The sequence below is a fragment of the Chiroxiphia lanceolata genome, chromosome 2 (assembly GCF_009829145.1).
Source record: "Chiroxiphia lanceolata isolate bChiLan1 chromosome 2, bChiLan1.pri, whole genome shotgun sequence".
Lineage (NCBI taxonomy): Eukaryota > Metazoa > Chordata > Aves > Passeriformes > Pipridae > Chiroxiphia > Chiroxiphia lanceolata.
Window position 1 is genome coordinate 47,542,673 of NC_045638.1, and position 72,089 is coordinate 47,614,761.

The 72,089-nt window shown below is 37.0% G+C and overlaps 2 long non-coding RNA genes across 3 annotated transcripts; one reads left to right on the forward strand and one right to left on the reverse strand.

Moving 5' to 3' along the window:
• Window positions 1-21,700: 21,700 nt before the first annotated feature.
• On the reverse strand, window positions 21,701-25,105 carry LOC116782781. 2 transcript variants are annotated; one of them, XR_004355351.1, is made up of 3 exons: window positions 25,001-25,105; window positions 24,707-24,873; window positions 21,701-21,806 (listed from the first exon to the last, which is right to left on the reverse strand). It is a non-coding gene; the product is annotated as an uncharacterized LOC116782781 (long non-coding RNA). The 2 variants fall into 2 exon arrangements; XR_004355352.1 differs by having other exon boundaries at window positions 24,978-25,105.
• A 1,099-nt stretch (window positions 25,106-26,204) lies between these two features.
• On the forward strand, window positions 26,205-29,032 carry LOC116783043. Its single transcript, XR_004355444.1, has 3 exons — window positions 26,205-26,315; window positions 27,605-27,688; window positions 28,898-29,032. It is a non-coding gene; the product is annotated as an uncharacterized LOC116783043 (long non-coding RNA).
• The last annotated feature ends 43,057 nt before the right edge of the window (window positions 29,033-72,089 follow it).

Sequence of the window (72,089 nt, forward strand, 5' to 3'; positions counted from 1 at the left end):
TGTAATTCAAGTTTCCCCTTCTGTCAGTAACCTTGATTACTTGCTAGAGACTCCACAGTGACCACCACATATTTCCTGTGAATATAACTCATGAGGACTGATCGACACTGACTGTTACAAAATTAGCATTTCCATAGAAGCCAACATCAATTACCATCAGTGATGGGATGCTCATCTAGGAGATTCTGAACAACATTGCAATATAAACTAAATCACTTAGGTTTAGAGCAAATGCAAAAGAAACATCAGGAAATAGAGGGGAGGAAAGGAAAAATAAATTAATGGCACTGTCACTACAGGCTGCATGTTTTCTGCTACAAACAAAAAAGTATCATCAGGAAGTAATAAAACATGAGACTTCTGTTCTTAGTATTTTCACTAATATCTATTTTAAATGTAATTCTTTATGTTGTAAAAAATGTCTTCCAGAAATATTTATGCAAGAAGTATATTTTTTCAAGGACAATGTGTTCGGGTTCTTTTCTTGTTATCACAGTCTCTTAAATTTTGAATTTCTGATAGGCCTGAGAGATTCATGAATCTAGAATATACTCAAAACCTTCATCTTCTTTGAAACATGTCTTTGTGATAAGAATATTGTTAAGAATTTTATTTTGGTTTTGATCTGTTTCTCTAACTTACTACTATGGTAACCTGTTCTTGTTCTATACATTTACAGTTAAGACTTGGATTCAACATCTGAAATTAGGTAAAGACCTGAGTTACGGTTTTCCTTTGAAAACAAAACTGGGGATCCAGGTTGAATAGGTGCTGTGGGAAACTCTGCTAAATTTCTATTCAGACATGGCTCTAGGACACCAAAAGGTGGACACAGTTCATTTTTTGAGGCACTCTAAACAGGGAAGTTCAAACCCATAAACAGCGCTAGGTAAAACAGTTTCATGTTCACATGAAAGTACTGGGGAAGGAGAAAGCAGACAAAAAATTTAATTTCTTTTCAGTTATATGTTCAAAATATTTTTCTTCCTTTTTTGCAATTTTACTTTTGAAAAATAGCTAAATGTACAGTACCTCACTGACTACAGATCATTCACGTTTTCATTTGAACTCCGGCCAAGACAATGGTTTTGTGACCTATCACTTAATGTGTTGGGGTAATATTAGCTACCATGGTTATTAGGATGGCATGCTTTTCAGTCAGCCAGAAATAAACCCAGTTTATCACTTTAGTTCCCTAAATGTTGAGTTACCTGAGTTATTTTCAATCTGTCAGATATAAAAGTAAGAACTTGTTCAGTTAATATTGAAATATGAGTCTTTATTTGTTTTATTTTCCAACCTTACAGGAAACCCATAAATTATGGGCTCTCTCTTCTGCTCAGTATCTGTAGCTTATTAGACTGGTATTCAAGGCACAAATGTCTATAAAACTGTGCATAGTATGTTTCCCTCAACTATGACTGCAAGTTGAAATATGCCAGAGTATTACCGATGATGATAGTTTATATCATCTAGGTTAATGTCAAGTAGTTTTGTGAAGCTACATCCTTATTTTGTGTTGAATCTCAGAGTGCATAGGATCTGAAAATACATTCCTCTCAACAGAGTCTATAAACCCAAGAAGGTTCATAAGCATGCACATGTACGTACACATATAGTTACTGAGGAGAATCAAAAGGGGAGGTAGTCTACCTGACAATATCTATAACTAAATAAAAAAGTGCCAGGGGCCTATGCCTATCTCCAAGGCAGTCCATCAGTTTATACTCACAGAGTTTAGGCTTAGTCTCATTAGATTGGAAATTTTTATTGTTAAATATTGTTATCTTGGAAAAATTCGCTTGGAAAAGCATACAAATCAGAAATAGGAATTAACTAAAAATTTAGTTGTACGTAGGTCATTTAAATAGCACCTTTTCCAGGTTTTTTATGTGGATTCATTCTTATGTGAATCCAGTGACAGTTTCTATAAAGGGCATGAAGAATTTGTACTGCCAAGGCTTTTTTATCCTCCCCAGCTTCCTCCCCAGAGATATTCTGGTAAACAGATACTGACTAAATTTCCAATTTTCCCAAGCATGGTCATGGTTCTTAATACAATTTTAGTTCAAAATCTAATAGATTCCCAAACAATCAAAACTCTTTATTGTGTTCTCATTTCATATTGCCCTCCATGATTTATCTTTATTGAAATAGTAGTACAATAAAGAAACAGAAGGGTATTAAGTGTGGGAAAGTTGTGTCGCCACACACTTCTTATTCAAAGTTTCTTACTGCTGAAAGATTGGCTTTCTGTAAATTAATATTGCTTCGGAATTGATTGCAGGATTGCATAGGTTACATTTGACATCTCTGGAAAGCTAGTTTGTGCCCCAGGCATTTCTATATGTGCCTGCAATCCTGACAGTATGAGTTATGTGGGTAAATATTTACATACATTTTGCAAAATGTGCTGAGAGACAAATCAAAAGGCAGAGTTTTCTCTGCTGGAAGTGAAGGACAACCTGCTTCAGACAAGCAGTTGCCCTGATCAGGCACAGCATGCTTAATGTTGAAGGAATTTCTCTCTCTGTCCATCCTGTGAACACTTTCTTGCAGAGACTGAGATCCTTTCTTAACATCTTATTGTCTCTGTATTTTTACTGTTTATGAAATGTTATGTGTATGTTTCGAATAATTCTTTGCTTTCCTATTTTTTATTACTGTATATCAAGACCAAATTCCTGTAAAGTCTCCTGGTTTTGCCCCTGAAGCTTCAATTTTCTTCAATATACTTGTGTCTTCAGGAATCCCTGCTACAGTGTATTCCTTTTTTCTTGCAATATGTGGGATTAAAGTTTTGGGATTAAGGACCTAGGGGGTTTTTTCCCTTTTTTTTTCTTTTTTTTTTCTTTTTCTGATTTTAAAATATTTCTGCTTCCAGAACTCAATAAACACTTAAAATTTGGTTTTCAAGTTTCTCTTTCCATCTTCCACTCATATCCTGTAAAAAAATAATGTATTTGGAAGTGACATCTTTGTGAACGTGATTGGTCTATGATATTTTGCTTCCAACTTTAATTTTCTTTTGTATTAACATTTTTTTTCCTTATATATTAATATTCTTAGCCATATTTCAGTTAAATAATATAATATTAGACTCCTTAATTTGCATCTGTAAACACTTACACTCTATAAAAACAAAGAATGCTAATTTACTTAAAGGTGTCTTTATACCTTTATTAAAGATAAATTTAAACCCTTCAGGATTTTCTGCTGCTTAAAGTTTTATTTTCTATAGGATTACATCTGGTTGCTGGAAGTAACAGTGAAGATTCAATATAGCTGGATATCTTCAGGTCAGATGATTCACAATTAAAGTATTGAAAATGTAAAAAGAAGTGGAATTCCCAGTATGTGTGTTAGATATCTGAGACAAAAAAACTAACTTGCTGACAAATACTGACTTAGTCATAATGAGATGTCCTGCTCTCATGGGGTGTCTGAGAAATAATTTACTATGCTCAGTTATATCTGATTTGCCTTGGAAAAGCTTTGCTTAGAAAATTTAAAACTGATTCAAATTTTGTAGAATTATTAAAAATATGCAAAGTAACAAATTAAGATCTTTGAGATTAATTGTTCAGAACAAACTAAATTACTTGGATTAGTTTCTGGTTTAGATCAGAAAAATATGAGCGATTTACTAGAGAATCAGGAATTTTTACTACCCCTGGAAGATTGCACACAGACACACACTGCTTTGACTTGACTTACTCCTAATGAGATGAAAGTCACATCTGCTCTTGAAGCTTTGTCACTGCTTTAGAGAACAAAGAAATTCCTCATAATCAGCATACTCTCAGAGGTCCATGCTAACACAGTCATATGCCTTCTAAACCAAAACTTTGGTCTTATGCAGGCAAAAGAGATCTGGTCTATCTATACTAATACGATATTTAATATTACTGTGCTTGGTATCAAATATCTGCATGAAATATAACGCATATTATATTCATAAAATCAAATTGAATAAGGTGATATTCTCTGTCTGGATTTCCATGACTATATCATAACAAAAATAAAAAGTTAAAGAAACAACAAAGATCCTGTTTCAAGCATTAAGGCGAGTTAAGACAGACTACCTTACAGCTCTGTTGCCTAAATCTAGTCCTGTGTATAGCAAATTTTCTCTGGACATGACAACTTAGATGTTCCAAAATGGAACCAAGAGACAAAACAACAGTTTAAGACAGTGGGGAGATGGAGTCCACTGTTTAGAGGTGGGTTTTGGATACAAGTCAAGATCTGGGAATTGATACGTTGCTGGATTGGATAGTAAAAGTAAGTTGAATCTTAACACAAATAGGTTAGCTAGGCAAAGTATGGTTATTTACTTTAAACAACAACCCATGGTCAATGGACGTTATTTCTAGAGAGAGGATTTAGTTGTTTAAGGCTGATTGGCAAAGCTGTGCAGGAACACAGTAGGATAATATAACCCATCAACATAGCTGTCCAGATGGCTGAACTTTTGTTTCTGTACTATAAACTGTGAAACTCAAGTTCAGTAGTAGACATAGATATCAATATATTAGAACTCACAAGAAAGTATAAGTCTTCAGGCATTTTAATTTCATTTTTAATCTCCTATATATATTTCCAGCTTGACATATGACATGCAATGAGGGGCTAACATTTTTGGCATATCAGTCCAGTGAAAGGCTAAGAGGCAACTGGGCAACACAGGTGCAAAGTGATCTTGACTCAAATTCCTATTAACAACAAATCAGATAACCTGGGTGGGTTGTGACGAAAAGAAGTTATAATATTATTCCATGTGAGCTGTAGATACATTTTCCAACTCACAGTAGGTAATCATTGAAAACTACTGTGTTCACTATCATAAAAACCATTTATGTATAGTTATAACTCCTATGCAAAATTGACCAAATAATGAAACGAAAGCTGTTCTGAGTAACTCCTTGCTTTATTCTAAAAAAAGCAGTTAAATGCTTCCGGATATATTAGACTTTATTGATTTGTACAGATGTGTATAATCACTGCCTTTCCCTGCTTGAATAGCAGCCATCTGTTTGTCTTTGAATGATTGAAGCATTTAATAAATACACTTCTGTTTGTATCTGAGAAGTAGTCACTCTTTCCGTGCCAGTATAAGCAGGATGGCATGACACATAATGAGATTCATCTATTAATACCACTAACGTATGTAAGTATTATAACTGGCTGTTCTGATTTTGACTGGGATAGTTAGTTTTTTTCATTGTAGCTTGTACAGGACTACGGTTTGGATTTGTGCTGAAAATAGTGTTGATGGTACACTAATGTTTTAACTATTGCTGAGCAGTGCTTACACAGCATCAAGGCCTTTTCTGCTTCTTCCCATGTTGTCCCATCAGTGAGTAGGCTGGGACCGCACAAGAAGTTAGGAGTGGGACAGAGTTGGGACTGATGAATCCTACTGACCAAAGGGGTATTCCACACCATATGACATTTTATTCAGTAATAAAAGTAAGGAGAAAAAGAAGGAAGTCACATGAGGAGTTGTGGCCTTCATCCTCCCAAGTGGCTGATATACGTGATGAAGCCCTGCTTTCCTGGAGATGACTGCACTCCTGCTTGCTGAGAGCAGTAGTGAATTAATTCCTTTGTCTGCTTTTCTGGTATGTGCAGCTTTGTCTTTCGCTTTTAAACCATCTCAGTCTCAACCTACATGTTTTTGCACTTTTACCCTCACAGATCTTTTTCCCCATCCTTCTGTAAGGGAGAGGGAATGGTTGTGTGTGGTTTACCTGTCTACAAGGTTAGACTATGACAACACTGACTTAGACCAATACAACAATTTTTGAAAGACCTCCTATTATGTCGTAAAGTCAACTGTGCTAAGTAAATATCAATCAACTGCAGTATTTATAGAAATCGCAGTTAGGATTCTTTCTCTTTTCATCAGTATATTTTCCTAATTTCCTGCCTTGAGAATTGTTGCATTATCCCTGTGTTCTTACAATTTAGATAAAGAGAAAAAAGAAAGGAGAAAAAAAAAGAGAAAAAAGGAGAAAGAATAGAAAAGAAAAAAAAGAGAGAGAGAGAGAAAAAGGAAACTTCTAAGTAATTTCACTATTAAATGAACAGGAGCCTCAGAAGCCAGAAATTATGTTGACCAGATACAAAAGTGTTGGCATTCAAACAGTGTGCAATAACTGTATTGTTGTTACTGAGATGTTTTCTTTTAATATTGAATACCACTTCAAAAATATAAGTGAACTATAATCACAAAGAATACATGATTTTAAATAAATTAAATATAATTTAATCTTTGGGTATTTTTTACTCTGAAAGCTCAGCATATCAGAAAGATTTCTTTATGCTGCCCTAAATTCCAAGTATAGACACTGACAAGTATAAATCAAGTAAGTTACCAAACAACTACTTTTAAAATTTTGAGAGTCAATAAGGGAACAATGGAAGATTTCATCTAGATTAATTTTGAAACGTGGTTGCAATAAACATCTCTATTTTTTTTCACTTTATCCACAGTTACAGACAAACCCAGAAATTTCATTTATCATTTTTGAAGTAATTGCATATGTTGAAGAGAATCAGGATGTACCTTATAAAGTCTGATGGACAGTGAACCATTTTATGGTCGATGCTTTCATATAGTTGCACTTGATTTCACATTTATCCAGTGTTATTAAGAAGTACTGAATCAGACTCTTCTGAGTATCCCGTTGTGCTTTATGATGTGAAAATCACGAAAATGGTAATTTTTCTTGATATGAAGAAGTTCCAGTCTTTGAGGTCAGTCATTTTCAAAATTGAATTTACCTGTCGAAGAGACCATCTCAAAAAAAAAAAAAATAAAAAGATAACAATTAATGCCAAATGAGGTAGAGCTGTATACAGATGCCTATAGATACCTGCAATGGTTGTCAGTGGAAGCCTTTTGAGAGCATTCAAATCTCGGCGTCCTCCAGAGGCTTAGTTTTGGTGGCTCAAGGACAAAGTAGAGCCAGTGTAGCCAAGGGTGGACATTGTCCTGCCAGTGGTGGTGGGAAGAGACCCCCGAGCAGTGCTGGAGGATGGTCACAACTGGGATCCACCCTCAGCCCTTGAGTGCTGACTTCAGTTGAGGGTCTCCCCGGCCCTGCCTGAGCTGCAGTGCAGCCCTGCCCTGCCTGGTCCTACTGAGCCAGACCCCATGAGTGGGGCTAACTAACCTCTAGGACTGGCCTGCGCAACCATGTCCTTCTAGCCCTCCATGTACATCCCAGGGTTGTATCTGACCCTGTTCCCACCACTGGGTCTGATCATGGCCCCATAGCTCCCTATCAGATCCAGAAAGCTGCCATCCCTGAATATCTGCAAATTGAAAATTTACATGCATCGGTCTTCCTTGTGTGCAAAACAATGTTCACAAATATCCACAGTTTTTCTAAGACTGAAGATTGTAGTAGTTCAGAGATACCTAAACCTTTCAGATTAAATAAGAGGTCATGTTTTTAACTTTTTCTCACATTTGATCACAAAGATTTATCATTTTAACCAGAAGCTCTACAAAGGTGATAAAAATTATATACTGTTTAACCTTGTTCCATGAACACTAGTACTAGACACATTTTACTTAACTTGAGGTGCTTCACTAACAGACACTTCATCAAAGTTTTCAATATAAAGAATGAGGATAGATTCTTTCAGGGAAAAAATCAACTATTCTGAAGATGTTAATTCCTATCCTGAGGTGGCTATGTTGCTACATGAACTGTCTGTTCTGAATAAGACAATGTCTTAAATTAGACATCTTAGTGCCTAGAGATATATCTAGGTCTTTCCTTTGAGGACAAGATAAGTGTTATGAGAATTTGCAAGTGATTATGAGTTAAAAGAATTGAAAATGCAAATTCTTCTTGAAATATAGCTGCATTATCAATCTTTCTGTTTCCTAAAGAAGAAAATAATCTTTTATTTGGAAGAACACATAGCTCCAATGTTATGCATATTGAGATTGCATTAAGCTCTTATACCCAAACTATATCTGAGCAACCATGACGTTTTAAAAGTAAGGTTACTAATTATTAACATATCTAATAATAATAGTGAGATTCCCAGAAAAAAATAAAACAATAAAAACCCCACAACTGCAATGATGATCCAGACAAAATGTGAATACAGAAATACCTCATTTAAGGAAGAATAATCTTAAAATTAAAAAGGATCAAGTAATTAATTCTTCAGAAATTCAGGGGTTTGTTGGGACCTAAGGAATATGCGAACATATTAGTTAATATAAATGCTAGATATAATGTAAAACAGATTGTTTTTAAAGCACCTACTCTTTGTAATTTTAAAACAAAGGATCCTTAAAAAATTCTTGCAATATCATTTTCATCACTTAGGATGTTTATGCTTCTTAAAAATATACATCTAACTGAAAGTTAAGTGTCTGATATTGTTGATTATGCAATAACTGTAACCATTCTTTCCTGGGTTTGCTTCTTTTGTCTTTAAGTTACTGATAATGTTCTCAATCCAATTCCATTTCAATGAATTTTAGGCTTGGGATTAGAGAATTTCATTTACTAGCTAGGCATTCTGAGGAGTAGAAATTTTCCCCAAGTTTCTCAAATGTAAGAAAAGTTTTATGTAAAATCTAGTTATTAATAAAATACATAAGCCATGACATGATTATTCAGTTGTGCATATTGGCTGCTCTACTATCACCTGCTGGCTGTTAGTCTTGTTTTTAAGCTAAGAGCTTATTGGGGTTCTTATTTTTGATTTTGCATTTTGCCGTCTGGTTTGGTTATTTTTTTGTTTTTCTGGTTTTCAGTTAGTGGTTTGTTTCTTTGGGTTTTTTGTGGGTTTTTTTGGTTTTTTTTTTTCTTTTGTGGGGTGTATCTCTGTTTGTGTAGTTTTTTTATTTTTTTTTCTCTTGAAAACAGATCAATCACCAAAGGCTGGTCATAACCTTTATCTGTTTCTTTTTAATTTAAACTTACAAAATTGAACAGTTAAGGGATGTGAAGGACAGAAGAAAGTTAACAGTAGAGATGGCTGGATATTAGTAGGGAACGAATGTGAGGGTTATCTTAAACGGGGAGAGGCAGAGTAGTTTTGAGAATTCCTTTATTTGGTGTTGATTTATTCTGCATAAGTATACAAAGTTTTGACCCTTTGCCTAATAATCCAGGAGCCTGAAAAGAATGAAGAATTATATCTTTTATTATCAGTGATCAAGTATGTGATTAATGTGTGCTATGAGGGAGTCTATACAACTCCTTTAAGTAATAGGATACAGGTAACAACAGCTGATTAGATATAAATGAGAGTGCAAAGACTCACACAAAGAGGGAAGAAAAAGAAGACAGCTTTCTCATGTTAATAGGATGTTTGGGTTCTTGTTCCTCTTAGAAGCCCTACTTTTTCTAAGGCCCTCAGTGGTGACTTCCAGCAGGGTTCTCATTAATATAAATTCCTGTGTGCTTCCAGGGTTTTAAATTACACTTGTTAATGCCCATGCTGTTCTGCATGTGAATTCTGTGAGATCAAACCCAAGGAATAAAAACAAAGATAGATGTAAACACTAGAATGTGTGGAGGCCATTAATTAGTTGTGTGGACATTTTACTTCAAATGCTCCTTATCACATGGATTTTTCTGTTTTTGTCTGTCTCTTCTATCTTCTGAACTAACAGGCTGCTATTTATGATACTTGAAAAAAAGGGAAAAAATCTAAAAGAAATTAACTCTTTATATATTTTTTGAAAATAAGCATCCAGATCAAGAACTAAAATATCAGTACCAGTCTCACCGAGAGAAAGGATTTTAGATTCCACATTGCAGGGCAACACAGACAGACAGAATCACGACTACAGAAAAAAAGTCAGTTTTATCTTGTTCTATTATAAAATTGACAGTAGTTAAACAGATTCAAAATCATTCAAAATCCTCCCTTAATTCCATTGTTTTCAGGATAAATGTTAGTACCAGTGTATGATTTAGGCGTATAGTGTGAACATATGTATATATAGTTAACAGAAAAATAAACTAATCCTATAGATCTTTCAGTCAGGATCTATCATATTGGTCTTTGGCAAGAATTACTATTTTTTATGGGTTTTATTCATTTTCTGGTTATCCCTCTGAGTTGGAGTTATGTTCAGCAGTAAGATTTCATTTCCTTTTAACAGAAAATATACAGAGCAGCCACGCATTACATGCCCCAGGGGAGGTACTGGGTGCACTCCTGCCTAGCCTAAGCCCAATAAAAGATACACAGGCTTCTTCTCTTGCCGCTTGGGCTTCTTCCCTCACCACGCGGGACTTCCCTTACCACCATGGACTTTACTCAATACACAGGCTTCTTCCCCCACCACCTTGGGCATCCCTTAAACCATCACTTCGACCAGACTGGGAATGTCACCACCAGGAAGACCACAACAAAAGGATCAATGGGATGATGTCAGAATCCACAACAGTGATACTTTCTCTACTTAATCTGTGTCTCTGCCAGTCTTTCTCTCCCCACACTCTCTTTTTCCTCTTTCTTCCTGTCTGTCTCTACCTCACATTTACTGTTAAATAAAAATCCATACAAGAAAACTTTAAATATTCAGTAAAATCTGAGTTATATTTCTTCTTGTTCAAAGTGCAGACTGTATCCATACTATCACCAACCCCAGACTCTACCCACTCAAGCAAGAAGTACACACTGCAACAGGCACACACTGTTCCTACTCTGTAGACTGTGAGGGTTGTGTAGTGGGTTGACACTGGCTGGATGCCAGGTACTCACTACATCCACTCTCTCACTCCCCTCTGCAACTGGACAGAGGAGAGGAAAAAAAAAACAGCAAAGGATTCATGAGCTAAGAGCTGGGAGAGGTCACTTACTGATCACCATCACAGGCAAAACAGACTCAAAGTGGAGATAGTACTTAAATTTATTACTAACAGGATTAGAACAAAAGAGTGAGAAGTAAAATAATCTTAAAAACACCTTCTCCCCACCCCTCCTTCCTTCCATGTTCTCCCTCCTCCCCCTCAGTCATTCAAGGGGACAGGGAATGGAGGTTATGGTCAGTTGTTGTTTCTGCCTCTGCTCAGGGAGAGGAGTTCTTCCCCTGCTCCCATGGGGTCCTTCCCACGGGAGACAGTCCTTGATGGACCTCTCCGTTTTTTCACAAACTGTTGTCCTGTGGGTCACTCTTCTATAGCGTGCAGTCCTTCATGAATGAACTGTACTGGCGTGAGTCCCCCACAGGGATCACAAGTCCTACCCAGGAAAAAGAACCTGCTCCAGCATTGGGTCCTCTCTCCATGGGCTGCAGGACCCTACTCCATCTTGGGCCTCCCACAGGGTCACAGCCTCTTTCATGCATCCACCTGCTTCAGCACAGGCTTCTCCATGGACTGCAGGTGGGTCTCTGCACCCTGATTGTCCTCCATGGGCTGCAGGGGCACAGCTGCTCCACCATGGGCTGCACCATGGGTTACAGGGGCCTCAGCTCCGGCCCCTGGAGCACCTCCTGCCCCTCCTTCTGCACTGACCTTGGTGTCTACATTGTTGCTCACATGTTCTCACTCCGCTCTTCCGTGGCTGGACTTCAATCTGCGCACTACCTTTCTGTTCCTAAATATGTTACCACAGAGGTGTTAACTATCATTCCTAACTGGCTTGGCCTTGGCCAGCGACAGGAAGCCCGTCCTGGAGCCAGCTGGCATTATCTCCACCAGACAGGGGAAGCTTCTAGCAGCTTCTAACAGAAGCCACTCCTGTAGTCCCCCCGCCACCAAAACCCAGCCACAGAAACCCAGCTGAGAGATGTTTCAAAATCACTGTGTCCCTCCTCCTGAGGCTGTGTTGTGGTTAGCCAGGAGAGTAAGAAGTAAAACCCAGAAAAGGCAGAGTCTGATTCTCTCAGTTTGGGCAGTCAAGTGGGAGAGAGTGACATCTGTGATAAGACATAAGAATCCCATTCATGCAATTAGTTTTGTTTCATTTTATTCCATTTTACATATAATACTACTACACAATTTTATGGTAAGGACCATGTCTGGAATTTTTCTTAATTCCTTTCCAGTGGATGACATTTTTTTTTTTTTTAAAGCAAAAATGCAACTTTTCTGTATTGAGCAGTAATCTTCAGATAATTGCCATAGATAAATGGAATCTAACTTTCTAAAGGTGTTTAGCTTTTAATGCAAATGACTGACTGACATGGTCAGTGGAAAGGCAGTGCCCAAAATGGGTATGCTTAAATTCTCTTTTGAAGTGCTTATATCTCTACAAAGAAATAGAGCTTCAGTTAAGTGCAGTTGTGCTGATTTCATGTTGACATATTCACTTGACTGAAGAAACAAAAATTGTTATTTTTCCCTGAGGCAATTAAAAATTACTTGTAAGTGTCAAATAGGCAGTAAGTCAAGTGCACAATACTCTGCTTTCTTATATTTTTCCTATAAATAAGTGAGTTTGGGGTTTCGTTAGGTTGTTTGTTTGTTTTTTATTAGACTTGTTAAAAGAATAGGAAAATATATATTTAATTCTCACTCAGGTGTTCTGTTTTCTGTTATGGGTCCAAATGTTGAAAAACTTCAGCAATTCCCTTAAACAGTGACAATCACAAAATCATAGAATGGTTGAGGTTGGATGGGACCTCCGGAGGTCATTTGCTCCAGCCACCCTGCTCAAGCAGACTACCCAGATTCACATCCAGACAACTTTAGAGTATCTCCAAGGAGGGAGAATCTACAACTTCTCTAGGCAACTTCTGCCGGGACAAGCACAGTCATCTTCTTCAGTAAAACAATGTTTCCTGATGTTCAAAGATAACATCCGGTGTTCAATTTGTGCTCATTGCCTCCTCTTATGTCATTGAGCACCACTGAAAAGTGCCTGGCACTATCTTGTTTCATAGAATCATAGAATAATTTGAGTTGAAAGAGTCCTTTAAAGGTCATCTACTTCATCTCAGGAGGCTCGCCTTAAGAGGCCCACTTCTTAAGGTTGTCTAGGTCCCTCTTGACAGTATAGTGTCTCTCAGATGTGTCAACCACAGCAGCTAGCTTGGTGTCATCTGCAAACTTGCTAAGAATATACTCAATCCCACTGTCTATCTCTTTGATGAAGACATTAAAGAGTATTAAAGAGTATTAGTCGCAATATGGACCTCTGAGGAACACCACTTGTCACTGATCTTATGGGTATCGAGACACTGACCACTGCTCTCTGGATGTGACCATTCAACCAATTCCTCATCCACTGAACAGTTCACCCTTCAAATCCATCTCTCTCCAATTCAGAGACAAGGATGTTGTGGAGGCCTTACAGATACCCAGACATATGACATCCGTTGCTCTTCCCTTATCAAGTGATGAAGTCACATCATCATAGAAGGCCACTTTGATGGTCAGGTAGAGCTTGCCCTTGATGAAGCCATGCTGGCTGCCTCAAATCACCTCTCTGTCCACCATGTGCCTTAGCATAGCTTCTAGGAGAATCTCTGCTATGATCCTCCCAGGCACCGAGGTGAGGCTGACAGGTCGATAGTTCCCAGAGTCCTCCTTTCTACCCTTTTTAAAAATGGATGCAATGTTTCCCATTATCCAGTCACTGACTGCCATGACTTTTGAAATATCACGTACAGTGACTTGACTACTACATCTGCCAATTCCCTCAGGACTCTGGGATGCATCTCATCAGGTCCCGTAGACTTATGTATGTTCAGGTTCACCCTATTGTCATGAACCTGATCTTTTCACCATGGCAGGCACTTTACTCCCCCAGTCCCTCTCTTAAAATACACTTGCTCAAGAGGTGTGGGAAGTGAGGCTGCCAGTGAAGACTGAGGGAAAAAAAATTGTGGAGTACTTTAGTTTTCTCCCTATTTCTTTGTATCAGTTCATCAGTATTGCTCATTGAGGAGTGTACACTTTCTTTGACCTTTCTTTTCTGGCTGACATTGTTATAGAAACCCTTCCTCTTATTCTTTGCATCTCTTGATAAGTTCAGCTTCAGTTGCTCCTTGGCCATCCTGATCTCACCCCTACACAACTAGACAGTATCCCTATACTCTTGCCAGGATACCTGTCTGTGAGACACTGGATTATTATATTAATTATTGGCTTGGACCAACTCAAGTGTGCGTGTGGGGAGTGAAGGGACAGGTTGAATTTCATGAAGGTGAGGTAATGCCCTATTCCCTATTCCAGCCTCTTGAAGTCTCTTTGGGCACCCCTAGGGCAGCTGTCAGTCAAAAGCAATGTTGGGAGCACTCCCCCAAATTGCATCTCCTTTTCTTCCTAAACCAGCCTCTGATGGGCTAACACATGGGTAGCACTGCTCCTCACCCCACCCCAAACTCCAGAGCAGCCAATGGGACAGAAGTCCCGCCTGAGGGCAGGGGGATGTGGCCACAGGGGCCCAAAGCAAATAAAGTAGCCACATGTGCTCTCCACGCTGTTTGAACTCTGCCATGTGGACATGTGGAAGCTGGACTTGCACAGGACTCCAGGTGGTAGTTATACTTCTCTATTTTTTTTCTCTCTCTTTACTTCTTCTCCTAATGTCCTTTCTTAATATTTTGGGTTGTTTGAGACTGAATGGGCTGGATTATGCTGAATTTTATGAGTTAGCATGTGCTAAGTCAATACTCTGTTGAATGCTTTATTTTGGTTTAATGTTAAACCTTTGCCAAGGTCCTTTATTTTCTAAAGTTACCAGTAAAAGTACCTCCTGAGAAAATGTGTGCAGTGTCTTCTCCTTTACAGTCTCTATAAAGATTTTAAAAGAACTGAAGACTCTTCTAATAAATCTGGGTGGGAGAATTATTGGAGTGCCTTATATTTTTAAAGTAAAACCCCTTCGGTGAGCTTGTAGCTCAAGTGCTGGGGTCTTTCACTGTCCCTGCTTCCACTGCTTGTGCATTTCTTTCTTGCCTGTTAATTTGACCAGATAGTTTTGGCTTAGCCATGCCAGACTCTTGCCTTCCTTTCCTGATTTCTTACACCTGAGAACTGAGAGTTCTTCTGCTCTTTTTTAAGGTATCTTTAAAGATCTGTCTGTTCTGCTCCCTTGTTCCTGAGGGCGGTTACCGAGGGAATCTTGTTGACTAACTCCTTAAACAGATGGAATTTTGTTTTCGAAATATTCAGGGTCGTGACTTTAGTCTTTGCCTGATCCATAACCCTCAGGAATGCAAACTCCTCGAGTGCATGACCACCAGAGCTAAGGCTGCCTGTAATCTTGATTAGCACTGTATCTAGAGCAAGGTGACTTTGTCAAACAGCTCCCCTTGATCAGGTGGCCTTGTAGAAGACACCAATCACAAGATTCCCTGCGTTGTCTCCATCTCTGGTTCTTACTCAGTTCTTACTCAGTGCTGATCACTAGCCTTCAGAGACAGCTCTCACACTCTATCCATTTCTTGATGTCTTTAACAGTTGTTTAATATTTAAATGAGGATTTATTCTGAGGTTTGATGTAAAGTGAGGAGTTAAGATAAACAAACAAAGAAAACGCAAAAACCACAGCAGAAGTTCTAAATATACATTGTAGCATAGAGTTGCACTTCCTCGAGATTTTTGAGAGGACTAAGGAATTTTCATTTGAAAATTAAGAATAGTATTTTTTCAAGAAGCTCTTAAAAAGGAAACACTGCTTTTAAAATAACATACTCTTTTTCAATATGATTTTCTCCCTCCTTTATGAGTATGATTATCACAACATTACATTTACTGACACTTAATATATTTACATATATATTTATATTTCTTTTTTTTAATCACTGCATATGCTACTCAATCTCCAAAACTGGATTCAACTTTGACTTGAAACTCAGATTTCACAGAACTGATATTTTTAAGGTTTCTACAATCTAAGTTTTTTACATATTTAAACAGACTTCCTAATGTTGCACTGGAAGTAGCGTATTGATTGCTATGTATTTTAAAAAATTGAGATAGCTCAGTTTTTAAGATACTTTAATAGAACATTTTCTTGCTTATATCTTCTAAATCATGCATACACATTTTATTAAACATCTCTTGTGATAGAGAGATAATTATTCACCATGCAGGATATATGTAGCTTTTTCTCAAGTTTTACTCATTCAACATGGTTTCCTGAGAAATCAACTTCTATCCGCCAGCACCTTCACAAGAGAAAAAAAATAACCTGAATTAGGGAAAACTTATTTCCCAAAAGCAAAATATAAATTGTTGTGTTTTATATGTGAATTAAATATTCAGAAATTGAAACTATCTCATTATAACTTAAACATCATTGTCATTATCACTAAAAATTACTTACCTAAATTTATAAGATAATTACTTATTGTACAAAGACAATGGCTGATAGCCAGCGAATACCCTGAGTTTCTTTTGATCAGAGTGATGACTGTGTGACTGAATGTCCTCTTTCTTTGTTGCAATTTGAAAAAAAAGTCAGCTCTAATTTTGGAAGATGAGATAGAAAGATCCAAACAGTGCTGTAACTCTAAAGTGGAAGTATAACTTCTCTAATTCTATTTTATGCAGTAGACCTTTGGGGTAATTAGCTGGATAAAGTCTTAATTCTCACTTTTCTTTCATCTTACATAAAGTGATTTGTCCCAAATTTGCAGATAGTATTGTTTGTTAAAGTGTCCTGGTTTTGACCAGGAATAGTGTTAATTTTCTTTATAGAAACTTGTAGTGCTGTGTTTTGCGTTTAGTATGAGAATAATGTTGATAACACACTGACATTTGAGTTGCTGCTGAGCAGTGCTTGCTCTGAGTCAAGGACTTTTTAGTGTCTTATGCTCTGCCAGTGAGCAGGTGCACAAGAGTCTGGAGGTAGCATGACCAGGAGAGCCAACCTGAACTGGCCAAAGGGATATTCCATACCATAAAGCACTATTCCCAGTATAAAAACTGGGGGAGTTGACTGAGAGGGGCTGGTCACTGCTCAAGAATGGGCAACAGTCAGTGAGTGGTAAGCAACTGCACTGTGCATCACTTGTTGTTCTTGTGTTTTCTTCCTCTCTCTCTTTTTCCTTTTCGTTAGTATGATTGTCATTGTTGTTATTATTATATATTTATTTCAATTATTAAACTGTTCGAATCTCAACCCACAGGTTTTGTCTGTGTCAGTTCTCTTCCTCATCCCATGTGGGAGGGCAGAGTAAGCAAGAGGCTGCATAGTTCTTAGTTGCTGTCTGGGGCTAAACCAGGACAAGTGGTTATATAATGGTGAAGTATAGGCAGTCTGACTGTACAAACTTTTTGCATCTTTTCAGTATTCCTAATACAGTTCAACTGTTTCTTCTCAGTAATCAGTTGAACAAGTATTACTATTTTCAGTTGTGTAGTAGTAAATTAACACACAAATTTTTATATTTAAGACATAAGTAATCATTAAGAAAAATAAAAATAATCGTATCTGTTTAATTGCTCTCCCAAGTAAAGAAGATAAGTTCTGTGGTAAGGCATAAAGATCTTATACAGATGTGCACAAAGGCAGTAGATGAACCATGAAGAAAAAAACACTTCTGCTGTTAGTCAAATAATCTCGTAAAGTTATTTCAACAGTTTAGTTTTGTTAATGCAGCCATCTTACATATTGGTTTTCAGATTTTGATTCCCATTTATGTCCAGTTGCAAAACTTCTAGAAGCACCGTAGAATATTTTTAGTAGGTGCTCTGTTTACATAGTGTCCTACATCTGACCGTTCCCCCTTGAATAAGACAAATGGCAGCCGCTGGTCTCTATGCTAATTCAGGAAAAAACAATTTGATTCTACCTATTTTAAAACCATGTACAAACGTATCTGATATTGTTACCTTATATCATTATTATACTCATGATCCATATAGGGATCTGAGGCTAACAAAACCCAAAAAATATCTTAAAGACAGACAGTTGGATCATCTTGCCGGTAGACTGAAAATACTGTGCTGTATTCAAAATGTGGAATTTGTGATACTGAAGATATATGATCTAAAAAAAAGACACATTTGAAAACTTATAAAACTTATGTCCTTACATATAGCAACATTAAGCATATTCAATTAGTATGTAAAAATAAATTTTGAATTTATCTTTTGCATTTTATCAATGATAAAGTAATTCAGTTTAAAGATGTGAAAAGTACGAGTAGAAGTGAGTAATGCTGACAGACTGTAGGATTCTTGAAACTAAGCCTCGTACAGTCTCAGGCACATTGTTTTCTGGTAGTGTTCCTTAGAATTAACTTGCCTTGGAAGTATGCCTTGCATTGTCTTGGAAGAAAATACCTGAATTTGCCCAAATAGCTAAGGAACGAGTTAACAGCTGAGCGAGTGTCCAGTTTAAAAGACCACTGTCCCTCTTTGTCAGTGTAGATGCACCCAGAAGTTTTATTTTTTGTATTCTATTTATTTATCTACTTGAAATTTATATATATTTATATATATATATGTATATATATATAAGTATAAAATTATATACATAATATGTAAAAAAAGCTATTTTTTATGTGGAAAACATACTTTTTTCTTTTTGAAATTCAATTGAGAACAATCATTTGACAAGTGAATGAAATAAGACACAACCCCTCCAAGTAGAGCTTCAGTCTTCACTTTTTGAACAAAGCGAAGACATTAAGAATGTTTCCTTACAGGCTGGATCCTCACTGTGCCAACAAGTAAAATAGAGCAATGACTTTGAGGTGACATGGAAGTGATAATTAGCAAGAACTGACTGTCCATACTTAGCTATCTAGAATAATTTTAGGTGCTGTACGTCTTGCCTCCACTAGCTACTAATGAAAAAAAAAAATCTGGATTTGTGATAGCCCTCTGTTGTAACTGCTGGATAACATGCCTGTGTCAGCCTGAGTTGCCTCAAGCAACACACAACAAATATATTTAAAAATTTAAATCCTTCATGAACTACCCTTTGGGATAGGATTCAGATCTTACATCTCAGCTTTCATATTTAAATGTTAGGAAGAAGATATCTAAATGTTAAAGACATTTCCCTGTCTGACCATCCAGGAGTTACCTGCTCTGGGAGACATTTGCATCACCTGCTGTGGGACGGAGGCCCCTTCACAGCTACACCCCCTACACTTACATAGTAAGACCAGGTTTCGTCACCGGCTCAACTGCCAATTTCCCATGGCAGAGTCTCAGACATCTTGATCTTTAAATAATTTAATTTTGGTGCAATACCTAAATTAAAAAAATAACTCCTTGAGCTGGTTCCTCAGAGGAGTGGCCACAAGCAAAGGAAATCCTGGGCTTTTATACCCCCACAGACTCAGCACATGAAAGTCAGGGCTCAAAGGCTCCTGCCGTGTCCCTCGGTGTCCAGTCACCTGGCTGCTCCACAGGTCTCTGCACCATTTTCTGTGCGAAGGGTGGGCATATCACGGTCTCTTGCCTTGGGCTTCTGCCCCCCAGAGCTCAGTCTGCAGTTGGCAAGGCAGCTGCACACTGAGCTACCTGCACTAAATGTATTCCTCCACAAAAATGTGCACTAATTTAGTAGAAATCCAGAGATTGATTTACTTACACAAAACCAAACAATCCTAAAATGCCTTAAGTCATTTAATATATCTGCCCAAGATGAGAGAAAATGGCATATAACTTACAAGACATCTGTGTCATTCATGGATCTGGAGGCGATAAGAATATCTCACAGGCTCTAAAATGACACTAAATGGCTACATTTGGGCAAGTGGATGAAGAGTTAGTCAGTGATTATATCAATTGACAGTTGTGGAATTTCAGACACCCACCACACATGCAAGACACTAAATTTAGGGAAATTAATTTGGAGCTTGGTCCCATCTCTAGGGAAACCGTAACCAATATCTGCTGTGATATTGTCACATAGGACTTTAGTGCTTGTTTTATCCTTGTAAAGTCATGCTAGCTAGCACTCTGGAGGAATTGGAGAAAACTGTATTTTACGAAATACAGCATTCAAGAAGCATTTGGATGATACTGTCAGGCACATTATGTGACTCTTGGGGATGGTCCTGTGCAGGATCCTTGTGGATCCCTTCCACCTCAGCATATTCTGTGATTCTGTAAATATGCAGAAGAGAGAGAGAAGATACATAAACCGATTAAAGTTTCTCTCCGCTTTTGTCTCCTAGCTCTGAAACAGTGCAAAGGGAGTGTCTCAATCCACCAGATGTCTTAAGCAGGGATCGAATCACAGAATCATTAAGTTGGAAAAAACTTCGAATATGATCGAGTCCAACCTTTGATAGAACACCACCATATCAACTAAACCATAGCACTAGGTGCCATGTTCAGTAGTTTCTTGAACACTTCCTGGGATAGTGACTCCAGCATCGACCTGGGCAGCTCATTCCAATGCTTAACCACCCTTTCAGTGAGAAAGTTCTTCTTGATGTCCAACCAGAACCTCCTCTGATGCAGCTGTTGTCCTGTTGCTAGCTTCCTGGGAGAGAGGACCCACCCCCACCTTGCTACAACCTCCTTTCAGGGAATTGTAGAGAGCAATAAGGTCTCCCCTGAGCCTCCTCTTTTGCAGACTAACCAAACCAGGTTCCCTCAGCAGCTGCTCATAAGTCTTGTGCTCGAGACCCTTCCCTAGCATTGTTGCCCTTCTCTGGAAATATTTCTGCACCTCAATGCTTTTCCTGCAGTGAGTAGCCCAAAACAGAACGCAGGATCTGAGGCGTGACCTCACCAGTGCTGAGTATAGGGGGACAATCACTGCTCTGGTCCTGCTGGTGACAGTATTTCTGATACAAGCCAGGATGCCACTGGCCTTCTGGGCCACCTGATCACATTACTGGCTGATGTTCAGCCAGGTGTAAACCAGGGTCCCCAGGTCCTTTTCCGCTGGGCAGCTTTTCAGACACTCTTCCCTGAGCCTGTAACTTTGTCTGGGGTGGTTGTGATCAAAGTGCAGGACTCAGCATTTTACCTAATTGAACCTCATACTACTGGCCTTGTCCCACTGATGCAACCAGTCCAGATCCATCTGCAGAGCTTTCCTACCCTTCAGCAGATCAACACTCCCACCCAACTTGGTGTCATCTCTGAACTTACTGAGGATGCAATCGGTCCCCTCATCCAGATCATCAAAAAAGATACCAAACAGAACTGGTCCCAGTACTGAGCCCTGGGGAATCCCACTAGTGATCAGCTGTCAACTGGGTGTAGCATCATTCAACAGCATTCTCTGGTCCAGTTATTAACCCAGTGAGGAGGGCACCTGTCCAAACCATGGGCTGCCAGCTTCTCTTAAGAGTGTGTGAAAATTTACTAGGTCCTGATTGTGGGTTGGTTATACTCTGTGAATCCCACACTGATGTCCCCCTACCTGAAGTATCCAAAAAAGGACAACTATAGTGGCTATTGTGAGCTCTTCCTAACCAGTCATCAGGTTTATTTCTTTCAGAGGAGCATGAATAAGAAACCAGACCTTTGCCCAAGGTGAAGTCAGGACACAGATGAGCACCGAAGGAAGAGGAGGTCACATCCTTTACCTTGCAGTATAGACATAACCAGCATGAAGCAGATTTGGCATTTAAATAGATAATGCTTTTGGTGGTTTTACCATCCTTCTACCTAATTTAACAAAAAAGATTGTAAAACTGTGGGGCTTCTACTGTTTAAAAAATATATAATATTAAGTTTTTGAATTCAAGGTTTAGAAACTTTTCACCTGGCAATTATGTAGCTGTGATGGGTGAAAGGAGAGCAAGCAAAGAAGATAGAGTGAAATACAGAGATTAAAAGAGATGATTAAGACATTTTTTATTTCAAGTTTGATTCAATAGCCCTGGGGAATCTCATGCTTCTTTAATGAGTGCTGCTGCTCAGCCATCTTACTCCTGCCTAATGAGAAACATAGGTCCAGAGAGATCAGTTCAAAGTTAAGTGCATCAAAGACAGGTTGCATTTAAAGCCATTTTCCCCTCAGCTTCCCTAATCTCTGTCCATGGCCTTTTTTTCTTCTGTCATCTAGTATTCCTGAGCATGAACCATGGGAAAGGCTTGAAATGAACAATCACATTATGCAAGGAACTATTTCTTGGCCAACTTTTTCAAACAAATGTGGTTCCCTGCTCTTAATGTCTCTGTCCACATTTAACATCTCTCATTCGTTAGTTTTTGCTTCCTGCTCTACTACATGTTTGTTTCCTTGCAGTGACAGCTGGCGACTTTAATTTCTGGTAGCCAAGAAGCACCAAAATCTATGTGGTATAGGTCTTCCAAACCTATAAGATGATTCCCCATCCCCTTCTGACTCTACTTTGTACATAGCAGAACTGTGCTTTTGTGTAATCTGCGGTAAGGACATACTCCAAATACTTTATACGGACATGTGATTGGTCATTCATTTACAGACTTTCTCTCAGCTCCCTAATTTATATGAGCTGTATACCTATCTGAAAGTCCACAGACACATGCACAAAAGCATATAAATATATGAAGAATTGCAACTCTGAAAATACTTTCAGAGAAGAAAAGCTTATCTTTACAGTCATCATCATCATCATCCTGCAGACAAATAAACCCAAGATAGAAATCCAAGAAATATCTGTATGAACTCTTCCCTAACAGTAATTTGGATAGTTTATTTGACAACAACAGATTTTAATCCATATGATTTTGTATATTGTTTTTAAGTCAACTACTGTTTTTTTTCCCAGAACTAAGGGGAATCAAGTGCTAGAGTTACATGCAAAATTCTGATTCATCTGAAGACATTAATTAACCTTAGGCTATCCAGACATATGTTGGCCAACAGGTGTATTGGTAATTTCATTAGCTGGGAGTTTGTCTACTTGAGGGAGAACAGCTGTACCTTTCTTTAGCAATTCCTGTAAGTGATGTTTGCAGTATACAGTAATTCTGGCAATGACATTTTTTAGCTGAAAATGCTGATCTTCTAGCTTCTATTAAAATCATTCTCAAAAGTGCTGCCTTAAAAAGGTATGACTTCTGGGAATCGCCACTTAATTGCAAGACTTAAAAGAATAGCATAAAAAGAACTTGAAATACAGAAAAGATTAGCTCTCAGGAAATTTTTAATTGCCTAAAATATTACCTACCTAGTCTTAATATGTATGATATCATGAGTAATCAAAGTATGATTATGTCTATATTGATTTGAAATATTTTTTTTTTCATCACTTGTTAATGTACTGTAAACTTTTTTAATCTATTGTCTAAAATGTCATCTTAAAACAGTTTTACTATGTGCACTCTTTCTGTATTAAGATAATTTCATGCATTAAGAAAAAGTGGTGTATTGCAGTCTGTCTTTTGTTTACACAGGTCTTGCAGTGACAACATATTACTGTGACACTCATGTTTAATGACGTTTCTAAAATATGACTCTTCAGAATATCTCTACCTGTTTGCCATTCACACTAGTTCAGCTGCAATCTCTCCCAATGAGATTTTTGATGTAGATCTATTTTCTGTGATGCAAGGGGTCTTGCCCACAGTCAGTGAAAAACTCCAGAAAGCAAAGGCAGCTATCACTGCTATAAAGACCTAATAATCTACAATAAATCTTTAGCCTGTACCAAAAGCTCATGCTGTAGAAAAGTTAATCAAATCCAGAGAAATCCACCCGTATATAATACAGAACTTGACACTATGCTGCAATCTTGTAATCATACTGTACGACATTGTACTCATACTGGAGATAACTGGGTTGAGCCTTCTACGTTTCACATGAAAGCCAAATATCAAGTCTATTCTCAGTAAACCTTTCTACTTAATTCACTACCCCTCTTTCTTTTTCTTTTTAATTTTTCTTCTACTTTTTTTTATTACTCCCCAGAATGCAGAGATTTGAACCTGAGGATTTGTATTGGGTTTGTGTGGCAAGGTTTTGATAGTGTTAGGGGCTATAACAGTGGCTGCCATAAGAAGCTGCTAGAAGTTTCCCCCATGTCCAACAGAGCCAATGCCAGATGGCTGCAGGACGGATCCACCACATGCGAGGGCCAAACCAGTCAGTGATCATAGTAACATCTTTGTGATAACACATTTAAGAAGGAGGGGAAAAAAGTGTTATGACATAAAAGTAATTGTGGCCAGAAAAGAGAGAAGTGAGAGTATGTGAGAGAAAAAGCCCTGCAGACCCCAAGGTCAGTGAAGAAGGAAGGGAAGGACATGCTCCAGACACCAAAGCTGAAATTCCCCTGCAGCCCATGGTGAAGACCATGGTGAAGTAGGCTTCCCCTCTGTAGCCCATGAAGGTCCACAGTGGAGCAGAGATCCACCTGCAACCTGTGGAGGACCCCATGTTGAAAAAGGTGGGTGACTGGAAGATGTCTGTGAACCTGTGGGAAACTCATGCTGGAACAGGCTCCTGGCAGGACCTGCAGACCCATGGAGAGAGGAGCCCACACTGGACAGCTTTGCTGGTAGGACTTGTGACCCATGAGGGACCCTGAAGGACTGCACCCTATGGAAAGGGACCCACATTGGAACAGTTCATCAAGAACTACAGCCCATGGGAAGGACTCATACTGGAGAAGTTCATGGAGGACTGTCTCCTGTGGGAGACACTGAAGTACTCCTCTCCCTGAGAAGGAAGCAGCGTCAGGAACAACATGAGTGGACTGACCATAACCCCTATTCCCTGTCTTCCTGCACCATTGTGGGGGGAAGGAGGTACAGAATCGAGAATCAAGTTAAGACTGGAAGGGAGGGAGGGGTGGGGAGAAGGTGGTCCTTATTTCAACCCACTAGCCTTTCCTTATATTTTCTCTCACCTGTCCAGTCGAGGAGGGAGTAATAGAGTGGCTTTGGTGGACACCTGACCTTCAGCTGGGGTCAAACCAGCACAGCAAGAAAGTGGATGAAATCTCTCTAAAACCTGAGGGAGCCTCTGGATCACAGTTCCTCATTTGTATGGGAGATTTTAACCATCTACCAGATACTGGAAAGGAAAATGTGGTGAAATACAGACTTCCAAGATCTGTGGGCAGTTTGTGACATAACTTTTTCATTCAGACACTAGATGGGACAGCAAGAGTGACATACAGCTGAACCTCCTCTTCACTAACAAGTCAAAACTGATTTGTGATGTAATAATCAGTGGAAGCCTTAGATGTTGTGACTTGTGAAATAGTGGAGGGATTGGGCTTGTTTAGCTGCAGGGGGATGTAACAACAGCCCACAGTGCCTCTGGGGAGTTCATAAAAGGGACAGTGAAGCACACAGACAGACAGACAGACAGACAGTGATGTGTGTCACAGGTGGGAGTGGAAGGCTTAGACAAAGTTATTAAAAAAGCCCTGCTGTTGAGTCACGAGGTGCAGAAAGGATCTCCTTGCTTTCTAAACTCCTAAAGGTGCGGCTGGATCCAGTCTTAGCCTCAGATTTTGTCAACGGTTTAAATTTAAGGAATTATAGAGTTGTGATTGAACCACTTTTGTCCTGCAGGTTTTAATGATGACAAATCACATATAATTTAAACAAAAGGAATTATTTATTATTGCAAATAATCAGACAAAACAACTTAATCCAAATTATTTACTACACAATATGAACACTAAAATTTCTAGTAGTATAGTATAAGATAGGATAGTGCACTATCTTAAAGCAATTATTGAAGCAGTTATATTAAAGTTAGTAAAAAGTAATAATTATTAATTAGTGATGAATGTAACTCACCCATACCAATGCTCATGGGGAGATCTCTTTTCTTGACACCCAAAGGAGTATCCTTGGGGAGCATCCCCAGACCAAGGGAAGAATCTCCACATGCACTCCCCAAGAAGGGTTGTGTTAGAAGAACCTTACCGTATGAGAGTGGACTGGCTTTTATAGTATAAAATGATTGACTACTAGTCAAACATTTCCAGGCCAGCTAGAAGCTTATCTGTCAAATCCTGCTTCAAAAAGCAGGATATGTGTTTGAAGTTTGGTGAACCAGGATGGTTTTATCCCAATTCAACACCAAAACAGCATCCTAGTGCCACCAGTAGCTCACCACAGGTAGCTTGCATTGTAGATTGAAGAAAATTGTTTGCTAGTCAGTATCTTATTACAAAATTACTTTTATCAATTTTCTTTATGTGCCTTTTATAATATGTAACATATAAAAGTATTTCTTTCCCTTGAAAGATGAATGTTTACTTCTAGAAAGTTAACTTGTTGAGTTCTATTTCCAAGTGTAAGTCCAGTCATCAGTATAAATAATATTAAATATAATTAAATAAGATTTTTGTAAATTTACTGAAATCTCATAGATTTTGCAACGGAATTCATTTTACCATGTTTAGATGTTGACATTACACCACTACTGAAAAGATGAGAAGATTACTGCATGATTTCCTTCGCTCAGCAGAATTTCAAAGGAGCTTTAGACATCTAAAGGTAAAATGAACCACACTTTTACTGTTTGGCAAGCAAGCAGTCTGCCTGAAACTGTAGTCTTAAACCATCATTCAACGTGTTCTGTTATGGAACTTATATCTATTCCTAACATGCTCTTACAATATTTACATGTATAAATTAATACTGTAATTTAATATAAACAATACGTAACCTATACTGAAATACATATTGACATTTAATGCATCACTATTTATAAAGAATATTAAATTTGTTTATTAACCTCATAAATTAACTCTTACTGGAAATCTAACTCAAAATAAGATATAAACCAGCAGCGTTTCTATACTGACCAAATCTGATAGAATATTCAATGAATCAGGATATTTTAGAGGAAAAAATAGTCACTTCTACTACTTTTTCTGTCACAATTATTGCACCAATTCAAATCTAGTATACCTTCCAGTTGAAGTCTAGTATGTCTTTTACATTAAAAGGTATCAAGTTGAGTGCACAATTTTATACCTTTGGTACCTTTTAAAATTTAGTTTTTAGGTAAAGGTTAATTTTTATTATATATATATTGTATACCTATGTATATTTATACACAGACGCACTTATACTGTATATATACATATAAGCAGAAAATGGAATGCAATAAAATGCCAATATATATCCCGTTATGGCTCTTGTACACAATCAGTTGGTCGCCAATGTGCACACCTGGATCTAGGAATGCTAAAGCAGTCCTATACCTGCAGATATAAATGTAGTCTTATTCAGCTATCTTGCAGGAATTAATTATTTTTCAGTTAGAAAACTTGTATTACACATAGACAAAATCTGTGCCACTAGCTCAAGTTAGACAAATGTTTACGGGATTTACTTGACTCTAATTTTCAGATACAACTGAATGAATTGATTTGGAAGTTAATTAACTAACCAGGTAGCTATGCTTGACTGTATTTAGTTAGTTTGGAGGTCCGTTATTTCCAGGAAACTCTTTAAGATGGTACCAAAAGATTATGCAAAGTATCTATTCAAAGTAACCTCTGAAGACAAATGATAACACTTTTCTGCTTAACTGTGCAAAACTTAACATTTTTCCAGGGGCTGCTGAAGCATATTAATATCCAAGCCTCAATAAGCTGCCATCTCACACTCTTCCATATGGCAAATTGTGTTTCAGCAGTTGTTTGCAGAGTATGTGCCAAACAAAAAAATAATATCTACAGATTTTATGTGTGTGAAAATGGGAAAGCATGGTGCACAGTCATAGCTACTAGTAGGTTCACAGCTTTTATTTTGTTCACTCCATCATGTACTGTGAGAAAGTAGAGACCTGAAGGAGTTTGAGCTGATCTGTAGGACCACCTGCTGCTGCAGAATCTACAGTGTGCAATCAGAAGGATACGGTAGGTTATATGAGATCATTATGTGTAGACTATAAATGTGGGGGCACATGCCTACCATCGTAACATTTGTCATTAGATTAGAGAAAGACTAAATATACAACATATTTCATATTTAGACAGAGTGAATAGTACTTTACAAATATTACATTTAAATCTATTCCAGATTAAAAACAGGTGACATTCCAAAGTGCCTATTTGTTTTCTTTCTGCAGAAAAAAAACATTAAAAAAAATCCCTCTTTCATTTTCTCCCAGTAGATTAAGGGATGGTTGCCAATATTGGCGTATATTCTGACAGACATGCAAGCTTGACTGACATCTTGCAGTCACATGTACCTGGGTATTTCCAAACGCGTATGAAGGTTTTTGCAGACAGTTCTAGCACATCTCTTCTGTGATTACAATACAAAAAGGTGTGCTTCAAGATCTACCTAAGCTGAACCAGTAACAAATAAGGTGAACAACATTGATGGTGCTGAAATTTATATATTTATTTATCTACCTGACACACTGTATTGATTAAAGTCTCCTAAATGGTGTTTTAGAATATTCAACATTTCACTAAATCGGTATTCCAAGTATCTAGCATGCTGACTGGAAAGTTAATTCTGGTTACGTATTGGGAAATCAGTATGAATTGGTACATCCTAAGTCCTCTTCCTTTATGGAGCTCAGGAATCTTACATTGATGGATGTCTTGTCGTCTACCTTGACTAACAAATAATCCATGCTACATGTTTAGACAGTTTTAAGACTGTCCTTTCTAGGTAAGTATATTCAATAATAGGCTACAAGATTACTTTCATCTGTGTTCTCCACATCTTTTTTATCACTTAATTCAACTTTTATTCTTTTTTGAAAGCTGAAGTATTTTTTGGAAGTATTTATGGAGTGCTTCATCTCTGATGTCGAAGTATTCGTAGCAAATATTCTAAAACAGAACTTAGTAACTAAATTTATGTTGCTTAGAAGCTGTGTAACTATAATACTCATAAAAATTCTGAATAAAATCAAGAAGCATTCTTCAGACATTTTTTTTAAAGAAAGTGGCAATTGTCACTTCATAGTACATACAACTGAATTGGTTATTCATTCACAGGGTATTCCCAGGGGGTTGAAATCCATGAGCTTCTGGGTGGATTATTGCCCAGTTTCTGGACATGCACTCTATTTAGTCAGTATAGAAGTATTGAATTCTTCTGCCTATCAGGGTGAAACAGTTATGAACATGCATGAAAAAAGAAAATTTGTTGCCTGAGAAATTTCACAATGAAAACCTGAGTCTTCCATGGAAGTCAGTCTCCCACAGCAACAGCTGTACATTTTTTCAGGATCACAGACTTGATCTCAGATATTTAAATTGGTTAATCTTTCATATTTGCTAAGATCTTAATGTAGGAACCTGAGCTTTCTGTCATCCCACTGATATTTTGTCCTCTTCTTCAACACCCAGATGATATTATTCTGTGCAAATGCTCCTTGTCCAGCACAATCAGGACTTTTTTGGGAGTTGCTTTGTGTTTGTGATTTTTTTGATTGACTTGTTGGTTTTTTGACGTTTTTTTTTCTTTTTTAATTCTTCTTATTATCCTACTAATTCTGGCTTTAGGTATTTTTAATTATATCCAGAAACATGGTAGAAATATATAAACACTGATAAGAAGCTGAAGCCTGATTAAACCTAATTGGACTTTTAATATCCCTACTGTTATAAGCCTGTGTACTGCTAAGCAAACTACAGGGCTGAAAGACATAGTAGCATGGTCAGCTTTGAATTGTTATGAGGTTTATGCCAATCTAAGAGTAATAAGTTAAGCCTTAGTAAACACACTTATTTGATAAGATAATTACCTCGGCTGGTAATATACTGAACATTTAATAAATTTTTGTTTTCAGAAAAGATCTCAGTATGTGTAGGATCTTCCTCTGCTCTCATCTCTGTGATGGTTGATCTTGGCTGGATTCCAGGTGCCCATAAAAGCAGCTCCATCACTCTCTTCTTGACCTGCAAAGAGGAGAGAAAATATAATCAAAGGTTGGTGTGTTGAGATAAGAACAGGAAGTGATCACTCAACAATTAATGACACCGGCAAAATAGACACAAATTGGGGAAATTAACTAAATTTATCATCAATCAAATCACAGTGGAATAAGGAGAAATAAACCCGTGTCTTAAAGCACCTTCCCCTCACCCATGCCCTTCTTTCTGGGCTTAATTTTACTCCCTAATTCTCTACCTCCTCTTCCTCAGTGACACAGAGGGATGGGGAATGGAGGCTGTGGTCAGTTCATCACACACTTTCTGTGATGTTCCTTCCTCCTCAGGAGGAGGACTCATCACACTCTTCCCTCGTTTCACTGTGGGATACATCCCCCAGGAGGTAATCCTCCAGTACCTTATCCAATGTGAGTCTTTCCCATGAGCTACAGTTCTTCACTCACTACTCCATCGTGGGTACCCTGTGGGGTCACAAGCCCTGTTAGCAAACCTGATCCAGTGTGGATTCTCTCTCCACAGGGCCACAGGTCCTTCCAGGAGCCTGCTCCAGTGTGGGATTCCCACAGAATCACAGCCTCCTTCCAGTGCATTTGCAGATCCTTCACAGGATGTCTGCCCCAGTGTGGACTTCCATGGGCTACAGGGGGACAGCCCACCTCACCATGGTCTTCACCATGGGCTACAGGTGAATTTCTGCTCTGGTGCCTGGAGCACGTCCCACGCCTCCTTCACTGACCTCGGTAACTGCAGGGTGGTTTCTCTCACATATTCTCACTTCTCTCTCACAGCTGCAATTGCTGTTCTGCAGTTCCTTTTCCCCTGAAATCTGTTATCCCAGAGATGCTACTACTGTCATTGATGGGCTCAGCCTCGGCCAGTCGTGGATCCTTCTTGGAGCCGTCTGGCATTGGTTCTGTTGGGCCTAAGGGAAGCTTCTGACAGCTTCTCACAGAAGCCACTACTCCAGTCCCCCTGCTACCAAAACCTTGTCATGCATACCCAATAGAACCTCACACTATCTCCACAGTTTTTTAAGCAAAGAAGACAGTTTAAAATCCTCCAGTTTCTTATTCACAAGACAGAAGGAAAGGATATCTCTAAATTCTCAATAATTACTCAGACCTTTGAATCCTGTGCTATTTTTATAGAATACTGTCTCTGACCAGAGTATCTTTGCATGAAATAGTCTTATGAATCATCTTGTTTTCCTTGTGTAACCTTAAAATCAAATTACTGTAGTAGAACTTTTCAAGTGTGGTGCATAACAATCAAAATTGCAGCTTCTGAGCTCACTTTTTCACTGGTCTTTGTTTAATAGTGTAGATATACTCAGTGAATCTAACCTAGTCTCAGTCTCTAGGAGAGACTCTCAGTCTTTCATTTTTTAAGTGTGGGCTCCACTTTAAAAGCAACTTGGAACAATTTTCCTGCTCTTCCGACAAACAGCACTATTACCTATTTTTGGTTACCACTCAACAATTTTGTTTGGAATCTACCTCTACTTTGGAATGCAATTTTATATTTGGCATTGTATACCTTCCTATTCTCATGCCAGCACTGTTCATTTGCTTACATTCACAGAGTTCACAGAATATTCTGAGTTGGAAGGGACCCACAAGGATCATCAAGTCCAACTCTTAAGTGAATGGCCTATACAGGGATCGAACCCATAACCTTGGCTTTGTTTGCACCATGCTCTGACCAACTGAGCTAATCTCTTTTTTCTTCCCTGGTGTTAAATCTGCAACTATATTTGTAGACAAGAGCCATTTTTTCTCTCCACTGTTGTTTTTCCAGTTTTAACAATACAAGTGTTTTTGTGGTCATGACTGCTTTCTACAGTGGAGGATGATGATGATGATGATGATGAAGAAATTACTGAAGGTTGACTGAAATTTCTCCAGAACCAGAAGATAACAAAATCACAGAATGGTTGAGGTTGGAAGGGACCACTAAAGGTTATCTACTCCACTCCCCTGCTCACACAGATCCATCTAGAGCAGCATTCCCAGGATGATCTCAAGATGGATTTTTAATATCTCCAAGGGGGGAGACTTCAAAAACACTCTGGGCAACCTGTACCTGGCCTCTTTCACCCTCAGAGAAAAAAAAATGTTTTCTGATGTTCAGACAGAACCTCTTATGTTTGTGGCCATTGCTTCTGGTCCTGTCTCTGGGTACCACTGAAAAGATAGATCTTTGTATGGGGATACTAATTTCCTCATAAAAATAGTCTCTGATCCACGAGCACAGTGCCAGTCTGAGAAAGCAAACCTCTTTTCAGAGTTAATACAATGTCTTCAAGAAGGCTTTTTTGCATAAATCAGACATTTCTATACCACTGTATTATATATGGTATAGACATTCTTTTACTCTTATGTCATATCTTAGGCTCTTTTTTCTCCATATCATCTTAATAGATCTCTATAATGTATTCATAAGTTTCAAACTATAATAGTACATATCTAACTGAAATGTCTTCTGAAATGGCATGTTATATTACATCCTCTTTTTGCATTGCCTATTATTATTGTTTCAGTACTCTCACTGTTTACCCAGTAAAGAAAATGCAATCATCGCTTGCTCATGAAAAATTGGAATCCTGATGAGTTCCTCTTAGCAGGCTCCCTGACAAGGAACCATTTACAGAATTCTGTTATATCAGAATTGTGTAGTATCATATATGTTACTGCACATAACAGTGTATTTTGCAGTGTGTGCATCAAATCCCTTATGTATTACAGACCATTTTTTCAGCTTTCCCAAAATTTTGGATATAAATCAAATGCTACTGTCCAAAGTTAAGAGCACAAAAACTCTATATGAATGAACTGAGGCTATAGATTTAAAACTTTTGAAATGGTACTAATTCACCTATATAATTTTCTAAAGCCTTATTTACAATGTCTTTTGAGGGAGGACATTACTCGTTTCTTTTCAGACTGGCTTACTGGCTTTTGCTTTTTCTTATTTTATTTTATTTTTTCTTACTTTAAATACAGGATAGAGTATGAGCTTTACAACTCAGATTTCTGTAGGAATATGAACAGATAAATATAGCTCTGTTTTGGCATTAGGAATTAGAACCTCCTCTTAATTTTGTTTACTTATTTTTTTTGTTTGTTTTTTTTCTATTCTGTTCTTATTTACATTTTAGGAAGTGTAAGAATTTTTGAAGCCTAAGTGACATAAGAGCACAAGTTCGTGTATATCCGTTGTTTCTGTATCATATTTGGAAGAAAAATAACTTGGAAATTTTATGTGGAAGATCTTTCTAAGGGAATTTATTGTCTGAGGTCTGGCATAATGCTTCAGAATTTAGGCAGTTCCCTAACAATTTATTTATGTCTAATCTCTGTACATTGAAGTCCCAGTTTCCCTCTAATTTGGGTGCATACTGTTGCTTCTTGATTTGCACTTGCTTGAATTATTATTTGCATTCTTTGCAGACTCCTTCAGTGTACTGAAATGCCAAAAACGTAGTATGATAAGGGAAAAGCTGGTGCAAAAAAGTGAAAGAAATAGTCAGTAAAGAGAAGACCATGGTGACTGAACAACAAAGGATTAGGCAAATAAAGAATATCAATATTGGTATATTCAGAGGCTTAATCCTCATTTCTCTTTTCCAGTTGTCCTTTACTTAATTATTCCTCTAGCTCCAGAACCCAGTAAATATAACTTTCCCATTAGCAATTGCCAGCCACAGATTTAGTATTAAGTTTGAAAGATCTCAGACCTGAAACTTGTCAGGTTTTGTCTGAGCTTTTCTTGACCCGTCTCTAGTTTTGTTTTTACTTGATTTAGCTGAAACAACATTTTTTCTAAGAAGCAGGTTGTCACAATAAATTTTTTATAACCATAATTTTTTATACAGATAGCGGTAGCAAGTAGTTATTCTGTGTAAAACACAGAATTTATGACTTCAATATATATTGATGTAGCACAGAGAAATAAACACTTGGCATGATAGCAAGGGCCTTGAAAGAGGTCATAGCATGCATGGATGATGAGATGGGAGACACAGGTTGTTACTGGTTCATAGCAAGACTATGAATAACTCACCAATTAGCAGTGAAAGAAATAGGAGTTGGACAAGAACAGTTATAGGGATAACAAGAGAAATGAATGACAGGCTTTCGACATATGCAAAATCCATCTGGTAAACTAAATTTGGATGCAGACCAGCAAAGAAATATCAAGGTGTAAAAGTGTGTTGGACAAGTAGCTCAAACTGAATCCTGGAGTGAGGAGGAAGAAAAAACTTTATCATATACACCTCACTTCTTCCTGCAAAAGACAATTTTGACTTGCTGGAATTTCTCTCTTCCTGTGTGATGATGACCAGTACTGTAAACTGTTGGTACCTAGAGAGGGTACCTACCATAAGGGCGAACATAACACCAGAGGAAAAGTAACAGTATCTTATATGTATGTAGCATTTTTAACTGAATTATTTTTTTTTGAGGCTCTTTGTACAGTAGTATACTTTCTTTTATTTTTTTCTTATTTGTATATTAAATATATTATAATAATACTTCTCTAACTAAACTGTAGAGATTTTCATTACACTAAGAATAAATTGTTGTCTTACCTTCTCAGTATTTTTTATTCTTGCCTGTAATAAGATTTTAAGTGTGACATTTCCTACACATCCACACAAAGTGCTGTTTTAGATGTCCTGTAGTGTTCAACCTAGCTACCAGCTGCTTATCTGTAGGAGCAAAAGGCCATCATGTGCATCAAATTTATCAGCTCTACTTGATTGCTTTTTATCTCTCAGAGCAGCCAAAATGGCAATAAATGCCTCCATATGGACAATTGAATTAAGACTTCTGTCTTTGGACTGTATCTTGGGAAATAAATATATTTAGTCTGGGAAAATACTCTCTTTTCCATGAAATTACAGCAGTTTCAATCTTTTTGACATTCCTTAAATAATCTTCTTTTACAAATGAGCAACCTTATTGGGCTAACAATGGCAGTATTTTTCTCTGTTATCTTCTATAAGAAATGGAAATTAGGGGGAAAAAAATGTTTTGACACCTTAGAAAACCAAAGGACAAAGACAGACACCCTAGAGAACATTTCCCTACTATCCTATTCTGTTCCGAGATTAATTTGCAAGATATATGGAAGAAATTGCCCTCAGTGGAGGCAGCCTAGACAGACTTAATCTAGATATTTTCTAACATAGCTTTTTCAACTAGGTATAGCAAATTTTAACTATTTAATTAAAACTATGAATTTAAAGGACTAGTGTTTGCATAGACGCATATATAAAAAAATCTAAATCCAAATCCCCAAAATATAGATAATATAGGAGATAGCCAACTGAATAAGCATGTACTTAGGAAATCAACAGGCAGTATGTCAGATGCCAGTGATTAAAAACCAACTTAACAAACAAAACCCCAAAGTTGCTTAAAACACTATTTTTAGGAAAAACTTAGAAAGAGAAATGAAGTGATGTGTATGAAAATAAGATGAGGTAAATTCTAGGGAGTAGGAATATATTTTCTCATTTTTCAGAAAAGATAATTGTGTAGATCCCAGAGATAAAGGTAGCAAAATCAAAAAAGCTTAGTGCAATTAGGTGGAAGGATCAATTAATCTCCATCCCTGTATTCTGAAAGAACAAAAACATGACTTTTGGGTTCTAGTAAGTAATATTTTTAACAAATCTATAAAGTCAAGTTAACCACTCAAGCGTATATTGAGTATATCTGAAATAAAATAGAAAGACCCAAGGCTAAACTTACATATCTGACATCAATGTTACACGAGGCCTTAAATCAATTTTTAATAAAAGTATGATTACATATTTGAATATAAATGAGCAGTGGGCTAAAATACACTGTGAGTTAAACAAAGATAAATTTTGCTAGGTTGTTTGACAATTATCTTCATAAGATAGGAATTTTGCACACTAATAAAATTAATTTGATGTCACACATGAACATGTTAAATAAAAAAATGCTATTTATGCTGAAGACGACTGGTATTAGCAATTTCACTTATAGAGGAGTTACAAATTGAATATGAGGAGCATGCTCAAAGGCAAATGCTCTTAGAAAAATTTGAATGTGAGATTACTGTGCAAAGAAATTATTTTTGTTGAGAATCAGTGGGTTTTTTTTAAATAGCCTTAAGTTTCATATTTTATTTGCTATAATGAACATTTATTTGCTAGTGATTGAAGTTTAAGAAGAAATAATGTCCTGGTTTTGGCCAGGACAGGGTTTTGCTGGCAGCCTGCTCCAGCGTGGGTTCCCCACAGGGTCACAGGTCCTATCAGGAAAAGGTGCTACAGCATGGGCTCCTCTCTCCATGGGTCAGCAGGTCCCTGCCAGGACTCTGCTCCAGCATGGGCCTCTCACAGGATCACAGCCTCCTCTCAGGCATTCACCCACTCTGGTGTGGGTCTCCTCCATGGTCTACATTCGTCCATCAGGTAGATCTCTGCATTCCCATTGACCTCCATGGGCTACAGGGGCACAGTTGCTCCGCCATGGTCTGCACCACGAGCTGCAGAGGAACCTCATCTCTGGTGCCTGGAGCACCTCCTGACCCTCCTAATTCACTGACCTTGGTGTCTATAGAGTTGTTCCTCTCACGTATTCTCACTCCACACTTCTTTGACCACAACTACATCTGCGCAATAACTTTTTTTTTTTCCCTCTTAAATATGTTATCACAGAGGAATTACCACCATTTCTGATGAGTCCAGCCTAGGCCAGTGGCAAATCTGTCCTCAAGCCAGGTGACATTGGCTCTGCTGGACGTGGAGGAAGCTTCGAGGAGCTTCTCACAGAAGCCACCCCTGTAGCCTCCCCCCGCTACACAAAAGATAGCTAGTTTTCTAGGGCTAATGTGGAAATCACACTGATAAGTTAAGCAGAGGGTCTTTGATTGCCAGGTAGGCATCAGCCATGAGGTTAGTCTCTGTTGCTCTCTGGAATGGATCATACAAGCTTATTTGTTTGGTTTTCTGTTTTTAATTTTCTTGTTCAGGTTATCCTTTTGAAATTAGATTAGAAGCTGTGTACAGAAGATGACTGTTAAAGAGATATCCTTCTGCTGAAGCCCTCTGAAACATTAACATTAGTGCTCCTAGACTATATACAGTAGATGTAAATAGGGCTTAATAGATCATTGTTCTCAAAAGGTACAGGTCTGATGAACATTAAGTTCAGGTTTAGTTGGTTCAAACCTTCCTTTCCACCTCTCTAGCTGAGATCCCAAACATCAGGTCCAAAATAATCTAGGTAGAAATATTTGAAGACTCATCTTTCTGATTACGTAGCACTTCAGTGTAAAAGATGAAGCTTTGGAGGCATTTTGGGGCTATGAAGGAAGAAGCTGTTTCACAATGGCTAGGACACAGAGAAGGAATTGTGAGTTTAGGTCCAATCTTCATTAGCTATATCTGTTTTACCCTGTAATTGTTTAAAGTAAAACAGAGAACTTATATATCTGGTATAACAGGACTAAAAGCAATTAGCTGCTCCAGAATCTCACACATCTGTTTGGGAAGCCTCATACTAATTTTTGGACTGAATATGTTATTAGACATCCTTTTCCTTCCAATGAAAAAATTTGTTTTATTTCCTGATTTTACACCCTGATATGGAAAGCACATGTCTGCTTAAACTTCATTCTTCTAAGCTAAATAAGTTGAGATGTCCTAGAGTACTCTTACATGAGGAGCTGACCTTCCCCAGGTCAATCAGGTAGCCCTTCTTTGTACTCACTCTGCTATGAATTCATTTTTTGTGGACTAAGGTGACCAAAATTATGCAGGATTTCTTTTTTCCGTCTTTTAACTCTAACTCTTTTTATCTTCAGTATATAAAGCCTTGAGTGTGTATTTAAGCAGCACTTACTGCAAGCCCTTCATGTAAATCTAACCAATTCATACTATCATAAAATAAAAAGCATCTGAAACCATTTATATAATATCAATTGTGTCATTTCACCTCCCCAGTTCTCTTGCTCCCTTCTGTTCTGATTTTCTGAATTCTTAGATGGAATTTTTTTTCATTTTTTTTTCACAGAATGGTTGCAGTTGGAAGGGATCCTTGAAGATCCCTGCTAAAGTTTAACACTCTGCTGAAGGTTTACCTAGAACAGGTTGCACAGGGTTGCATCTAAGCAGGCTTTGAATATCTCCACAGAAGGAGGATCCACCACCTCTCTGGGCAACCTGCTCCAGTTCTTAGTCCATCTCAAAATAAAGAAGTTTTTTCTCAAGTTCAGATGGAACTTACCATATTTTAGTTGTGCCTGTTGCCCCTTTTCCTGTCCCTGGGCAACACTGAAAAGAGTCTGACCCCATCTTCTTGATATGTATTCATTTTATTTATTTGATTTTATGTAAGAGGACCTAATTTATATCGTATCCTTTTGAATGCTTTTTGTTCAATATATTTTTTTCTATTTTTGTGAAGTCTAAATTGTTTCCATTTGAAGTACAAAGGCTTGTTGCTATTATGCCTGTATTAAATAAATTCTTTTTGTTAGAATTATATCTACCCTTTGAGTGAATCTTATGATGGACTGAAAAACTGTTCTTTAATACAATGCTCTTCTGCTAATAGAGCAAAGATGAAGTTCGGATGTTCATCTCACTTGGTCTTTATTATTTCTATTATCATTTTATTTTAAAAATGTAAGATTTCTTTGCCTTTTTTTTAGCAATTATAACTTAAGAAGGCTTTTTGTAGTTTGACTGTTCCATTACAGATAATTTCATATAAATAATACTTAAATTATTCCAGTTAGTTCTAGAACACTCATATGCCAATTATAGTCAGAAAAATGGTTTCATTGTTGATATAGTGTCTACTAAATTGCATAAACTATGAAATACCTACCTATGCACCTAACAAAAAAATAACATTATAGCAAAAAACTCAAAACATATCTACGTAAAGCCATCATGGTAAAACCAATCTTATTATAATTTAAAAAATAAAAATGTTACATTGTGAAAGTAAGCATTCAAAAATTAGGACAACAAACATTTTTACTTACCAGTCAATCTTTTTTTCTTTTTGTTTACTTAACAGATTGTATTTAAGTTATTAAATACTCTTTCTGCAGCTTTACAGAAAAAGTGGGAAGAAAGTTGAAAACTATTAGAGTAAGACATCAGTGATTAATCTTTGTAATATGTGGGAAATGTGTAGTAGATGACAAAAGAAATGGATTTTTTTGCTATAACTTGGGCAGATAAAATTTAGGCTAGGTAGAGACTCCTTGATAGTCAAGAGAAAACAAACACCTTCAGAAGATGATTCATCTCATCTGCAACAAATTTTATGAATATTCTTTTGGAGGTAAATATCTCTGTTGATTTAAAATAAACCTCCAGTGGTTTACTTTAACTTCACTGTCTTGTTTAATTAGATAGATCTCATCCCAGGGGAGGCTACAATATAAAAGGAGTAATATTTCAGATAAAACTAATACGATATGAATGGTTCATTCGGATTATTGTAAATCGCTTGAATTCACACTCAAGGCTATGCAGATGAGGTCAGAATTGATCAACTGATCAAAGGGATATCCCATACTATATGACAGTGATTAAAGCTGGGGAAAGAAGGAAGAGGGGCATTTGGAGTGATGGTGCTTGTCTTTCCAGATACCTGTTATGTGTGATGGAGCCCTGCTTCCATGGAGCTGGCCATACACCTGCCTGCCCATGGAAAGTGATGAATCAATTCTTTGTTTCGCATCTCTTCTGTGCACAGTTTTTGCTTTACCAATTGACTGCCTTTATCTCAACCCAGGAGTTTTCTCACTTTTACCGTTTCAATTCTCTTCCCTATCCCATCAGGGGCACATGAGCAAATGCCCCTGTGCGGCTTAACTACCTACTGGGTTTAAAGCACTTTGGTTAAATCAGATAAGTCACAGACTAGTAATCCTTATGCATTGTGTTCCATACAGCAATATTTTCTTCAGAAAGTGACAAATATCTGTAGTCTATTTTTTGAACATTTGAAGAGACCCATTCTGCATGGAAGATTAGAGAATAATAAAAGGATAGAAGTAAGAGTTGCATCTAGAATAGGATAGAGGAGAGAAACCTTTTACTGGAAGACCAAAACAAGACTTTAAACTGGATTTGAGTGATTAATAGAAATTAAAACATCAAACCACATTAATATTATCATAAAAAATGTGAAGTATTGTTCAGCCTTGAGAAGAAGGCTGGGGGCATTTTTTGGACAGCTGTTTATGTTAATAAACTGACTGGAAAGAAAAAGACATTTCACCTTTTGTGATTTCTGTGACTGGGAAAAGTGAAACCATCAGAAGTTTATAGTGTTATGATAAGATGTTATTAGAGTTCTTTCAGCGATCTCTGTAAAATTAACTGCAGGGTTTGTGCTTCATTTAGGAAAGAATTAAGGTGGGGCAGGGTGGAATAATACGGATTCTTCACTAATCACTAATCTATATGTAAGTGTATTCAAAACAGTGGATAAAAAGCCCTTTGCAGCTGACAGAGCCTGAAACAATGCTTTTACCATCAACCATAAGTATTCTAGATTTAGAAAAGAGAACATAAAAGACTTGCTCTCTGAAGGAAGAGGTAGTTCCTAACACTTATCCAAAAATGAATAGGCTTGATAGAGGAGCCATTTCTTATGTTAATTAGCATATTACTCATTCTATGCAAGTCTGACTCTATTCCTCTGGGACAGATGAACTGAATGCAAAATCATTTTTTCGCTTCTCACCACTTTTGTCACTCTCTTATGAATTCCCACTAGAGTCCCTTGAAGTAGCCTCTTGACATTTCTTTTAAGTGAATCTTGATCTTGGGATCACTGTGTAACATTTAATGTGATTAGAGCATCTCTTCAGACAGAGATATGCTTCCATATTGCAGTTGGGGTTTTTTTTGATGTATTGTTATCTCTTCCATCTTCTCCAGAGATTTAGTGTGGGTTTATTTGTTTTTTTTTTTTCTTTCTTCACAAAGATTTATGACTGTTTATGACTGGCCTGGGACTCTTAAACCAAAACACTGACCCAGGAGAATGTGGGAGATTACCAATTCCTTCAGAACATCTCATTAAATCAATGAAACAACAATTGAATTTTAAGACTAGATTGTTGCTATAAACATTAGTAATGCATCACTTACCTATTCAAGCCTAGGTTTTTAAAAACTGCAGTGTCATCAAAGGTCATGTTCTGTGAAGTGGAGCTTTTTACTTGATTTGGGTCACTCAAGATGACAGAGGAAGAAATTAACGCAAAATTGTATGTCTTAAATTTTGTCCTCTTTATTTTGCTAGGTCAGCATGCCAACCACACAGACCATACTGATATTCAAACATAGAAAAAGACACCATAACTTTAATCTCATTTTTATGTTCATGTAGCTGCAACTCTGTACTTCCCTCAGATTCCCAGTACCAAATACTTTGTTTGGTAGTCTGCAAGGTAGTCATCTCATTTCGTGGGACACTATGCTGGGATCCTCTGAATGACAATTCAGGGTGAAATACCTCAAATAGTGAGGAACTGAGGTCCTCATCGATGTATGTAGAGCATACACCAACTTCATTGCTATAGGCTTTTGTTCTTTTCTCAGTGACTAACCCACAGGGCTAGAAGACCAACCAAGTTTGATAATAAACCCTACTGTAGAGATTGTCCTTTAAAGCTTCTCCATCTTGTCCATGTAACTCAGAATTTTCTTCCCCTCTATTTCCAGAACCTGATTCTGGCTCACAAACTAAATTTTCCATCTGAAAAACGTAATATCCTCCCACCTAACTTGTTTCCCAGATGTAACTGAAAATCAAGCAAGCAAGCAAGCCAGTCCTTTCTAGTGAAACCCACTCCTGTCATATATTCACAGTCCAAGGAGAAATGCTGCAACCTTGTACTTGCATGCCTACCGTGAGGCTGGTCCTGTTTCAGCAATCCTTCAAAGCTCTTGCTAGTAAGAGTCCATTATATGATAGCTTGCATTTTGGTATTTCCTTAAGTCATTTTAAAGCAGATAGGCAACTCTGAAACAATTGATTTACCATCAGGAATTAAGATACCTTTTCTTTTCCTGTTGTTGAAACATAAGATGGGTCTTCGCAAAAAGAAAGAAAATTAGAAAAGATTATTTTTGTCTTCTTGTGAACCAAAATATTAGATAGTCACAGGAACAAACAATCCTCTGTGTTTTATTTGGATGTTGTTAGGTATAAGGAGACCTGGATATATTAGTTTGGGTGTTTTTGTAGTTTGCTGTTTCAGATTCCTGCTCAAGTTGGTTTTGGTGCCCTCTGTATAGAAAGTCACAGTGATGCCCTTACCTGAAGTTTATAGCAGTCATTTATTTCGCAATAGGAAGAAATTTCTTGTCCTGTCCAGAAGCTATTAGCATAAAATTTCATGTCTTGGACACCTGTAGGGATGGAGCTGATTAATCTTTTTGCCATCACTTGTTCAAGTTAACATGTGGCACATATTGTTCATATATTTTAAAGGTTTCACTGCTTGATATTCCTTGATATTTCTTCTTTCTTTGACTGATATCTCATTGTTTCAGAAGAAATGACCATCATAATTACTCTTGGTGCTTGCTAAAACAAAGAAATAAATACTAACAATTAGACAGTTATCTTGCTGAAAATTGCTGCCAAAGGCAGTTACCTTCTATATCAACCTGAACAAAGAAATGGTGAATCTCAATACTTGGAAAGCAAACAACTGAAATGAAAGCCTCTATCTGCTTTACACTGCAGAGAAGAGGAAAAAAAAAAAAAAGGAAAAGTAAGCCTTAGGCAAAGGAAGGCTTGAAAGGAAATGTGACAGAAGAAAAGAAAATTATTGATACAGGTTTATGTGTGCCTATAAAAGGTAGTGTATGTGTAACTAAAACACCATTTGTGAGATCAGATGATAGGGGAGACAAAGAAAGATATTGTAATCTACCCATGAAAGTTAGACCTACCAAATAATAAAAGCAGTTATGTCTGTTAATATGCATGCAAGTAAGTGTTTGCTGGATTAGATCAGTCATGAATATTCATATGATAATCAGATGCTTTAAACTTCTGAATATTTAACTTACTAATTTGATCTAGTTTCACATTTTCATTTTCCATAAGATGTTTGATTTTCATTACTTGGTTTATGTTATAATGCAGAAATTTCAGTGATCTATCATGCAGTGTAAATAATATTGTATAAAGGCCAAGTAATCAGTTTATGAACGGGTTATGAGAAAATCACAGAAGAATTGCTCTTCTTATAAAGTTTGAATGCCAATGAACAAAAGACATCACAAGCTTTAGGACCAGCTTGTGCACAACAGCATTAAATAATTTAAAGGTCTTAGATTCACTAATACTACTTGACCAGTTTTAAGTCCAAAGAGTCTGGCTTTCTTTGTGCAGGAAAAGAACCTATTTCACATATTTTCAGATCACAATGTTAATTAATCCTTGCCATTTTTATTTAGAGGATTGTCCCTTTTTTTCCCCTGGAGAATCCTGAATGGAAGAACAAGGCCTCTTCCTCAGTAGAAACATACCCCAGTGTCCTGCAAGGATAGGTTCTGGTTTGATCTAAATGGGGAATATGGTGAATTTTATGACCTTAGTAAGTGATTCATGATGATGTGTACTTCACAGAACACTGCCATTGCAGATACATCTGTACCTATAAAGGCCAAGTAAAACACAAATAACAATATAAGTAATATTAAAGATATTTAAATGCATATGAAGGAAGTAAAGTCACAGACTTTAGGTTAGCTTGTTCAGAAAAAAAAGCTAAATTCAGAAAGAGAGTGTTTAATGGGAAAAGCCACATGTGAGAGATGCCCTTCCTCATCTGTTTGTACAGTGGTAGCCTTACTTGAAGAGCAGTGATATCTCTCTCTGGAGAGAGCAACATAATGCCTGAGCAACAGACAACATTTGTGTCACTGCATCAGAGCTGAGTACAGTGGCCACCCCATAGCTGAGCAAGCTCTCATTGCATAGTTTTAGTTTGGACCTTTTGTACAAATATCCAATTACTCCTTGTCTATACCCTGCATGGTCCTCAGAAGTAGTTTTCAAGGAGCACCTGAGATCTCACCATGGAGTCTTTCTGCACAGGTTTCACGCACTGACTATAAGACAATTTTGTATCAGTGAGTGCTAAGGAGTGACAGAGAAGATGGTGTCTGCAAATAATTCAAAGAAAGCAGAACCATTTCTGAGAAGCTGTTCCACCTTCTGAACGTGCTACAAACTTTGATGCAGACTAGTTTAAAAATGCATTTTGAAATCACATAGCATGGTCAAGTTCCAAAAATAGAGGAAGGTGTAAACAGAAGTGTCAACCAGCCCTTCTGGTTCTTGAAAAGACAGCTTGAATTAAAGTGAGAGACTCTGAAAATATAGACTGCCCGAGGAGGGAAGTGTCAGAAATGCATGTCTCTTGAGAGTGCATCTTGTTGGTATTTGCAAGACCACTCCTTATCTCACAAGGGAATAAGCTTAAGAGCAGAGTGACTCTATTGGGGATCAGCACAGGATGAACACTTTCCCTGGGAAGTGAGTAGCACTATAAGTGAACTCATAGCCCTGCTCCTGAGAGTGTTATGGCCTTTAATATGAGACAAAAGAAAATATGAGCAACTGTTAACAGTAGAAGCATTGGAGAGTGCTTCCAGCTGCAAGGGTCTGAAATTAGTGTGGAAAAAACATATCAATTGAGATACTACAGTTCCCATTGCTGTCAGGCACCAGCAAGCTAATATAGCAAATAGGTAAACAAATGCACTCTTTAAAACTGCCTTTATTGTAAAAGACAACTTCTTTTTTTGCCAATAAACAAAATCACCAAAAATGAATTTACTTCTGTTTTGTAAGATAAGAACAGCTCAGCCAGAAGCATAAATTATTTTAGGTGAATATCTGTATATCCCGTCTTGCATTTAAACATTAGTGCAAGAATTGAGCCAGATCCTCATCTAGTATAATAGACTTAGCTACTCTGAATTTGTTTGAACTACAATTATTTGCACAAAACACGTCTGTCTCACTGTATATGCAGATGTGGTCTGGGCTAAAAAGCTTATTTAACCATTGCTTTCTCATGGATCAGATGATGGGTTTGTGAATCGTTTTTGAAAATAAATTCAAAACTTTTTTTTATTAGGTTTTGTACAAACACCACAAAGTCTTATTGCTGTAATGTTCATAAACAGGACCTGAGCTAAACCTTACCAAGTTTCCCACTGAATTCAAAAGGGTTTTAAAATCTAGAGGGAAATAACATAATCCTTCATGAAGTGAAAGAAATTCAGTTTTAGATTTTATACAACTTAGAAATGGATATAGTAACTTAATAGTTTATTTTTTAAGAGTTGCTAAGAATTTAAAGTCTCTTTAATTTATTGCTTTTACTTCCTTTTCCTCTGAGGGAAACAACATTGCAAAATAAGCCTTTTATGGACTGTAAGAGAATAATAAAACAGAACAATTATTAAAAAAACAATGCATTCTAATGGGGTTTTTTATATGCTTAGCATCTATTGTTGAAAACCTGTTAGAAGCACTAAGAGACACATTAAGAAAAAAGAAAAACAAATTATATAAATGGTTTCTATCCAGTGCATTCTGTAACAAGTAGTAATCAAAAGAATTTTCTTTGTTCATTTTTTTTTTTGTTCAGACTATTGTTCCAGTTTCATCTGTGTGGCACAGTTATAGCTCCAGAATGAATTCTAGTACAGTTGTTAGGGGCTATCAGCTCCAATCTTAGAACCCATTATATAACATGTAGTTTTATAATTGCTTACATGTAATACAGATAACATTTGTGTTTCACAACTTACCTTGGTAGCTCATCCTGAGTAAATAATTATTATGTGTATTTTAAGTTGCTGTTCCACATGTGCTGCATAACCATGTCCATCACTAAAGGCCTGACTGAGTGTAGCTTTTCTACCTGCATTAGTAAGTGTGAGTAATAGTTTTTCAAGATTTGTCTTTGCAATTGTTTTACTCACAGGTATAACAGTGAAGTCTAGCAAATAATTCAAGATAAGGAATGTTAAAACTTAGATATTAAAAATTAGACTAAAAAGAGTTTGACCAGAAGTAAATTTGACCAGAAGGTTTGGAAGGGAAGGTTTGGGAAGGAAAGGGAAGAAGGTTTGGGAAGGAAAGGGAAGAAGATTTGGGAAGGAAAGGGAAGAAGGTTTGGGAAGGAAAGGGAAGAAGATTTGGGAAGGAAAGGGAAGAAGGTTTGGGAAGGAAAGGGAAGAAGATTTGGGAAGGAAAGGGAAGAAGATTTGGGAAGGAAAGGGAAGAAGGTTTGGGAAGGAAAGGTTTGGGAAGGGAAGGTTTGGGAAGGGAAGGGGAGGGGAGGGGAAGGGAAGGGGAGGGGAGGGGAAGGGAGGGGAGGAGAGGGGAGGGGAGGGAAGGGAAGGTTTGGGAAGGGAAGGTTTGGGAAGGGAAGGGGAGGGAAGGTTTGGGAAGGTAAGGTTTGGGAAGGTTTGGGAAGGTTTGGGAAGGTTTGGGAAGGGAAGATTTGGGAAGGTTTGGGAAGGGAAGGTTTGGGAAGGTTTGGGAAGGTTTGGGAAGGGAAGGTTTGGGAAGGGAAGGTTTGGGAAGGGAAGGGAAGGGAAGGGAAGGGAAGGGAAGGGAAGGGAAGGGAAGGGAAGGGAAGGGAAGGGAAGGGAAGGGAAGGGAAGGGAAGGGAAGGGAAGGGAAGGGATAGGGGGAAGAAGAGGGGAGGGAAGGGGGAGGGGAAGGGGAGGAACAGAGTGAAAGGGAGAGAAGAGGACCTTGTGAGTTTTGAATGTTATATTATCAATGCATGCAACCCGATCAGCCCGTACTATGCTTAACATAGGAGTAAGTGGATTTTATAGCTACATTGCTCAAATTTAGACCAAAGAGTAGGGAAAAATACTGAGTTTTATGGAGGAATTAGGAAAGAATCCATATTGGAGCAGTTCATGAAGAACTGCAGCCCATGGGAGGACTCCGAGTCACACTGGAGAAGTTTGTCGAGGACTGTCTCTTGTGGTAGGGACCTCACACTGGAGCAGGGAAAGAGTGTGAGGCGTCCTCCCCCTAAGGAGGAAGGAGTGGCAGAAACATGTAATGGGTCAACTGATGGAGCCCCCAATTCCCCATTCCCCAGCACTGCTGGGCAGGAGAGAAGGTAGAGCAAACCAGGAGTAAAATTAAGCCCAGGAAGAAGGGAGCAGTGGAGGGAAAGAGTTTTAAGATTTAATTTTTATTTTCTCTTTATCTGATTTTGATTGGTGATCAATTAAACGGGTTTCCCTAAATTGAATCTGTTTTGCCTATGACAGTAACTGGTGAGTGATCTCTCCTTGTTCTTATCTTGACCCATGAGCCTTTCATAATATTCTCTCTCCTCTCTGTCCAGCTGAGGAGATGAGTAGTGGTCACCTGATATCCAGTCAGGTTCATCCCAACACCCTGGTATTCAAAGAACAGCCTCCTTCAGGGTATCTTTTTGGTTCTTTTCTCAAATGGATTTTTTTAACTTGGAAAATGGACTGGAGGGTGAGGCTTTTACCTGTATTGTAAAGGAAGAAGAAAATATTTATGTATATTTAATATAAATTAATTTAAGAACTATGTTTACACTTACATTCAGATAAATTTTAGAGTAAGCACTTTTTTTAGAAATTATTTTATTTATCTTTTTGTTTTGTTTCAGCTGATATGCCCATTTCCCGCTTGTATTTACAGCCTGACATTGTGTTTTCTTAGCATAAGCAAAGAAATTGCAAATGTGTCAGTGTTTAAAAATTTAATTGGATCTATTTTTGAATCTTAGTTTGACTGTATAGTGCCCAGAGGGAGCCACAGAAATATCTTTAAAGGACCTAAAATAGTATTTCTATTCATAAAAATGTCACAGCTTTACCTTCCAGTATCTCATAGCTCTGCAGGCTAAAAGAGAGTGCAAGTCTCAAGGGTACAATCTTCTTCCTGATGGAACAAACTGTTTTGCTAAGGCCTTACAGAACAAAAAGACATAAAACTTCTACCTTAAGAAAACAAATAAACCAGCAAAGACGGGAGGGATGGCTATAACAAAACAACAACAAAAAAGATATTAATTTTACTTATAAGCTTGAAACAAGTTCATGTATGGTAGGAAGACAAGAATTTAGGGATTGTGTTTTGGCACAGAATTAAAGCTCCTTTGACAATGTGTTCAAAGTTCTATAAATAAGCCATTTGAAGTTAAGGAACCTTACTATAAGAAAAATCCTATCAAGCTAAGCTAATGGACAGTTAGAGTGTTTACAAGGTATAATGGTATACCATTATACCATGTATGGTATACCATAATGGTATACCACAACATATAAAAGAATCAGGGATGACATCTGTATGTAGGTGGTATATCCCAGTCTGGTTTCTGTGATATCACTACATAGACAATAGGGAAAACAAAAACACACCAAACACCAAACACCCACAAGAAAGATTTGTCTCATTCCTCTTCTTCGTCCACTCCTCAATGAGAAATATCATAGGAATGATACCTTCTCTTTCAGCAAATTTCATCATAACATTAATCTTTAAGACACCCTGACTCTTGTTCTTGTTTTCCCCAATCTTGAGCCAGAAACTATGTTGAATACAGAAGGATTTCTTAATTCTGGCTCAATTTCCTTCTTTTTAAGTTTCTATGTATAAAATAGTATTGCTTTCTTTCTCATTGCATTCAAGTATGTTTCACAGGTGTTTGAAACCTTCTTCCACCTTCTGGCTTTATTTGAACTCTTTGTACCAGTCCTTGCTACTTGCTGGATCTCAGGCACTGAATGAAGGGGGACGGCAGCTTTCAGAAGCCTTACTGGTAAATAAACAAAATCAAGTACCAGCACTAAAATGAACCAGAAAAGATAGGGGAAAAAAAGACAACAAAAAGCACCACAATCCAGACAAACAAACAAAACCTCCAACAGATAGGCATGAGACTCAAGGGACTTTGAGGGAGGAGTTTAAAAACTCACATGGGTAATCTGAAATATATGAAAAAAACTTCATTAAGTAAGAAGTGGGTGCCAGTAGGATGGAATACAGCTGGAAGGCAACATATTTTCTGACAAACATCCATTCACGGGAAAACAAGTTAATGTTTCAGTTAACGCTGGCAGAGGAGTTGAACTATAAATCCATAATATGGGAGGTATGCAAAACAAGAGAGAATTTAAATCTAGGAAAAGAAAAAGAATAAATTATAAAGTCTTAAGGTTTAGGGGGAAAAGTCAAAATTGAAAGGGTCTTAAATAAATCTGAGATTAACTAATAGCCAGTCAGAAAACTAGTCCTTGAGAAAATTTTTGTGAATGAGGGTTAGTTTGGCTACCCTGAACATTGTGCATTATCTACTCTAGGGCTTTAAAGCACCAAAAGTATTAAGAGAGTAAAATACACTGGGTTTACAGAACAGCACATATAGTGGTACATTTTGGTTGAACCTGTGAATTAAAAAAACCCAGCCCGCAACCTAAGCACTGGTACATGGCTGTTTATTTTATCAAATTATTAGCATGGACATGGGTACTATTATGGTCCATGACAAACTAGCAGTCTCCCACAGATGGTTTCATTTGTGGTTGTCATATGGTCCATGACAAACTAGCAGTCTCCCACAGGTGGTTTCATTTGTGGTTGTCAGCTTAGGTGCTGTCATGTTATGTAGCTGTTCAGACATGAGTCACTCCATTCTGCCGACCTGAACAGCTGTTAAATGGTCTCTGCCCTGTTTTATCTGCTAGTGTAGGTATAGTATTTTTGATACACAGAATAGGACAATGATCTATTTCCAGCCTAGAAATAAGACCTGAACAATAAAAAAGAATGTAAAAACTGTGGAAAAGGAGGAAGGTCCACAGAAATTCCCATGGGAATAAGGATCATTACATCTGAAGATAAATGGTTTATCACTCTGAATAAAATCAGAAATCTTGTTTATTTTTTTTTTAATCGTTGTTCAGAGGTGCACAAGCTGGTCTTTGTAACAATTTTTTGTAGTAGCATTAAAATAAAAATAGTAAATGATGGAAAATAAGTGGGCAAAAAAAATTTCTTGTTTACCTCAACTATAGGTCTATATAAGCTATATTTAGAATATATACCAAAAAGCACAATGAAACAATTTATAAAGCTGAGAGTTCATGACCAAGGAGACTCTTTTGGCTCTGATACATAGACCAGAAAAACATCAGGTCACTGAGAATATTTTATCTAATGCTATGGTAAAGCAAATTACCACTATCAATAATCACTGTAGGAGAAGAAGCCAGCAAAAAAAAATTAAATTAAGAACATTTATAATAAACAACACAGAGAAATCAAAGAGCCTAAAATATTCAGATGTAGGTGTTAACCAAAAATTTGCAGAAATAACTGGGACAGACTACCCTCACTGTCTGTCCCATCTTCTGGTGAGAGTTTTGAAACTCCAGAGGCTTCCAGTTAACTTTCTTCCAACTCTCATTTCGTATTTTCCAGACTGATTGTTGTGTATGTTCATGAGCTATGATTATGAAATAGGTCAGGAATCATAAGGAGCTAAGTTCTTCCAAGTCCAGAAGGCAGAACAAAGGGGATTTTTTCTCTACAGCCAAGTAAGCTAACATTTTGCACAATATTTTGTTTTGATTTGAGAACTACGCACTTAGTCTCAGAGGTCAACTATGTTGCTCTTTTTCAGGCAAATGTGTCCAATAATCCTCTTTGGTTATCTGAGTTCTGCTTTTTCTAAAACTGTTTTTTGCCACAGAGAGATAAGTTATGGCTGATACCTTAAGCTACAGAAGGCCAAAATATGTTTTGTTCGGTCTACAGGACACTAGCAGAGGAGGAATGCCTGTAGCTGTTACTCCTTTCCAGCTGTCCTGTCTTCTTGATATGTTTGTGAGTCATGTTGAAGTCTCAGAAGTGCTTGGTGTCTTCAGACAGTTAAAGAAAGTGCTGTTTGGGGTCCAGATGTTACATTTGTATTTCACTGGAGAAAACCCATCTTACTGATCCTGTTAGTGTGATTGAGTGGTATATCTTTCTGTTGAGACAGAAGTTAAATGGGCAATCAAGTGGAGAAGGGAAAAAAAAAGAACAGAAAAAGACCCCTCAATGACCGTTATATGATACATTAAAACTAAGCTAATTTTCACGAATTTTTATCTCATTTGCTGGGGAAAAAAAAGGTATTGTAATAAAAGTCCATCTCTAAATTGGTTGCTTTGTTTTCTCTTTCTCATACATAAATAACTAAGCCTATGAAGTTTCCATATCCTTAAACAAACCTTCTGCTTCTTATAACTGTTGTTTCAAGCATTAAACAGTTTGTTCAGTTAAGTTTAAAAACTTTCCTTTTGTTTCTATTATACCACATGGAATTCTTCATTTAAACATGAATTTTATGAATTGAAAAATATGAACATAGATATTTCTCAATATATGTCTGTACTTACAGTCAAGACATTACCTATGTAATTTAAATACACATTCATGTATATACACACACAGAGTTTCCTCACTGAGATAATTAAGCATTATAAAAATGCATTAATAAATAAATATATTATATAATTAATTTGCAAGGTAACCTACACCAAATAAAATGTTCTTTTTCTGCCTTTCACTCCATTACGCCTACTTATTAATAAGCTTATAAGAGAGATATACTGCTGCTCTTCTCCAAATCCTTACTATAATAGCTTAATTTAATGATACATTATAGTTTTTTACAGAAAGACAGTGATTTTTGTTTTTTTTCACTAGCATGATAGAGGACTTAAATGATGTAAAATTCCTGGATTTGATATGTTTGTGAGGAATGACTTTGTTTTATCAATATTTTTGCACACAGCTATGCAAGATGTTTAAGGTTTCAGTGGGGTTCTGGTTTGTAATGATAAACACACTTGTAAAGACTTGGAGAATTGGACACATCTTCCTTTTTATCTTCTGTGGGTTTTCAGTGTGTTTTCCTCACTGGACATCTTACAGAAAGTAAATATATGTAATAAGCAAATACTTTGATGCTCTGTTCAGTAGAGTATTCAGACCAATTTAAAGAATGCATTTCTACTTCCCTCCAAGTGCTTTCTTTATTCATTCTCCATATGAGTTAGATGTCTTCACTCTCCTTATAATCAAAATAATGAAACAATCACTTTCAGAGCACAAGTAATTTCTTACTAACATTTACAAGATCTCAGATAAATCTCTTATTTTTCTCCTACTGAAAATGCTAGATTTCTGTCTCAGACATGAACATATCTATGCTGTGGTTATAGATGTCATATAAGTTACCTATATAAGTTATATATATATATGTTATATATTAGTTAGGTAAGTTATATATAAGTTAGGCAAAATTAATCCCACTTGAATTTTTACAAAAGTCACAGAAAGTATTCAGCATCACAGTTAGGGTGTTGAGTCACTAGAACTGACAACTACAGTTTATAATTTCTTTTGTTAAGATTAAAATGATGGGTAGGCTTTGTCATATGGGTCATCCGTAAATCAGTCAGGGATGAAAATGATTGATTACTATCATCTTTGTCTATAATAAACTGCAAAAGCTCAGCTTCGTGGGTCTGAGATTTACAAAGTTAAGAAGAGGTCAGTTAGAAATAGTATTTTGATTGTCACTGTGCACAGATTTTGGAGCGTTTTCCTACTGCCATATTAAGGGAAATGTGTCTGTATAAGTGGCAGTACACGGAATACTACTTGTCAGGTAAGTCCTTCACATCACATTATATCTTGTCATAGTTTCAGTTTAGGTAATTTCTTTTTTTTTTTCTTAACACTTCTGGTATCTATTTTCCACAGTCATATGCAAGGATAGTATTATGCGCGTCATAGTAAGATGCTTGGTTATCATTTTACATTTCCTAATAAGCATGAAAAAGATATCCTTTGAAATGTCAGTAACTGAGACACAGGTGTTTATAAACTGCACTAATCCCTGGATTATCTTTCTGAATGTGTTTCACCTAAGACATTTTTTAAATCTGGAAGAAATGACCTTCATTTACCCAGCACTGTCTCGTTTTTTAATTGCTGGTGTGTTTTCTTCCTTACAGTAATAAGTAAGTAAGCTTTATTTTTCCATCTGGGTAAGTACACCTTAAAAAGTGTTCAGCACTAAGATTACCGTAGTATTAAGACCTCAGACTCCTTTTCCTTCTGACATATGTTGCAGACTTAAAAGCATAAAGACTTAATGAGATGAATCAGAGCATGGAATCATTCTCCTGTTCTGTGTAATTTAGTACAATAGTTGACACACAAGAAATAAGCATGAATCATAGAATCATAGAACGGCTTGGGTTGAAAGGGACTTTAAAGATCACCTAGTTCAAATCTCCCTGCCATGGCAAGGACATCTTCCATTAGACCAGCTTGCTCAGGTCTCCATCCAATCTGGCCTTGAACACTTGAAAGAATGGGGAACCCACAGCTTCTCTGGGCAACCTGTTCCACCATCTCACCAATTTCACAGTGTAAAATGTCTTCCTAATATCAGATATGAATCTCTTTCATTTTAACACATTACCCTTTGTCCTCTCACTACAGGCCCCATTAAAAAATCTTTTTTCTGTCATTCTTGTAAACTCCCTTTTAGTATTGATGTAATAGGTTTGTTACCCTCCCTGAGAGGGAAACAGAACTTGGATAGATCACCTGATGTATATTTTACCAATAAGATATTCTATACTATGTTACGTCAGCTCAGATATAAAAGACAAGAAGGAAATAAGGTCCTTCCTTCTCATCTGGGCAGTTGCACGGTGGTGGAGAGGCCGCTTCTTTGGGGGAGGAGAGCATTTGTTTTGGGGAAGTAATCTTTGTTGTTAGTTCTTCTCTGTGTGTATAGTGTTTATAATTTTTTCCCTCTCTGTGTTCATATAAAGCCACTTTTCTTGGCAGTTTCGATTTCGTAGTGTTTTTTCCTTCTTAACCCCCTTCCCTCCTCCCCTTTCCCTCTGGAGGGAGGCTGGGCACAGCCAAGGTACACAATAACGACTGAAAACCCACTCCTGAGCCTTCTTCATGCTGAATAGCCCCAACTCTCCCAGCCTGTTTTTCATATGAGATATGTTCCAGCCCTGTGATTATTTTTGTGGTCTTCCTCCAGACCTGCTCTAATAGGTCCATGTCTTTCTAATACTGGGGGCCCTAGAGCTGGTGGTAGTACTCCAGACAAGGACCTCATGAGAGTGGAGTAGTGGGAATCACCTCCCTTGACATGCTGGCCATGCTTCTTTTTACACAGCCCAGGATACAGTTGGTTTTCTGGTCTCCAAGTGCGCATTGCTGGTTGAAGTCCAGTTTTTCATCCCCCAAGTCCTTCTCTGTAGGGCTGCTCTCAATCCATTCATCCTGTATTGAAACTGAGGATTGTCCTGAACAAGGTGCAGGCCCCTGAACTTGACCTTGCTGAACTTTATGAGGTTCATCTGGGTCCACTCCTCAAGCTTGTCAAGGTCCTTCTGTACAGCATCCCTTCCCTCAAACATGTGACCTACACCACTCAGCCTGGTGTAATCTGCAAACTTGCTGAGGGTGCACTCTATCCCTTATGTCAATAATAAAGGTATAGTGCCATTCTTAATATGGATCCCTGAGGGACAATGGTAATTTGGAAGTAGAAAACATTGATTTCTTTCTGTTTCTTCTAAGTAGCTTAGAATGGGGGTAAATTTATAACACTGCTCTAGAAATATCCACATAATCACCAACTGGGCAGATATGTTTAGATGGCATAATGCCATGACAGAAAAAATAGCTTTGTCTCAGGAACCTTTTGCAATATGATTAATTAGCTCAAGTGGATTTGTGTTTTGACATATCTAGTTTTCTTCCAGTTCAACAATTCCAGTTCAATATAGAACCTAACTTGTGTATTTGTGAGCAATGCTCCCTTGTACACTGTGGAGGACATCATACATTCCATTAAATTCTGCAGTTTTTAATAAGAATTTTTCTCATATAGAAACTTATATGGTCATCTTGTCCATTGTATGCCAGCAATTCCAATGTTCTTGTTTAGTGTATAAGCTATGCAGCATGCAGGAATGTATAAGAAGCAGAAAAATTCGAGGAAAAATATCTTCCTTTTAAATGGCTTTCAGAAAACTCTCCTGATTTGCTTTTTTTTTTTTTTTTGTTCCCTTCTGCAGCAGAAGAACAATTCAAATAGTAAGGGCCTCAGTAAATGTAACAACTCTGGCAAGTTGGTGTCTCTTATAATTTTTCATGATGACAGCTTATAATGACATACACTGTTATGTTGCCAACTCCCATTAGCGTAAGATAGCAGAACGTTAGTGCTGTCATTTTCTTAAGCTGCCTTGTTTTTGCTATGGCATGGCATTACATCCTTGTTTTAAATCAAGCATCTGCTCTTTGTGTCTACAACCAAGCTGAAGAATGCTGGTTGTATAATATAGCAAGCAAAAGACAACATTTTGCTATTTATCCAGATGAAGTTGTTGATGATGTGGAAATGGTATTTTCTTTTCAGCTTTAATGCCTGAACTAAATCTTTTTTCCAATATTTGAAACCACTCTACTGTATACAATACTTAGTTGTTTTAATAAATAATTAATTCATTAAGAATTATGAAAAGAAAACATTAATTAGGCTACATTGCAATAGAAATTTTTATTTGAATTTAAATTTCTTTCTCTCTCTTTTATTTTAATTCATAAAGTTCCTATAAAAGCAATAATTACAACCTGGTTCTTACTAATGTCAAATTGACTACCTCATTGCTCTAAATTCTAAGAAATAAGAGAAGTAAAATATAAGTATTTATTCTAATAAATTGTAATCTTAAAAATTAGTTTTATTCTGTGATTAATTCCTAGGAAATCAAATGTATTTCAATTATTTTATGAAGAAATTATCAGTTAGTCTCCTTCTTTCTAGACTATTGTCATCTTCCTAGAACTGCCAAGGAGATGTTTCCTGGTTACATATGGGTAAGAACACCACCTGCATAAGAAAAAAGAATAGAAAATATCATTGATTTTTTAAAGATTTCCAGAAATTAATTTAAATAAAATATTAAAAGATAATAATGTTTGGAACAGATAAAAAGTGAGAAAAATAAAAAAAAAATTAAAAATAATTTGACTTTTTTTTAAAGCAATGAACTCAGTTTTTAAGATCATGGTCACATATGAACTTCAGTATTTCCCTGAGAATACTACAAGAAATGTGATGTTCATGGTAGGTACCTTCATGGAGAAAATAATAGTCAGATTTCTTTAATAGCTACACAATCAATAAAGTGTGTTTCTGGATGAAAAAGGTGGAATGATGTTGAAATTTTAGGATGTCAGCAATAAAAGATCCTTATGGTGGAATTAATTTTAGTTCATTGGGGAGCTGTTAACTGAAGCTGAATTGCTGAAATGTGAACTTATATGCATGTGGAAAAAGAACAGTTTCAACCAATTTTTTAGTAGGATGGCTTTTTGATGGACAGTCCTCTTAATATACAAGACTGTGAAGTAAGAGTCCTAAATTTAAGCCTTAATTTTATATGTCAGATTTTCCATATAGTTCCATAATCTACAGATTATTTACAGAATACTGAGAAGGAAGGAATTTGAGAGAAGGATTTTGGGGCGGGGGTGGGAGGGAATAAACAAGAAAAAATAAAAGAAAACAAAATCAACTCCCATGTTGTTGTTTTGTAAAACCCAAGGAAACTATCAGCAGAAAAAACTACATTTGGATCCAAAGAAAATTCAAAAAGGACATAATTCAGATCCTACTTGAAGTCTAGTAACTCATCATATTGCAGCTCTTCTCCATGATATTTTTTTCTCTTTGGGGGAAGAGAATAATAGAATATCTCATCAGAAGGGACCCATTAAGATCATAAAGTCCAACTACCTGCTCCTCACAGGACTACCTAAAAATAAACCATATGACTAAGAACATCTTCCAGATGCTCCTTGAACTCTAAAAGGCTTGGTTTCCTGATCACCTTTCCTGGGGAGCCTGTTCCAGTGACCAACCACTCTCTGGGTGAAGAACCTTTACCTAATATCCTATCTGAACTTCTTTTGATGCCGCTTCATTACATTTCCTTGTGTCCTACCATAGGTCATCAGAGAGAGGAGATCAGAACCTCCCCCTCCACTGTCCCCTTTGAGGAAGTTGTAGTCTGTGATGAAATCATCCCTCAGCCTTCTCTTTTTCAAGCCGAACAAAATATGTGACCTAAGATGATCCTCATTAAGTCTTGCCCTTAAGGCAATGGCATTTTCAGTTTGACAACTTTGTTTCCTTCTCAGTCTCCCTGTGAAAGTGGACCAATTTCTCATGTCGATTTAGGAATGTAGAAAGAGGAAATACTTTCATCATCCAAGTATTTTTATGATTGGTAAAAGTCAAAGTATGATATGACAGAATCATCCTTATTTCATAAAGTATGGGGGAAATAATAGACTTCAATTTCTTTAACCAAGATGTTATGTTTTGTTTCTCAATCTTCATTTGGTGAAGTTGGTGCATCAATTTATGCTGACTTAGTCTAAGGATGATGTCTGTGTAGTCTGTTTATAACAGCATTGAAAAAACGAAGGTGAAAAATTTATTTCTCAATCATGTATTGTGGCTGAGCTACTGTTCAGTGAACTAAAGGCAAGAACAGAAGGCTGGCAACATTCCATCCCCAAGCCAAGATAGTGCTGAAGTGTGTTTACTTCCCATTTGTGTCACACTCACTGATAGCAACAGTGATGCCAAGCTTGCAAAAGCAGCTGCAGAAAACTGGAAAGAAAGAGAGCTAAAAGGAGCTAAAATTTATAATGGTTACCATTTTAAACTAAATAGATCTGAAGAGGTTTTTAATGTTCATAAGAAGGCTTTGAAAGATATCAAAATAAAAACAGAAAATAAGGTGTATGACTACAAAGTGACACACAAAATAGAATATGCCAGTAGAACTCTAAAATGAGAATAATTGTATTTAGAATGCATTGATTAAAGACCTCACATATATTTCACACAATATACCCTCCTTGATTTTTATTCTGGAAGTTTCAGTTCTCCTAAAAGCTGTTATGTAGTTCTTTCTTTTCATACCACTGTCTCATGTATAAACACATATTTAATAAAAATATAATAATTTAAAAAGTGGACCCAAGACCAAGGAGGAATAAATTTGCACCATCAACGTAATCTTTCTCAGCAAGAACCTCAGGATTCTGATGACTTGTCATAACACTCTGGCCCAATTTTTCTTGAAGACAAAAGCTGTAGACCCTAGGACTCAGAGGACCCTTGGAAGCATAAACATAACACTAGAGGAAAGCCCAAGTGGGTATAGTACGTATGTATTTCCATTGTATTAGTGAATGTGTTAGCTTCCGCATAACTGTAATAATAATAACCCCTTTTGCATTTTGATTAGACTCCTAAGGCTTTAATTAGACTAATAAAAAATTGTTGGTTCCACATAGAAGGCATGTTCCTTTTTACTCTTTGCAAGACTTTGAATGTAACAAGGAAGGAAGGAGAAATTTACTAATGGAGATGCAGGATCTACTAATTCTCTATTTATCGCATTTATCACTAAGTAGTCCTACCTATATAATAAGGATATTGTCTCACTCCATCCTTCACACTGATCCTCTCTACAGTATAATTAATTTAATGTTTCTTAAATGGTTTTACAGAAAGCAACAGGTCATCACCCTTATCAAATCAATAGAGAAGATCAAACTAGACATCTCACAGGGAGAGTTTTGATTTCTAGTGTGCTGAACTCTATGTTAAGACCAAAGTTAAAAGGTGTTCTATGGGAGTTGGAATGATTTATGAAACATAGCTTTTCTTTTCCATTAGCAAAGTGCTAAGTACTTTGCAGATATACATCTGTCTGGATTAAAATGGGAAAATATTCTTTGAGAATGCAAAATTAGCTTCTATCAGTATTGAGATTTTTTTAAATCAGATGTCTTTAAATTCACTACTTGATTTCAATTCACAGATCGTAAGGGTGAGAATTAAGAAGTCTCCTGACCCTTATTGATCACTCATCAATAGAGTTACTTTGATATTTGTTGTTGTGCAACTTTTAGCCTGAGGAATTACTGTTTCCCTGTGCAGCAGCTGCAGAAACAGATGCTAGATTTGGTTTGGTGGCATACATCCAAAAAAACTTAAATGCAAAACAAAAATGATTTCTGGCCTATTGCCAGATGGTTCCACTTTTCCATCTGCTAGAGAGATTTTAATTTGCAAACACTTTTTTTAAAAATGTTTAGGGGACTTTGCAGTCATATTTCTTTTTAAATGCATGCTTGACTGGCAGCCAAACTTCGTTTTGGCAGCTCTCTGTGGTTAGATCACCTTCTCACAGTATTGTTGGGACTTCTCACAAGCGAGTAGTTTGGGTGAACCTGACTGACATGTATTGTAAACACAGCAAGAGGTTCAAGGCCAATCTTCGATGAAAAAATAGCAGAAACTTCCTCCATTGAGAAAGGATCACACTTGCAAGTTCAGCAATAATATGCAGTCTTTGCAGATCCAGAACACAAGCCTGGAAGAACATTAAAGACACAATGAGAAAAAAAAATAATTTGCTTTTAAATTAAGGTTATAAATACAAGAAATATATTTTTAAATTTTCAGAACTAACAAAATCATGAACCACAAAATTATGGCTGTTCAATAGCTCATCATGCTATCATAGAAAGGAAGCAACAATATCTCCCTTGTAAATTTCTCAGGACTCTATGTCCAATGTATTTCTGCAGATACTGCAGGATGAACCTGGTCTCTTAAAAATATATTGCGATTTAAATTTATTGGCAAAAGTTTGCCTAGATTTTTTGAATATAGAATAATAAACTAAAATGCTTCTTCAAAAAAGCATTCTTGTCTGTATACTGATTTTGAAATTGTCAGGAGCTTTTACTTCCTTTAGGTTCCTTTGAAAATCTTTCTACTTGCACTCCAACCCCTTCTTCAGCTGGTGCCATGGCCATACCCTTATGCCACCTACGTAAGTTTTTATAACCAGTGTCTATATGCAGGACCTAATAATATACAAGGCTGGTGGAAAATCTCTCCCTTTCAATAGGACTGGTTGCTTTATAAAGAAAGGCCACTATACCTTTCTTCAGAGCTGATGAGACATCTCTGTCCCACATTTTATAGAGGAGGTAAGAGACAGTGGTCTTTTTTTAAAATAATTTACATTGGTGCAAATGCATGTGAATGCACTGATAACATAAATACCTATTCTGATAAAAACCTCACTTTTCTTGAGGGCACGTAGCTTACAATCTATTCATCACTCTTTAGTATGTGTTGGGATAAGGCAGTGTGGTGACAATGAAGCAGAAGTGGTGATCCTGACCTAAAATACAGAAAGTTTGTGCAAATTACAGTGACAGAATGCCCTCCTACCCCATTAGCAATTATTCACTGTGGGAGTCTTACCTGTACTTACACATAACAGAGAGAAAAGATGTCTTTTTAAGTACTTCAGCAACAGTGGGCAGTACAACATGATAATAGCTTGCTTTCATGTCAGAAGATGTTTGAAAGGCCCTGAGTTTCCAATTTCTGTAATGATAATGCTAAAATTGAAGTTAACCATTGTGGAACTGCAAGAACTGCAGAAAGGTACAGGACAAAAATGCATTATATAACTGTAGATAAATAATGGACCCATCAGATTCTGTTTGTGCTCCCCCACTAATGTGAAATTTAGCTTGGCTGCACATTTCAATGACCTTCTTCTGTAGTAATCTGTCTTCCAAAGACAGATTAGTTTTGCAAGTTGCAAACTTTTTTCTCTTACAACTGATAAATCATGTGCTTAGGAAGATTTCTCTATTTCTGACAAATCCATAAAGAAAAAGAAACAGAAAGCACTCTTCCTACCCTGCCAGAAGAGACTATTTGCCCTTCAAATTATCCCAGAGGAATAGTCATAAGGAAATGCAAGTGCTTAATAGATCTTAAGTGGTACTATACATTGCTAAATACTTCCCTTGCCAATTGTATTCATTAGAGAAGCTCTTAATCTTATTGAAATAGGGCGATTTCTTCACATTTAAGATTTTTGTATCTCCTCTTTTTGTTTCCTTTGGGATTGGTACTCTTCTAATTTATGGCCAGCTAGACCATTCTTGACTGTCTGCCATTTCTACTGTCTTTGTAATGCCTTAAATAATCTCCTATCCATTTTTCTAAGAGTTAACAACAACCTCCATTTGCTATAGGGACGTGAATATTTAGATTACTAGAATATGCATTTTCTTCTTTATCGTCTCTTTTTATTGTGGGGATAACAACATCAACAGCTTCATATCCAGTGGATAACTCTTTCATTAACTCTTCTCCCTTGCATTATCAGTGAAGGGGGAACAGGTGATGACAGACTCACAGAATCATATTGCCCTGGTTTTGTTTGGGACAGAGTTTATTTTCTTCATAGTAGCTAGTAGAGGACTATATTTTGGATTTGCGACCCCAAGAGCAATGCTGATAATAGAGCAGTGTTTTAGTTATCACTGAGCAGTACTTACACAGGGTTATGGCCTTTTCAGCTTCTCACCCCACCCCACCAGTGAGGAGGCTGGAGGTATACAAGAAATTGGGAGGGGACACAGCTGGGGTAGCTGACCCAAAGTGATCAAAGAGATATTCCATACCACATGGGGTTATGCTCAGCATGTAAAGCTGGGGAAGAAGGAGGAAGGAGATGGCATTCCAGGTTATGGTGTTTATCTTCACAAGTAACTGTTACATCCTGCTGGTCAGGAGATGGCTGAACACTGCCTGCCCATGGGAAGCAGTGAATAAATTCCTCATTCTACTTTGCTTGAGCATGCAACTGTTACTGCACCTATTGAACAGTCTTTGTCTCAACCCATGTGTTTTTTTGCTTTTGCCTTTGCTATTACCTTCCTAGCCCCTTGTTGGGGGAGTGAGTGAGTGGCTGTAAGGAGTTAGCTGACTATCAGAGTTAAATCACAACACACATAAATCAACAATATTTGTGCAGGCACCCTGCAGAGACAAAAGCCTGAGTCCTGAGCTGCAAGGAGTAAACTGCAGGTAGAGACCACACGAAGGAAGCACTAGGGAGAATGATAAGGAAGGCAGGAGACATGCCTTCAGGTAGCAGAAGGACTACTCATACTCCACCTGCATATCTACAGCTTCAGGTTCACCTGCACCTAGCAACAGCTGAGTAGGAACAGCTCTCAGAAGGGAAGCACCGGCGTCAGCTGAGTGGAAACAAGTGTCTGCACCAAACATAGTGGCAAATGACAGTGATTGGAGACTATGTCCTTGCAAGAAAGGTCAACAGCACTCTGGGATGCATTAACAAGAATATAGCCAGCAGGTCAAGGAAAATGATTCTACTTCTTTGTCCAGTACTGGAGTACCATGTTCAGTGCTGGCTTTCCTGGTACAAAAAAGGCATTGGCACACTGGAGTGAGTTCAGCAGAGACAACCTAGGTGGTAAGAGACCATATAAGGAGATGCTAAAATGGGCAGGTTGGAGAAGAAAAATGTAATGAGGGGTCTTATTGCTGTCTACAGCTACATTATATGAGGATGTAAAGAAAACAAAGCAGGACTCCTCTCAAAGATCTAGTAACAGGACACAAACTGAAACACCTAAAAATCTGACTACATATAAGAAAAGTCTTTTCTTATCATGTGGGCAGTGAAGCTATCAATGCCTAGACAAGCTGTGGAAATTACATGATTAAAGATATTCAAAGCTCTGACTTGGATGAGGCCTTACTGGCCTTACTGGCCAGTAAGACCTTAGCCTTACTGGACCAGATTTGAAGAGGCCATTAGAATCTATGATCTTTGTATGCCCCTTCCAACCCAAATTATTCTGTGATTGGATGATTCCGTCTTCTGCTTTCTAACTTATACACCACCTATGGCTATTCTCCCCAAAAATATATCTTGTGTTGGAGGGTGTCTCTGTGTAAGTCTGGGTGGCGGTTACATTGGCTGTGTATAATGGTGTTGCACTACAATTAAGTCAATTAGTTTTTCAGTTCTTAGCCTCCCAAGAAAAGTTTCCACATATCTTGTAGGAGGTATTGTGTGACTTCAATGTAGAAGTCAAAATTCATTCTTTTTTGTGTTACAGGTGAGAATGAATGAACACACAAAATAAACTGTGTGTTTAAATCTAAACAGTCTCATCTGACTATATATCTAGTATAAATATTTTTACCTGCAAGTATTTTGTTACATCCTAGTTGAAGCTAATAGTTCCTGCCTCCTAATTCACTTAAATGGACAAAATGCTTAAAGCATGTTTAGAATTGCTTCTTTCTAACTATATTGGAAGAATTGCCCTCTAATATTGTGAGTCTTGTGTTTGCTGGCAAGAAACAACTCAAATTAGGAATTTCACAAAAAAGCAGATGTTCTTCTTTACAGGCCTATTCAAGTCAGCAAAACAATTAAGATTAATACACATAAATAAATATCTAATTATAATTTTCGCTTTTACACTCCTGGTTAAATTCTACTAATACCATGAATTAAACTATGCTATCCCCTTCTAGCTACATATTAAAATAAAAATGTTCCAAAATCTGATTTTTTATTTCAATTTTTTAGATATTAACCTTATTATATTATAAATAATATTATATATAAAACTATGTATGTATGTATATATGTCGCTGATAATGTCGGAACGGCCAATGCGACACAGATATCAGAGTCAGACATAGTCCAGGTGTAAGGTGATCATGAAGCTGTTTATTGCTCTCAAGTGTTTCTTTTTATACTCTTTGTACACTATCGTGTCACAACACAATCGGTCAAAAGTCTCAAGCATAAGACACTGCACACACTCTTATTGGTGACACTGAAGACACTGTGCATGCTGTGACATGCCGTTGGTGACACTATACACATTTTGATTGGTGACCTTTGGTCTGGGCTGCATTACGTTTGTTCCATCCGGCATTACAGTACATATTTCCTAAAAGTTGTTTAAATTCCTCATCACTAATTACCAGGCTACTGACAGATTCTCTGTCAACCCCGACATATATATATGTTGACATATATGTAAAATATTTATTTCGCAAGCCAATTCCAAGCTTTCTGTTTTGTTTTTTTTTAAACATAACACCTGTTTTTAATGATTGCAAATAGTTCCCTAAAAAGAGATATTTTTATGAAACCTGTTCTCAAATCTGTTTAGCCAGAGAAAATGTTGGACTTGTATCTGTTTTATTTGGTGTTGTTTTGTATGTTATCATTTGGCATGATTCTGTTCTAGGAAAGTCTGGATTTGGAGATAGAAGGACTGCTCTAGTTTTGATCTGATATAAATAAGAATTAAAATCATACAAACCACAGAGTATGTTGTTTTCTTCTACCTAGCACAGTAACTGCAATACGTTCCTCACAATATCATTTCCTGGATTTACACGTTCTCTAGAATTTTTTATCACCCGTAGAAAAGAAACATTTTTCATGAACTGCCTAAAAATTAAATACTTGCAAGGCTTCACTGGAAAGTTGTAGCAAAGGGAGAAATGGTATTAGATACTACAGAATAGTCCTCATGGAAATGTGTTAAGTAGGTCACTGAACTGAGATCTCATCAGTGTTCTTCTCAAGTTTTACTAGGTGAGTCTGGCAGGGAAAGCTTCCATTTTGGGCTGTGATGTCTTCATTCATATGTCTAAGTATAGGTGTCTACAAGCAGGCCAGTTTTGATTTTCCAGTTTAGTTCCTGAAGATCCTGTCTGTTAGCTGGTAGAGGTTGGTGAGAGATCCAGCTCTTGACCATATAGATGATATGGGCTCCAACATCAAAGCTGACTAAAAAAAAAATCATCATGTTAGATGCTAATTTAACTTCTAGGCACAGCAGGCTCAATTTAGTAGATAACACATAGGTCACGAGAATAGATGAAACTGCCCTAGGATATCCTACCTGTCCAACAGATGCTGCTAAAGACTGAACAAGTCAATAAAAGAAGACAATAAAAAATATTTCTATAAATACATAAGCAACAAAAAGGAGGTCTAAAGAAAATCTTAGTCCTTTATTGGATGCAGTCAAAATATAGTGACAAAGGATGAGGAAAATGCTGAGGTACTTAACGCCTCCTTTGCCTCAGCCTTTAATAGTAAGACCAGTTGTTCTCTGGATACCCAGCTCTCTGAGCCAGAAGACAGGCACAAGAAACAGTATGAACGCAACCCAAGAGAAAATGCTACCCAACTGCTACACCACTTAGACACACACAAGTCTGTGGGGTCTGATGGGATCCACTCAAGGGTACTGAAGGAGCTGGCAGAAGTGTTGACCAAACCACTTTCCATAATTTGCCAGCAGGCCTGGTTAACTGGTTAGGTCCCAGCTAACTGGAAATTACCAAGTATGATGGACATTGCCAAGGAGGGCCAGAAGAAAGATCTAGGGAACTAGAGGCCTGTCAGCCTGATATCAGTGTTGGGAAAAGTCATGGGGCAGAACACCTTGACTGCCAGCATGTGACACATATAGGACACCCAGAAGATCAGGACCAGCCAACATGGGTTTATGAAAGACCTGATGCAGCTGAAGGAGCCATTACAAGAATAAAAAAGGGAAAAAGAGGGAGTGGAATAAACTCCATGAAACACAAGTGATACACAGTACCATTGCTCACCTCCTGTTGACTGATGCCTAACTGGTCCCCAAGCAGTAATTACTCTGGCCAGATCCTTCTAGTTTTTACACTAAGCATGACATTTCATGGTGCAGCTGTTTGGGTCAGTTGTCCTGGCTGTGCTCCTCTGCAGCTCCTTGTGTTCATATCTTGGACGGGTGCACTATTTGCTAGGTTAAAAACTGACTGGATGGTTGGGTGGTGAGTGGTGGTGAATAGAGTTACAAGGACGGTCAGAAAATAGAGGATGATCACAAGTAGAGTTACCCAGGACTCAATATTTGGCCAGCAGTGTGCCCAGGTGGCCAAGAAGCCAGTGGTATCCTGATCTGTATCAGAAATAGAGTGTCCAGCAGGACACACTCTGTGCTTGGCACTGGTGAGGCCACACCTTGAATCTGTGTTCAGTTTTGGATCCCTCACTACAAGAAAGACATTGAGGTACTGGAGCATGTCCAGAGAAGGGCAATGGAGCTGTTGAAGAGTCTGGAGCACAAGTCTTATGAAAGAGTGGCTGAGGAAGATGAGGTTGTTTAGGCCAGAGAAAATGATACTCAGGTGACCCTGTCACTCCTATAACTACCTGGAGGTTGTAGCAGGTGAGGGTCAGTCTCTTCTAAGTAACAAGCTGTACAACAAGAGAAAATGGCCTCAAGTTTCACCAAGGGAGTTTTAGATTTTATACCAATTGACTGGTCAAAAACCTCTGCCTTTTTGGAGTTGGCAGGTGAAGATGAGGTCACTGGGGCATTGCAAATGGTAATAAGTTTGCCATTTAAGTAACTGAGTTTATGCTAACACACTAACGGAAAAATTTTGTTACAGTTTTAGGTTTAATTTCAAACTAATTCCCACTTCTAACACAGAATAATATAGTCTTCCTCTGTAAAGTTTGATTTGTTTGCTTATTCAGTTTATTTTCAGGATACCACATTTTGGTGTTTGTTTCCAAATATTGTCTGATGCTTGGTGTTACTTTATAAATTACAGAAAATTGTTTCATATTTTTCATTTTCAAAGTGATACACAGAAAATGTTCTTGAGTTCATAGAGCTATCAAGCATGCACACACACATAGAATATCATAATTGTCTCTGGTTCTATTCTGTATTCATCATAGTTATCATTAAATACTTGTTACTGTATTAGGTAATGAGGTAATAAATTATTTTTTTTTTCCTGTAGGCTATGTACATTTTACAGTATTAATTCATGAATATAACCTTGAACTCATATCCTGTAGAGGTACTGCTCTCTTAAGAACACAGAGAAATAATTTGCCAGAATGAGGTCTGAAGTTGTGAAAGAAAACCAGAGCTAACTCTCAGCTGTGACAATGGACTGAAATGTCAGCAACATCTCTAGTCTTGTTCTAGAGATATATGGAATTCTGAGATACACACTTGTTGGGGGTTTTTTTGGGTATTCTTATGTCCACTGTGCATTTGATAGTTACTAGTGTGTATTTAAGCAAAAATAGAACAGATGGGCTCAGCTATTCATTTTGAGGATTTGCGTTTTTTTTTTTTTAATTTATGATTAATTCTAAAATAGAACTAATAGTTCCTACTAGTTAATGAGGAAGGATTTTTAAAGACAAGTAATGCTTGTTTTTGGGTTTTATGGTTTTTTGTTGGGTTTTTTTTGTGTTTTGTTTGTTTTTTTTTTTTTGTGTGTGGTTTTTTTTTATTTTTTTTTTTTTTTAGACTATAGTTGGGTAAAATGACAACAAGTTTTGGGCATGCAAACCCATAGTAAGATTTAAAATAGAAACAGCAACCAAGCTAAATACAGGGTAAGAAAAATTGCTCTGGTTTTAACTTCATTATGTTAATCATTTAGACAAATTGAAGAAAAGGTATCTAGCACTGAGGGAGCTGAGGGAGATGTGGGTGAGATCCCCAGCTACTACAAGAAAGAGAGAGGCAGTTAATTATTACTTTTGGTGTATTAAAGAGTAGGATGGAGGCTGGGAAAAATGAGTATGATATCAAACTGGTATCTCTACTGAGTCTGTAATTTTTAGTAACAAGTAGATCTACAATTCAGTTTACAGGCTTTTCTTTTGAGAATACTGTGTACATCGCCTTTGAATCAGGATTTGGGGGGTAAAGGGTGAAGTCTCCTAGCTGCAATTGTTTTAAAGTCCTCTTTTTTTATTTTTATTTTTTTCAATTTCAATGTCAGAGATTCCATGAAGGCATCTGGCACATAGAATTAAGTGTGAAACAAGGCCTTGTATGCGTGGGATCTGTGGATTTTGTTCTGCTGCTGTTGTGAGTGAGTTGAAGGAGTAGGCAGTGGAAAAGGGTGGGAGAGACATCTTTCTGAGAATGGATCAGAAATTAAAAACTCTAGGAGAAGGATAAGGCTTCCTCAGATGATACTGGATCATGCAGGTCAGCCAGGTTACTCCAGGAAGCTGTATTTCTTGTGTCTACTTCTAGGATTTCAGGCTATGCTTTAAATGAGTATACTAACCAGTGGCTGAGTTTTTTTACAGTCTGAACATAATGTAAACTTGGAGTGAAACCCAGAGTTCAAACTAGCATTTAAGGTCTGTGGTAAACACAACTGAATTTTTATAAATATCAAAACATTATCATTAGCCTGCATCTCTCTGTCATTTTATCAGTCCCACCTCTTCCATCACACAGAGTATAAACTATTTCAGAAGCTCCTGTGATACCTTAGTCACTTCAAAAAGTTGGTGGATACCTTCATCTTCCAAACAGACAAGTTAAATGTTTAGGGTTTTTTTGTGCTGTCCTTTTCTCACTTCAAGGCTCAATGGAGGCTCACAAGAATATTTTTGTCACCAGCAGCAAGCTACCAGAAGGCATCCTCAGCTCTTCAGGCCAATTTATTATTATTGTGATGACTATGCTGATGTTTAGGTTATCTTCATATGCCAGTGGGCATTGTCTTTCTTGTTATCATACATCTCACACTGAAGCTTTAAATATATTTAGAAACTAGTTATTTTTTTCCAGTTTCATACAGTCATTCCTGGTCACATATACTAAAATAGAATTTGATTCCTGTGGTTGAACATTGTGGGAAATAATCAAAATGATGCTATTAGTGGAAGTTGCCAATACATGAATCTTAGGAGAGCTGCTTCTGATATGCTCAAGTTTTCTGCCACTGAAAGTATCCTTGAGGGTTTAACAAGAAAGTTAGAAATACATGTCATGGGAAACCTGCAAAATACAAAAGCAATATTAAAACTGTCACATCATTGTTCCTCCAGATTTAAGCTTTCTAAAGTCTATAGTTACTTATGCCTAATGAGCAAACACATCACAGTCCTAAAAGATCATTTTTGAAACCATCAGTTTGATAGACTTTCTAGTGGAGGCAAGATGAAGAGAAAGAGAAAATCCTGAATCTTGAAGAAAATGGTCTTTTGTAACATGTTCTATCCAAAAGATAGAATATCAAAGCAAACTCACGCACAGAGTAAATACCTGAGTGTTCAGTGGTACTCTAGCTTGTGATTTTATTTTTTTTTAATTTCTAATAAGCATTTCTGATATTTGATGTGTATGAATATGAATAAATATTTCAGATGTCAGTCATCAGTACATTGTTTGAAAACATTACTAGAAGATGATCTCATTGAGGTATGATCATCTAAATGCTTGGTATTGCTACTGGCTTAATACATAACAGAGTAAAACTGATTTGTCAAAATGAATTGATGGATTTTGAGAGGCAGTGGCATAGAAATTTTAATCTTTTAAAATTGCAAATATAATTTACTGCCCACTTGAAATCACCGTGGCATATAAGGATTAGTGAATCATGATAAACTAATGAATACCGGATAATTATTTATTATTAGTTATGGAATTATGTTGAGGGTGAAAATAATATTTTCATTAATGTCCTCTGAAAAAAAACAAGGAAAAAATAACTCTTTTCATCACTGTCTCAGTCATAGCTGTGCACTGGTATCTCAGGAAAAAGGCACAAAATATTTCCAGCTTTCTTTAATTCCCATCTACTCTTCAAATAACACCATATATTTTTGCTTTACTGAAATAGTGACAATTAGTCTTTTCACACAAAACTATTTAACACTGATGATTTTGTATAGTACAGCTTAAAATTGCACAAAAATAATAGCATTCACCTATTTCGAAAGCACCAGACCACACCACGAACATTTGATTGAGCTTTTTGTTCTCTTTTGCAATTTTTGAAAGGGTAAAATTTATCTTGGAAATATGCTGAATAGTTCTAAATAATTCAGACAGCTGAAAATTGGAAAGTGTGAGAAATAACAAGCAAAGTTTACAGTATTTTTCCCCCTAACACTTCAATAGGCAAATTCTTTTAGGAAGTAGCAAGTAGCTGCTGATGCTGTCAGACCTGTAACAGGAATTATCCTCACAATACTAATTCAATCATTGGATCCAGTCATAAAAGTATCCACCTTTAGTCACACAGATCATTCTATTAATCCTTCTTTTGTTCCTGGAAGCAGGTTTGACAGCTGGAGTATACTAAGAGATTTACTTTATCATTTATTTAGACTGCAGCTTGCAGTGATCAAGCCCAGGGCCACCCAGCAGAGAGTCCCAAAAACCACAGTCACCCAACTTGTATATCCCATCCTTTCATTCTTTTTCTTGACCATCATATTTGTTGCTATTGTATACCCCTTTCTCCTTTCAAGTCTCCTCCAAATAAACAATCTGTCCTTAATTATATTTTCCACATTGGTCTCAATTTTGCTGCATTTGTACCCAGCCTTGCTAGTTCTGTTATCACAACCCCAATCGTCTGTGGATCTAAGATTTCACAGACGGAATTACCAACATAATGCTGGCCTTGGAGGACTCTGCTCTCCAAAAAGTCCCAGTGTTTACCTTCTGCTACCTGTGATGTTTGGCTGTTTCTCATATACCTCTCCCTTAGCCATCTGTGCAACCTCTCAGCATCTTGTGCTGTCATTTGTCACATCCATGAAATTCTCATGTCGTGTCTAATGATTTTTTTCTGCAGGTCTAATAAATTCATACAGGAGATACATGAAGGGAGAACAAGTGATTAGTGAATTAGTAAAACCCATTCACCTCATTCACTCATAACAGTGAAATCTCTTTGTTGTTATGTGAGCTTTAAAAATGTTCTTATATTTTGAGATGACTAAAATAAAATTAAAATCAAATGCACAATGAGTTGCAATCACATTGTTGTGACATTTCATGTAACTTATACTGTTGAACTCATTCCATCCTCTCTCATCCCCATAGCTCTCTTCATTCTACAAAAGCATTGAGCTTTTCTGTGAAGTGTAACTGAGATAGTTATCAGCCTATCACTGCTGTACCTTCTTTACCAGCCTTTCTGAACATAAAGGAACTGTCAGATATTGCAGCAGACTAATGACAGAATAATAATATTTTTCTTCTGTCATTATTTAATATTTCAGTTTGATGTGACCTTTTTTCTATAATCCTTCAGACAGAGGAGTTACTATGTTTTTGTTGATATTTACTTGACTTTTCTAAAAGCTCTGTGATAACACAGTTGATCATGAGAAACATCGTTATCAGCTATAGAAAAATAAATACAAAATACACATAAAATAAAAATACTGTGAAATCTATTATTAGAAATACTGAACCACTTAACTAATATTTTTTTATAATACATTAGAAAAGCTTTTGTAAAGGTTCTTATTGCTGTGTTTGTTCACTTTGCTAAGGTTTTCTATAAGGTTTAGTCCAAAGAAGAATATATATTTAGGAAATGTTTGAAAATGTTGTTAGCAAGAGATGTTTTACTGTTAATATGGCAGTGACATACTGAATATTAAGTAAGATAATAATTTAAAAGAGTAGCTATTCTACTTTACTATCTGGAGGATAGAAGTATGGATTGCTCCTAAAATCTTGAAGATTTTTTTTTTGAGTGGTATGCCTCATAAAGTCATGTCCTATGAAGTGCTCACAACTTTTCCAAAGAAAACCAATTCTTTTGGGGATTCATAAAAGTACGGTTTATGTTTTCCAGGTTTCAAGGCTAAAAATGTGAGGACAAACTCTGCATATTTTCTGAGAATAAATTATACTAAAATATGAAAAAAAATGTTTTTATTGTCCAAAAAAAATTCAACACAAAATGCAAAATTATTTGTCTATAATCCAGAATCTTAAGTGATGTTCGAGGCAGTTCTTTTAAAAATGGGCAAACTGACAGTGTTGAGCACTTTGTAAAAAGCTATTGTAGTATAGTTCTGCATCAGACATTACATATTGCAACATTCTCACAAGCACAAACACATACACATATGTATGTATATATATTACATTAATTACATTATGTTACATTCAAATAATATTATTAGAGGACTGAGAGTAAAACTGCTGACATGTATTTAGTCGCTAGAAATATAGATAAGATCCTAAAAACCCAAAGCTATGAAACCAACCCCATACTTTATAAAAAAATCACAATTGCCAAACTAGAGCCTCTGAAAACAATCTATTCCATCAAATGCAATTTTTTAAACCAGAATGTACTTATATTTTTTCACTGAGTTAGATTAAAAAAAAGATGATATAAATTATTTATGAAGTTCTGCAAAGTAAGTCATTAAACATAGTGAATAAAATTAATGGAATTTGACATCCAGTTACAAAATTCC